The following is a 50,515-nucleotide window of genomic DNA, read 5'->3' on the forward strand; positions in this document are numbered from 1 at the left end:
AAGGAAACTGACAAGGTAAGAAGCTTTTTGAAAACTTTAGGATGAGGGGAGAAGGTACTATTCTCAAAACTCAGGGAAGATATTGTATCTGTGAATAATGTGCTGTGAAAAGGAATAATTGGAGAACAATTCTGCAATTGTTGTGTACACATATTACCTTGATAAAAAAGTAAAGAAAAAGTAAGGATCCGGCATTGCCATGAGCTGTGGTGTAGGTCGCAGACTCGGCTCAGATCCTGCGTTGCTGTGGCTGTGACGTAGCCTGGGAGGTGTAGTTCCAATTAAACCCCTAGCCTGGGAACCTCCATATGCTGCAGGTGCAGCCCTAAAAAGACAAAAAAAGAAAGGGTATGAAAATAAATAAGATAATGTGCAGGGGCTAGCAAATAAGTAGAATTGCTTAAGTCAAAACTTTAGCCAAGGAGTTCCTGCTGTGGTGTGAGATGGGAGATATCTCTGTGTAGGTTCCATCCTGGTCCGGCTCAGTGGGTTAAAGGATTCAGCATTGCAGAAGTCTGTAAAAGTAGGTAGAGGTTAGAATGGAGAACTTGGACTATCACGCTAAGGACATTTGGAAGGCATTAAGGAATGTGGAGAGGTTTCTGAGCCAGAGGTGTCTGAAAGAGGTCCTTAATCTTGAAATGCTATGTTGGCAACAGTAAACAAAATGTTACTGTCATCTTAAAGGACTGATGTAATCTGGTCCCAGTCTACCTTTCCACCCATCTCCCACAATCACTGTAGTCACAATAACCTTCATCTTGTTTCTCAGAAGTTGATTCTTTTTTTTCAGCCATGCCCTTAGCATGCGGAAGTTCCCTGGCCAGGGGTCGAACCCACACCATAGCAGTGGCCTGAGCCACAACAGTGACAACACCGGATCCTTAACCTGATAGGCCATCAGGGAACTTCTGGCAAGTCTGTGCTTGCCTTGAGTCTTTATACTTGGCTGTGCCCTCCACATGGAATGCTCTTTCCCCCAGACCAGACCTTCTTATAGCTGTTTCCTTGTCAGTTCTAGGTCTTCACGCAAATGGAAGAGGCCTTCTCTGACCACCCATATTCTTCTACACTGTTACGTGACTACATTTTATCTTTCATAGCATTTGTCAGTCTAAAGTTACTTACTCACAAGGCTCTGTGCCTCCGTCCAAGTGAGTGAAGGTCGTGAGAGCAACCTTGTCTGTCTTGTTTTGCTATAGATCACTAAGTATGCCTTGCACATTAGTAGGTAAGAAGATGTTAGGAATGAATTATACCTAGTTCTGGTCTGAGACTTCATGTCCCAGTCAGACACACATCTTCATTCTTATACTCATTCTGCATTCAATCCATTTATTAAATCACTACACTACACCTGGTAGTACTGAGGTTTTAAGAGGGAATCAGAACTCTTGTTCTGTCCACAAGAAGTTCAGTTTGGTAGACTCAAGGACAGCATCTATGCTGCTCAATAGACCCCAAAAGGCCATGTCGAGGCCACTTTCTTACAGAGATACATGGTCAGAACTGCGGCCTTACACCCCCCCTTTCTCTGGGAAGCGAAGCCACCCCTGCATTATATTCCTCCCCAGCTGCAGAAGAGCAGCCGATCTCCCTTGGGTCCAGAGCCTGGGCCTTGAAGAGTTCCGAAACACAGCCATCCTGGAAAGATATGTCTTCCTCTGTGGGGGCCTAGGCGGCCGCCTCCACACTCCCCACGAGCCTGGGATGGGAGCTTGGGAGCCGTGCACCCCACCCCCCGGGAGGGTGGGCGGGGTGTCCGCTGGGTCCGGCGGAGGGCTAGGCCATCTGCCGCGAAGCCAGCGCGGCTCGGCGGCGGCCGGGGGCGGGGCCGCGCCGGGGCGGAGCCGCGCCGGGGTCGGGGGAGGGGAGCGGACCGGGCCGCTGCCCAGAGCCTGGAGGGCCGCGGCCACCGGAAGAGTCGCAGTCGCCAGCCGAGCCGGGAGAGTGGGGAGCGGAAGCGGCGGCCGCGACGGCAGCAGGCGGCGCTGGGACCCGGGAGCGGCCGGAGAACAAGGGAGCTGGCGCCGCGGCCGGCCGCGGAGCTGGGCTGAGCCGCTGGGCCGCGCCGAGCGCCGTCGCCGCCCGAGAGGCCCGGCCCGGCCGCCCGAGCAGGCAGCGCGCGGGCCGCCGGGCCCGAGGCCGGAGCCATGGGCGAGACGAAGATCATCTACCATCTGGATGGGCAGGAGACGCCGTATCTGGTGAAGCTGCCCCTGCCCGCGGAGCGCGTCACCTTGGCGGACTTTAAGGGCGTTCTGCAGCGACCCAGCTATAAGTTCTTCTTCAAGTCTATGGACGACGATTTCGGGTGAGGATGGCCCCGCCTCGCCTCCGGGGGACCCCGGCTCCTCTGGCTTCTAGGGGCCCACTCCGCCAGTTTGGACTCCCCTTGCTCCACTGGCTTCTAGCCCTACTCTGGATTCTAGAGGAGACTCGGCCATTTGGTCCCCGTTGGCTCTTTGAGAGGCTGGACTTCCAGCCCTCTAGGGACTCTCCTACCCCCTCCTGTGGGGGACCTTGGCCCCCTCGTTTAGGGGGAACAAACATCCAACTCCCTAAGACCAATCAGTTCCAGCCCAGTCAAGCCCCTTCACCTCTTCAGAGACCATCAGCCCACACAGACAGACACACCCCCCCTCCACCCGGTGCCAGAGCACAGTCCCCAGCCCCTCCTCCTGCCTACGGAGCCACCTCGCTAGTAGAGACTCGGGGTGTTTGGTATTCGCCTTCCCCTTCTCCATCTTTTCAGCTCCACAACTGAGAGCCATATTTGGAGTAACCCACGTCTAAGGGCTATGCTGTGGGACTTTGAACTGGCTGGGGGTGCTCAGGCTGTAAGCCAAGGCCTGCAGCCCTAATGTTTATTTAGCTGTGTCCCCTGTCCCTTGTGGGCTGTTGGGGCTGTTGTCAGGGAGCAGAGTGCCTCAACCCTGAGGCGTCCCCACTAGCCCAGGTGCTGATTTCCTGGCAGAACCAAGGCCTTTTTCCTCCAGATGGTGACCAAGGGGGAGACCTTAGAAAGGGCCTCGGAGTCTGGACCAGAGGGCCAGGAAGGTTCTCTTGGTGTTCATCTTCCCTCCTGGGGTGGGGGTGGGTGGGGGGTGTCTTCTCTACCCAGCTGCAGGGCTTTGGCCAGGAGGAGTTTGGAAGCAGTGGCTTCCCCTTTAAGAGGGGATGGAATGTTGGAGCCCGGAAGGTTCTGTAGCAGCTGGCCTGGGAGGGGGAGCCTGGCAGATCCCCTCACCACCCCCCAACTCCCAGGGGACTGGGGGAGGGGGAGGCCCCCACACTAGTCTACCCCACACTAACTGGGCACTGGGCCTGGAGGCCTGTGGGGAAGGCCTTCCTGGGCCCTCCAGGCCTGAAGGCCGCCTCTCCAGCGGTAGCCTGAGGCCTACACCGCTCTTTGGAACTGAGGCCCAGAGCTGAGTGAGGGGAGACATTCTTCTCCCCAGAGTTCATCAGCCTGGCTTCTCTCCAAGGACCCCCGCCCTCCTGGCTCTGGTACCTTCTCTGTCTTCTGCCTGGCGTGTTTTGCTGTCACCTTTCCCCCTGGAACTCTGGGTTTGATGAGCCCGTGAGATCATATGTGTGAAAGTGCTTTGTACAGTGGGAAGTGCTATGCAGCTTCTAACTATTCTTGTTCCTGTTGTTGTTGTTTTTCCTGCCTTGGGGTGGGTACTCCTGTGTAGTAATGATTGTCTGGCTTCAGTCCTGAGATAGACACCTCTGATTGGAAGATTCTGAAGAGGGATCGATCTATCGGCAAGGGGTGGAAGTGAGGGAGGGGCAGTGTGGTCGCCTCGGCCTGGTAAGAGAAGAATGGAGTTCGAAGAGACTAAAATACTGCCTCAGGGTATGGAATAGGGGAAAATCAGCCAGAGTCCAGTGCACTGGGGCCAGGTGCTTTGAGGGACTAGGTCAAACCTGTGTCTCCACTCCCTACTCATCACAGAGCCCACTGGGCCTAACCCCTACCTCCTAAACCTAGATCTCTGTGGGCTGTCTCCCACTCTCCCCAGACTGCTGTCAAGCCAGGCCTAACTGTAGTCACAGGGGGTCCCCATTTCATCCTCTCACTGTTGATTTAATATTCTTTAAATACGCTGTCAGTCCACTCACTCTTTCTTCGTTTGACCAAATCAACAATATGAACCACAGGTCTGATTTGCTGTTTATATTTCTTTCTAAAATATGTTAAAAATAAATATTTAACTCGAATTAAACATTCATTCAGGTATACCTAAAGCCATCTTGCATTCATCAGTGGTACTTGAACTTGAACCATCCTATGTAAAATATTAGAGTAGGCCATTTTAGCATGGTTGCGAACAATAGTAAAAGCAAAGTAGAGATTGATTTTGTCTTTAGCTCCAGAAGGAGTAATGAGCAAGAGACCTGATTGGGCTATCTTGTCACAGAGGACTAATAGCTGAGGAATATATATATATATTTCATTTATTTATCATACTCTCTGTGGTGCTGACAGTGTGCAACATGGTCTAAATGACTTTCAAATCTTTACTCATTCAATCCTCTTAACAACCCTAAGGAATAGGTAGTAATACCCCCAGTTTATAGATGAGAAAACTAATGCACAGAAAATTAAGTAACTTACCCAAGGTCACACAGCTAATAAGTGGCAGAGGGGTTTTTTGTTTTTTTGTCTTTTTAGGGCCACACCTGCAGTATATGGAGGTTCCCAGCCTAGGGGTCCAGTCAGAGCTATAGCTGCCAGCTTATGTCACAGCCACAGCAATGCCAGATCCGTGCTGTGTCTGTGACCTACACCACAGCTCACGGCAACGCCAGATCCTTAACCCACTGAGTGAGGTCAGGGTTGAACCAACAACCTTATGGTTCCTAGTTGGATTCATTTCTGCTGCGCTACAACAGGAACTCTAAGTGGCAGAGTTTTATTCACCATCAGGAACCTGGCTTCACAGTCTAAGGTTGTCAGTATTATTATTATCATCACCATTTAATAAGTATGTTGTCTCTGAGGGAGATGCTGAGCCTTGGCAAATTGCAAAGGTGATGGGGCTGCCATTTATCCCTCTGCCCAAGAGGGGGGCTTGGGCAGAAGCCAGCAACCCCTGCTGACAGATGGGAAGGTGGGTCAGAGGAGGAAGCCTGCCGTCTCCTCAGCCTCTCCAGGCTCACCCTCGGGGGTTCTGGTATGTAAGGCCTGAGGACTCCTAACTCCCATCTGGTCTCCAGAAGTATTCCTCAAGCTCAGGGTAGGCCCAACCCTCTTCAGTTATTTGGGAAATGGAGGAGGAATAAACATTTGCAGCACTGAGGAGATGGTGGATGGAAGAAGAAGGTACCACCACTGGAGGGGCCTTGAGCTATGGGAGGAACATGGGAAGTCCAGCCACTCAGCATGTTGCTCCCTGCTCCTTCCACCCAGAGTACTTCCCTTTTCTTGTCTTCTCCAGGTCCAAAGTCTCCTTTCCTCTGGGTTGCACTTTTCAAGTTATGGCATTTATCCCTGTTTATCCTTATACCTACCCAGCTCCTAACTAGGACCTGACACTAAGTAATACTCACTGATGTGTCCAGTGAACACATCTGCTGCTCTCACAGCTCTGATCACTTCCCACATGTAACATATTCACATGAACTATGTACTGGACAGTAACCTCAAAGGACAGGGCAGGCTCTGGGTCTGATGCTTGTTGAAGTCCATGTCATGGCAAGCACAGAACTTAGAACCCGCTCTCAGTGAAAGCCTTTTTATTTGGATGAACAATGAGTAATAAGCACATTTATTTAGTCCCTTAACACCTAGTTAGAAAGAGAGTGTGGATCTCACGAAAAATTGACAAAGTTAGTGACTCACATTTATTGTATGCCTGGACCATGCCAAGCCTTTACAAACCCCACTGACCAGGATTAGACAAAGACTTGGAGAAATTAAGAAACTTCTCTAAGATAGGAGGGCTAAGAAGTGGCAGAATTTGAACCCAGATTTTTTTCAGCTCCACGGTGGGAGCGGGGGGGGGGGGGGGGCGTCTGAAGTTCCCCAAGGCTGCTGAAGATCAGCTGATCATTGTGAGTCAGCAGAGCCTTAGTGACCTGTTGGTGACCCCCAGAAAGAGAGGAAACATCTGTAACAGGGAGCTTTGTGGTGGGGCCTGCTGCGAGGAGGGGGTGGTGGGGATTCAGCAGCTGTTTCCCACCATGGGGGTGGTGAGACCCCCTCCAGAGCAGGTCACAGTCCCTGCATGTGGCCCACATACCCCCTTTTAATTTGAGCCCCAGTTCCCATGAAGGCTACAAGCTTGGGGTGCCCTGTGGTCAGACGGACTGGTGGGTCTGAGCTATCTGTGTGCCCCTTTTTCTAGCTTGTTCTATCTCCAGGCTTTCTGCCTTGGTGGGCCTGAGCAGGATAATTTGAGCTGATTTCTTGGGATCGCTGTAGGGTTGGAAGTGATGGAGGAGCCAGAGCTGAATGGGAGGGAGGAAGACGGGCTTGGCCTTCGAACTTGGCTGTGAGTGCAAGAATGTGAGCATCACAAAGAGCCAAGCACGTCCCTGGCTCTGGGCAGGAGCTGCTTTAAGAACAAGGAAAGACTGGCTTCCCAGCCTCCTTCCTTGCCGCCTTCCTTCTCTGCTCATAACTCCAGACATGTGTCTTCCTCTTGCCTCCCAGCACACCATTCTAGTTCTGTGCTTCTGGTGTGTTTGATGCACTTGTGGGGGGTGGGAGGGGGCAGCTCAAATGTTTCTGCTCCTTTTCCTGGCCCCAAAGTATAGTTGTGGTCTGACTTCTTGCATCACTGCATGCCCCAGGCCAAACTACATGCCTAAGACTACATCCTACCCCACCCCATGCCCCATATCACTGTCTCCCGTACCCCACCCTCCATACAGACCCACCTCAGCTGTCACTGTATGAGAAAGAATGTGAAATACCATGGAAAGAACATGGGGCTTGGGGTCAGATGAGTTTGGGGTTGAATTTCAGCCCCGACGTCTAGGTCTGTGACCTTGGACAAGTTACTGAATGAGTCTCAGTTTCCATATTCATAAAATCAAGATCATATTGTCTATACAATGAAGCTGATTTGAAGATTATACTTTCTAGCTCTAGGGCGATAGGTGGTATAATAGGTAAAAATAAAGGCTTTGGAGTCAGGCTGACCAGGATTCAAATGCCAGCTCTTAGGTGAATTTCTGAACCTACTGTGCCTTGGTTTTCCCATCTGTATCTATTTTATAACATTGCTCTGAATAGTAAATGAAGTAATACAAGTAAATTACGTAGCTTAGTGCGTGGACCATAATACAGGCTCAATAAATGGGAATTGTCAGTACTATTCCAGTGGCAGTGGAGGATGTTTGGTAAATGCTTTCTTCCCTTCTCTTTCCTAATTTCCTTAAATTCCACGTCCACACCTCTTAGAAGAATGTCAGGATTCCCAATCAAGAAGAGGACAGTGATAAGGGTGTGCTTCTTCCTAATTTAGGGTCAGAGGGAAAGATAAAGTCCAGCCCAGGAGAGCCGTGTTGGGGATGGGTACAGCTCTCTCGAGATTCTAGGGAGTGACTGCACATATGGGGGACAGTGACTTGTCAGATGTAATTTGCAATCACCTAATGATCAAGAGGATGCCCCAGGAAGGCAGCTGACCTGGACATGGCTGATGTCTTCCTGATAGTGACAAAGAGTTGTCCCTGGGTCATCCCACCCCTGCTCTCATTTGAACAGGTTTGTGTTGGCAGTTTGATTCCCAGTTTAGGGTGGAGCCCAGAGAGTTGGAGTTGTGAGGACGTGTGCATTTCCCTCCCCTCCTCAAGAAAACTCACTCTGACCGCCCCCCCCCACCCCCTTTCCTGCAGAGTGGTGAAGGAGGAGATCTCGGATGACAATGCCAAGCTGCCCTGCTTCAATGGCCGGGTGGTGTCCTGGGTAAGGAATCCCCTCAGCCCTCCCTCTGCCTGCCTTCCTGCTGGACGGAGGAAAGGCATTGCTGACACTGTGGTTTCATGCTTCAGTATTTGAATCTTCCTTGAGAGTTCCACGGAACTACCTCTGATTCTGTAACCTTGGTAAAAAGTAGGGTGGGGGGGGGGCAGGGAGGAGGGAAAGGACGCAACAGAAACACAGCAGAGACAGAAACATCTCCTGTGTCCTTTGAGGCACCTTGCCTCAGGTTCCCTTCTGTCACCTGCCAGCCTCTGCCTTGGACCTCTGACTCTCATTCTCTGCCCCATCCCACTTGGCCACCCCATGCCTCCTGTCCTCCTCATTGACCCAGCACTGGGCCCATGCCTCGCCTCAGCTGACCGTGCACACTCCTGTCTCCCCTCCCTCCATGTCCTCTGCTTCATTCTCCCCCAGTCTTCATGCCCCGCCAGAAGCAACTATCCCCTTTCTCTCAGGGCCCTTGTGCTCTGCTACCCACCCATTTTCTCCCCATCAGCTGGTGTCAGCTGAGGGCTCACACCCAGAGCCAGCTCCCTTCTGTGCTGACAACCCATCGGAACTGCCACCGCCCATGGAGCGCACAGGAGGCATTGGGGACTCCCGGCCCCCATCCTTCCAGTGAGTGTGACCTGAGGGTGAGGAGGGCCCATGGGGGAGGGCCACCTTAGCTCAGCTCAGGGCTGGGGGAGGGAGCCCCCAGCCTGCCCCCTCCCCCACCAAGTCGTCTCTTCCCCGCAGCCCTCATGCTGGTGGGGGCAGCCAGGAGAACCTGGACAATGACACAGAGACAGACTCCTTGGTGTCTGCTCAGCGAGAGCGGCCACGCCGGAGAGATGGCCCAGAGCACAGTGCGTCTTCCCTGAACAGACCCCTTCCCCTCCCACACCCCTCCCCGCAGCTTCCACTCAGCTACCCACCTCTTTGCCCTATTTCCTGAGCTCTGGATATACCTGGCCCCCTGGCAGCCCCTGCTCATCCCTCTCCTCCCTCCTGCGTCTGGCACCGTGAACCCAGCTGCCTCCATCCCCTGCAGCAACCCGGCTAAATGGAACTGCAAAGGGGGAACGGCGGCGAGAGCCAGGGGGTTATGATAGCTCATCCACTCTCATGAGCAGCGAGTTGGAGACCACCAGCTTCTTTGATTCAGATGAGGATGACTCCACCAGCAGGTGGGGCTTTGGTTTCATGGGTACTGTGGGGCAGGTGACCCGGAGGAACCCTGAACCCTCAGGATGCCGGGGCCCCTGGGTGGGACATGGGCTTTGTGGTGGGGACCTGGGCCCTGCGGTGCCTCTTACGGGGCAGGGCCAGGCCAGCCTGGTGGGGAACGACTGTGGGCCCCACAGGTTCAGCAGCTCCACAGAGCAGAGCAGCGCTTCGCGCCTGATGAGAAGACACAAGCGGCGGCGGCGGAAGCAGAAGGTTTCGCGGATTGAGCGGGTATGGTGCTGAGATGCTAGAGTGGCTGGGGGCAGACCGAGCCCTCCTGCTCAGGCAGGGCCAGGGTCTGTGCTTCCTTAGATCCCTCCCCTTGGGTCAGTGTTTAGGACCTTAGAAGGGAGGTGGTGCTGGGGGCTGACCTTGAGGAGGAGCTAGGTATCAGCAGTGAGGTCCTGCCACCCCTGCCTGCCACTCAAGGCCTCTGTCTATTCCAGTCCTCCTCCTTCAGCAGCATCACGGACTCCACCATGTCACTCAACATCATCACGGTCACTCTCAACATGGGTGAGTCTGCTAAAACAACACTCTTGAGCTCCTGCTCCGTGTCAGACTCTGGGCAGACCTGAGGAGTTCAGAGAGGCACAGGATATGTCCCCTGCCCCCAAGGAGCTCTCTTTCATAGGCATAAACTGAGCATTTCAGTATCTCATGATCAGGGCTCTGACAGAGATAAGCACAGAAAACTGTGGAAGCCCAGAATGGCATCTGGGAAGGCTTCCTAGAGGAACTGAGTTCTGATTCCTCCCCTGCCCTGTTCTTCAGCCATCACATTCTGGCTCTCTGATTTCTGCCCTAGGTGTTCTTCTTTAGGAGATAGCTGGATGTAGTGAAAAGAGCCCCAACTTTGGAATTTAAATCTGAATTGGAATCCTGGCTATGCTCCATCATGGCTTAGAAAAATCACTTAAATTCTCTGAACCTCATTGCCTGCTCTGGAAAACAGGACTGAGTCCCTATCTCAACAAGGATTAAATGAAAGCATGTTTGAGTGTGCCAGACACAGTGCCTGATTCAAATTCAATACATGTTAGTTCTTGTCCCTTTCTACCCTTTTCTAATGAGGGCTTGTATTGGGATGGGAACTTTCCTCTCCTCTCAAGGTCTTATTACTCCCTGTAGAAAAGTACAACTTCTTGGGCATCTCTATTGTGGGCCAAAGCAACGAGCGTGGTGATGGAGGCATCTACATTGGCTCTATCATGAAGGGGGGAGCCGTGGCTGCTGATGGACGCATCGAGCCAGGAGATATGCTATTACAGGTACCACTGCCCACCCTGGGTGGTGGTGTGGACAGGGGTGGGGAGATGGCCATGCCCTCTATAGCCTTCCCTCTATAGCCTGCTTCTTGGAAGGACGAAGTCCCCCCTGGCCCACCAAACTCAGCTTCCCTACCCATCAGCCCAACACAGCTGCTTATCCCACTCCTGGTCCTCTTTCCCAGGTAAACGAGATTAACTTTGAGAACATGAGTAATGACGACGCTGTCCGGGTACTGCGGGAGATTGTGCACAAACCAGGGTATGGATGGCACCGGGGAGAACGGGCAGGTCTTTCTGGCATTCAGGCGAGGAACTTGGTTCAGCCTCCACACATCCTACCTTCACTAGGGACGTTCTTGCTTTCAGGCCCATCACCTTGACTGTAGCCAAGTGCTGGGACCCAAGTCCACGTGGTTGCTTCACACTACCCAGGAGTAAGTTGATGGGGCTCTTGGCCCTAAAGCTGATGCTTGGCATACGTGAGCCCTGTATCTCCTTCCTTCTGTGTTACCCTGAACCCTCACACCTACCCTGTTGGGCCCGGCAGTGAGCAGGGCGGGAAGCCCCTGACTCCTCATCCTCCCCACAGGCGAGCCCATCCGGCCCATTGACCCCGCAGCCTGGGTCTCCCACACTGCAGCCATGACCGGCACCTTCCCCGCCTACGGCATGAGCCCCTCCCTGAGCACCATCACCTCCACCAGCTCCTCCATCACCAGCTCCATCCCTGACACAGAGCGTGAGTGTCCAACGCTGACCCCTGGGCCTAGCAGACAGGGCCAGCTGGGAGGGACTGCTGAAGGTCCACATGGAGACTCTTGCTTGAGCGTCAGAGGGGGCTGGAGAGGGAACTCAGTTCATTCCAGCTACCTCACTCTGCAGTTTCCCTCGGCAGACACTGACCCTCACTAAGCAGAGTTTGTTTCTAAACCTGTCCTGAGCACCCAGTGAGCCTCAGTTTCCTCTTGTAAAATGGGACTAATGATATTCACTCTGCCAGGTTCCTGGGGATTTAATGAGAGGAAACAAGTAAAACGCCAATCACAGTGTGTGGCATAAAGCAAGCACTCCATAAATGACTGCCCTGGAGTTCCCGCTGAGGCACAGTGGGTTAAGAATCCGACTGCAGTGGCTTGGGTTGGTGCAGAGGTGCGAGTTTGATCCCCTGCCCCTCCGAGTGGGTTAAGTGATCCAGTGTTGCCACAACTGTGGCATAAGTCTGCGGCTCAGTTTCAGTCCCTGGCCCGTGAATTTCCATATGCCGCAAGTGCGGCCATAAAATTAAAAAAAAAAAAAAAAAAAAAAGTCTTTGTATTATCATCCACACATTATACACTGGGCTAAGCACCTTCATTTACATGAATTCTTTTTTCAAATATCCTTGTAAAATAGATATTTAAGTCCATATTTTTATAGAAGGGGAAACTGAGTATCCAAAAAAGTCTGTAATTTGCCCAGCATTGGTCCATATTATTAGGTGGTAGATCTGGGATGCAGACTCCTGTGTACCTAACTCCATAGGCTCTTTCTGCTCACCGTTCTGCGTCTCACCCCCAGGCCTAGACGACTTCCACCTGTCCATCCACAGTGACATGGCTGCCATCGTAAAAGCCATGGCCTCCCCTGAATCTGGGCTGGAAGTCCGTGACCGCATGTGGCTCAAGATTACCATCCCCAACGCTTTCATTGGTGAGGGGGCCCCATGGTGGGAGTGGTGGGCAGGGCAAGAACCCCCTTGGGCCGCTCCTTTGCACTGGAACCAGCACCTGCCTCATGGCTTCTGTGAGGCCAAATGAGCCCAAGTCAAGAGGGCCTCCCAGTCAAGTGGTGGCCTTGCCCCCAGGCTCGGATGTGGTGGACTGGCTGTACCACAACGTGGAAGGCTTTACTGACCGGCGAGAGGCCCGCAAGTATGCCAGCAACCTGCTGAAAGCTGGCTTCATCCGCCACACTGTCAACAAGATCACCTTCTCCGAGCAGTGCTACTACATCTTCGGCGACCTCTGTGGCAGTATGTTGCCTCCCCCGCTCCTTGCCCTATCTCCTGGTTGGGAGTGGGGAGTTGCCCAGGGATGTGGCAGCAGACTCTAGGGAACCCAGTTGAGGGGGCAGCAGAGCTGGGGGAACCTCTCAACCTGAGAGTTCTATGGTAGAAGCAGAGCCCTGTCCAGCCTCTTCAACTGCCCTGCATCCTCCTCTTGGGGCTGGCATTTTCTCAGTGCCTGCTCCGTGCCCCACACTGCGCTCACTATTTCTAAAGCATCATCTCTCCCTCAGTCAGTCCTCACAACCTCCCCACATGGATTACTATCTCTGTTTCAAGATGAGGAAACTGATGAGACTTACAGAAGCTAAGTAGTCCACCCACCCCAGGTTTCGCAGCTAGAAGCAAAGGAGCTAGGCCTTGAGTTGACTTTCTGGCTCCAGAGCTTTTATTCTTCCTATGGTCTGAGGTTGTCCTAGGTGTGTGGTGCTGCAGAAGCATTTTCTTGGGTAATCCTCACAGCACCAAAAGGTTCCACCAAGGCAGGACCTGGAGCTGGCCTGAGGCCCCAAGTCCACAGCCTCCTCAGACCCCTGAGGGTGGGCTCTGCCTTGGGCTAAAGCTGGGAAAGCTGTCAGGGCCAGGTTGTAAGGGACTCTGCAAACTGTACCGAGGAGTTTGGACTTGATCTTGAGCGATTGCAAAGCCAATGAGGGTTATTAAATGGGAGAGGTCTGCAGGGAACTCCCCTTATCCTGAGCCTATGGACTGCCCTTGGGAAGGAGAGTCCTCAAAACAGGACAGCAGTGCGCAGGATTGGGAGCTGAAACCCAGCCCCAGCAACCATCTCCGCCTGAAGCAACCTTCTCTCAGCCCACTGGTGCTGGCTGGAATCCAAAAGCTAACTCTTTTGTTTTGTTTTGTTTTTTGTTTTGGCCATGCCTGCAGCATGCAGAAGTTCCAAGGCCAGAGAGCACACCCATACCACAGCAGTGACAAAGCCTGATCCTTAACCCACTAGGCCATCAGGGAACTCCCAGAAGCTAACTCTTAAAATATTTCAGATTAGGTTCTAGAAACGAGAAAGGTTGTTTCTGAGGAGCACAAGTCCCTGGCTGAGGATGGGGTCCCTGGCCCTCAGCAGCTTCAGCATGGCCCCATGGAGTAGTGATAGATGCATAGGATTTTGGCATTAGACAGTTCTGAGTTCAAATTTTAGCTCCACCCTCGCCGTATGAACATGGTAAGTGACACAGGCTCTCAGTGCATCAATTTCTTGGTCTGTAAGATGGAGACAACAGTAAGACCTATCTCATAGGTCTGTTTTGAGGATGATATAGGATAATGTATGTAATGCTTTTAGCACCATGTTTGGCCCACAATAAGTGCTCTTTAAAAAGTTGTCCACTTGGTTAATGAATCCAACTAGGAACCATGGGGTTGCGGGTTCCATCCCTGGCCTCACTCAGTGGGTTAAGGATCTGGCGTTGCCGTGAGCTGTGGTGTAGGTTGCAGATGTGGCTTGGATCTGGTGTTGCTGTGGCTGTAGCGCAGGCCGGCAGCTACAGCTCCGATTCGATCCCTAGCCTGGGAACCTCCTTATGCCGTGGGTGTGGCCCTAAAAAGCAAAAAAAAAAAAAAAAAATTGTCCACTTACCATGTATTTAATTGATTATAAGTTGAACATTTTTTCACATTTCAATATCTCTGAAATAGCGGTGCATCTTGCAATTATTGGCTTCTTAAATTTGATCAGACATGGCCAGTAGAAGTCTTCCCTGTCCCCAAACCTTCAGGGGTACATAAAGCTTCTCAGGACAGCTGTGGCTTTTGCTCAGAAGGCACTGTTCCATACCAGGGGCATTCTGGGTCTTCTGCCCATGGACCAAGTCCACCAGAGGCCATGCTCAGGGAGATGCAGACAGAACAGGCCTTTTTGTTCTCACTGGCTGAAGTATCCTCAGCTGGGAGTATGGCAGACTCAAAGGGAAGAGCTGGAGACCTGGGTAGCCCCAGGAACACACAGTCACTCCCCTTGGGATGACAGCTTGACAGCTGAAGTAGTGACCAAGGCAGGCCTCTGCTTCTGATCATCACCACTGCTCACGCTAGCTGCTGACCCTGACAGGTTGATAGTTTGGCTGGTAGACTCCATAGGCTGCCTCAGTCCCCTCTCCTGACCTCTTGTCCCCTGTAAGGTTGGGTCAGCTCCCTTCAGGACTTGGAACAAAGGACTCAGTCTGTACCCAGCTGCTAGCCTCCAGTGTAATTACAGCTCTCTCAGAGCTCAGAGACCTGGCACAGATGGAGTATGAACAAGGGGTATCCCAGGCAGGCAGTTATAATGACCCCTTATACTCTCTTCCCAAGTAGTCCCAACATAGGTGGGAGCGGCCTTGCCTGTGCACAATTTACTGGGTAAGCCAGAGTCATGGAAAGAAATAATGTCGATATACTGACTCAAGTGCTGTGAAGAACAGGCCTGGCTGGGAATGGGGTGGAGAGCACAGCCTAAGTTGTTCTCTTTCTGGACCCTTCTGCCTCACTCCCACCCTCCCCAGCAGCTCTAGAAAACTGATCCACGCCAAGGGCCTTCTGTGTGGGGAGGCTCTGAAAGGCCCTATGTTCCTTCTGGCTTTTAATGGGTATTTTTTTAGTCTTAAGTGAATAGGGGAGGGCAAAATTGCATCTAAATTTCCCCAAACTGCTCCCTGCTCCTTACTGATGCCTTCATCTGGAAAGGTAAGGAAACAGTAAGCAGCTCTTAGCTTCTGCGCTGGCTACGGTTTGGGTTGAACTTAGGCTGATCATTTAACCTTTGTGGACTTCACTTTTCTCATCTGGAGAAAACGTGACTAAAACCCTCCTCATAGGGTTGTGGTAACACTTGCATGCTTTGTATTGTGCCTGATGAAGTGCAGGTATGCATTACCTGGTGGCTGTCTGGTATTTCAGCCTCCCACATTCCCCTCCCTACCTTTTACCCTCTAAGAGAACAGAGGAAATTGCCAAGTAAGGGTTTTGCCTCTTCTTCCAGCCCACTGAGGAAGGAGGAGAAACTGCCAAAGGCTTGGTAGCCAGCCTCCAGGGAACTGGGATTTGGCACTGAGCATCTAAAGTGGTGACTCAGGGCCTTCCTAGGGACATTTTCTCTGGGGCTGTCTCTGCCGAGTCTCCCTCCCCACCACCTCTGGTGGATGTGGCAGAGGGGAACTGAAGGAGTGAAAGATCTCTTGCCTGCCCTTCCTCTGGTGAGACACTGCCACTGCTGTTGCTGTCTTCCCAAAGGCACCCACCTGACCTAGGCTGGGGACCTGTCTGCACACTACGGGTGCGGGCACATGGAATAGACCCAACTTACCCCTCTCCCCTCCGCTCCACAGACATGGCCAACCTCTCCCTTCACGATCATGACGGCTCCAGCGGTGCCTCTGACCAGGACACTCTGGCCCCTCTGCCGCACCCAGGGGCGGCTCCTTGGCCCATGGCTTTCCCTTACCAGTATCCGCCGCCCCCACACCCCTACAATCCGCACCCAGGCTTCCCAGAGCTGGGGTACAGCTATGGCGGGGGCAGCGCCAGCAGTCAGCACAGTGAAGGTAAGGCAGTGCGGGCCATGGAGGGGGCACAGGCGAGCCCTAGGCATCCTCTGCTAGCTCTGAGTGTCCCCCGACCCCGTCTCTGCCTGTCCCCTACAGGCAGCCGGAGCAGTGGCTCCAACCGCAGCGGCAGCGACCGGCGGAAGGAGAAAGACCAGAAGGCCGGGGACTCAAAGTCGGGTGGCAGCGGCAGCGAGTCGGACCACACGACCCGCAGCAGCCTGCGGGGGCCTCGGGAACGCGCGCCCAGCGAGCGCTCGGGCCCTGCCACCAGCGAGCACAGCCACCGCAGCCACCACTCGCTGGCCAGCAGCCTGCGCAGCCATCACACACATCCGAGCTACGGCCCCCCCGGCGTGCCCCCTCTCTACGGCCCCCCCATGCTGATGATGCCCCCACCGCCTGCGGCCATGGGGCCCCCGGGAGCCCCTCCGGGCCGCGACCTGGCCTCCGTGCCCCCTGAACTGACCGCCAGCAGACAGTCCTTCCGCATGGCCATGGGAAACCCCAGTGAGTTCTTTGTGGATGTGATGTGAGAGGGCCCCTCCCCCATTTCCATCCCATCCTGCCCGGGCCGCCTGCATCCCTCTCTCAGTCCGTCTTTTTTACTTTGTCTGGTACCTGAAAGGGAAATAAACGGAACTAAATCCAGGCGCGCTAACTGCTCGCTGGGTGCAGCGAGGGCGAGGTGCACCCACTGATCGCAACTGCAACCCCTAACCTGCCGCCGCCCCAGCTTGTCCCTCCGCCCACTAACCGCTGTACAAGACTTCCCCAGGATCCTTCAAGTCCCTGGGACCCAACTTGCTGGTGCTGCTCCTTTCCCCCACCCCCAACACTTCAGAAGTTGACCCCAACAGTGCCCTTGAGAGCCAGCATACCCCTCATTCCTTTTCACTATTCATTCATATGTATCATCCCGTCTGTTAACCCCATTCCCTCAAGCATGTGTGCCAGTCTCTTGATTTTTCCCCTTAATACTGACACCAAAAAGAGATTTGCTTCATCTACCCTTCCTTCTAATTGTTCCCCCCCACCTGCTGCCTCAGCCCTGCACCCTAGAGCTGTAGTCACCTCCAATAACCATCTATGCTATCCCTGCCTGCGCTTGACCTTAGCAGAAGCCCAGTGGGCCCTTCCTTCAGTTGCCTGAGCTGCTCGTGGATTCCAGGGAGCATCTCTGCTGTATGTCCAGACCTACCCTTGCCCCATGCTTGCCCTGTGCCCTGCTTCCTTCAGACCCCTAACCCTACTAACCAGCACACTCATCTCACCTCTGGGCCTGAAACATTTCTTTTCTTTCTTTTTTCCTCCCTCAATTTTTCCTGGGCCTGGAGCAGCCAAGAATTTCGGGCTGTTTGACTTTCTGTGAGCCCCCAGCGAGGGGAGGCCCAGCCTCCGAGGAGACCAGGAACCCTGCTTCAGCAGCCCCTCAGGGCTTCCCAAGGATATTCAGCCCCCACACCTACACTTCAACATGTTGAGTCACTAGCTTCTGAGGAGCACCCCAGCCTCTCACCTATGTATAAGAGACTCTGTTCCCCTTTCTCCAGAGTTTCTTTCTTTCCTTCTTTCTTTGCTTCTCTCTCTCCCTCTCCCTTTCCCTCTCCCTTGTAGGCCCCCCCCCCCCTACTACGTGCCTATGCAACTTCTCTTAAGCCTCAGGGCTGGTCCCTGTCCGGAGGGCTGGACCCTCTCCTAGTCCTCCTAGGTTGTGGGGCTGGTCCCCAGACTTCCCTCTCCTTTCCCCCCACAGCCCTCAAACCTCCCACACATGTCCCCATCATCTTCCTATCTGGATAAATAGCCCAAGCTGAATCTCAGGTTGGGCTCAGCAGAGGACTCCCCAGGCAAATGACAAGCTGTTCTCACCCTGCTTTCTACCCCACACACCCTTCCCTGTTTTCACAGTTACCATGATGACCCAGAGCAAGGTTGGGCAGGGGGACTTCCAGAGCGCCAAGTTTTATTTTTTACTTTATTCCTTTGTTTAAGCAAAGCACAACTTTCTCTATAAGCCTCTTCTGTAAATTCTGGCTCACCTAGGCTTCCATATTTTTAGGATTGGGGTGTCAAGAGTAAGATGAAGTCCTAAGCTCTGGCCTTTGGGGCAAACCAGGGTAGGGGTGTTTGGGCATTCATTCATTTAACAAACATTCCCTGGGGGTTTTGGTGCATAGGGTTGTGTTAGAAGTGTGACTCAGTTTTGCCTTCCTCCTGGGAGCTCTAGGTTTGCTCCCAATCCAGACTATGTTTTCCTTAGCCACCCCATAGGGCTGCCTCTTGTACTCTTCCTCCTCCAATTCTTCTGTTTCCAACTCTTGAGGATTCCTCCACCACTGCTCACACCTTCAGGGTCCTTGTATTCTATCTTTGATCCACTTCTCTTTCCTCACTCCCAAAATGGTGTCATCCATCCTGATGTCCTCAACTGCCAGTGATATGCTGGTGTTTCCCAAATATATATCTCCATCTCTAAATTCCCTCTATTTTTAGATCTGTATTTTTATCACCTACTGGACCTCTCCATGGTCATGGCCATAAGGATCCAATTCATCCCTCTCCCCCACCCAAGTGTGTTCCTCCTGAATTCCAATCCTGGTTACCTTCATCACACTCTACATAGGCTCACCAGCTAGAAATATTTATGGGCTTAAATTCCTTCCCATACCTTACTAGTCAGTATATCATATCCATTCCTCTCCAGCAATCTTTCTTGAATTTGTCCCTTCCTCTCCCCTCTGCCTCTATTCTAGTTCACAGGAGCATGGGATTTGGAGTCAGGTTATTCTGGGTTTGAATCCCAACTCTACTACTTTTTGGTTGCGTGATAGGAGAGTTATTTAATCTCTCTGAGCCTCAGTTTCCTCATATGTAAAGTGACAATAATAATACCTACCTCACAGGGTTGTTGTGAGGATTTAATTAGATATTGTACGAAAAGTGCCTAGCACAGTGCCTGGCACACAGTAGAATAGGTGCTCAATAAATGGTAGCTATTGTTATTATTATCATCATCATTATTATTTACTCTAAATTGATAAGACTTTAGGGTATGTATTGAGGACAAAGCTTTTGGAAAGGTAGAAGTGAAACCTTGAGTGATGGTTCAAGAATTACAGTATTCAGTCACTTAATGGCTTCAGTCTGTGACCCCGATTTGAGAGAAGCCAGATCTTCATCCTACCATATTCTGGCTTCTACCAAGAGGATACTAGGAACAGTAAGGTTTGCAACTGGTTTGCCTTTTCTTGCCCTTCCTTCCTCTCATGATGGGCTCAGCCCTGCCTATGGAAGGCAGCAGGGTATCTCTCTCTACAGAAAGAGAAGAGCCAGCTGATTTTCTTCAGGTCCCATAAATGCCAGGGTTGGCCCTGTCTCCTCAGCTTGCATGTGAAGATTAACTCTGTTCATCAGAGAAGGGATTTCAAATCCCACGTCCAATTAAATTCAAGTCACCAATGGTTTTCTGAACAACATATATGCCTGTCACTAGAAGGCATACATTTCCTGGTCTTGAGCTCACAGTCACATAGGTATAACTGAGGTAGAATATGACATATTTTCATAAAGCTTTAACTAGTTTCTTTCAAATATTTGCCTCCTACTACTTTGGGTCTTGATCCCTGGGAAAAGGCTCATGTCTGTAACCAATATATATTGCCAAAAAAGGTGGGAAAATCAGAGGTGATATTACAAAGCAGTAAACTCAGCACAAATACTTCTACTGCCAAAGTCATGTATTTGTGTGTAAAGAGAAGACAACCAGGAGTTCCCGTCCTGGATCAGTGGTTAACGAATCCAAGTAGGAACCGTGAGGTTGCGGGTTCGATCCCTGGCCTGGCGCAGTGGGTTAAGGATCCAGCATTGCGGTGAACTGTGGTGTAGGTCGCAGACGTGGCTCGGATCTGGCGTTGCTGTGGCTGTGGGGTAGGCCGGCAGCTGTAGCTCTGATTAGACCCCTAGCCTGGGAACCTCCATACGCTGCGAGTGCGGCCCTGGAAAAAGACAAAAAAAAAAAAAAAAAAATCCAGACACTGGAGACTGAAAAGCCTACGGCAATCCAAGGATTAATAGATGGGCTTCAACAAACAGCACTAATCCTTCGGGCTCTCAGTAGCACAGAAATAGGAACAGGAGGGATTGCAAAGACTACAATTCCCATAATGCTCAATGGGGAAAATGAAGTAAGTGTAGCAGCTTATTCTAGACTGTGTATTTCGGGTAGGGCTGGATAAATCTACTCCTACCGTTCCTCCAAGGAACGCTAATCCTCCTTCGAAGGCTCTCAAAGGCCGTCGGTAGTTGTAGTTTTGCTAATCCTAGGGCGCATAAAGGTGTAAGCGAGAAGGCCAAGGAGCCTGACGGGATTTGTAGTCTGCGCCGACGGCGGACGCGCACGCGCAGCTGAGGCCGGGGCGGGGCCGAGATACTGCAGTGAAAGCCGAGGCAGCGGGCAGGCGAGCAGGGGGCGGGCGGACATCTTGGGATCCGGAGAGTGGCCGGCCCGGCAGAGCAGGCGGCCTCGGACACCAGGTGAGCTCGGGATTTAGTCGTAACCGGGTGAGGGAGGACGGCTACTCGACTGCCCAGCTTTGCCCTTCCCTGCACTGCGCTACGCCGAAAGCTGCCCACACCCGGGAGTGGCCCCAGCCTTCATATCGGGAAGGGAGCTGACGGTGGGGCGGGGGCGCCCCGGGCGCGGCTGCAGGACGGGCACGGAGCGGTGCCCTTCACCTGACCCGCCCGTAGCCTTCCCTGAGAGGGAGACCTACTGGAATCCTCCCAGAGGTGGGACGCCGCGCGGCGCCCCCCTCCCTAGGATCTTGACAACCCCCTACCCCTCTGCGCCTTCTCCTTTTCGCGCAGGGAACAATTCCCCCATCCTTTGGAAAGTGACACGCACTTGTGTCGCCTCTTTGGACCGTGACAAGCTAGCCCACCCTGTGGCACCCCCTCCTCGCAGTTGAGTGACAGCCCCCCGCGCCCCGTGGAACCAGCTTTTCTTGCGATGTCCTCTTCCCCAAGGCGAATAGCCCAGCACCCCCACATGCCTCTATACTTGCATCCCAAAGCAAGCTACCTCTCCCCAGCTTTCCCTGATTCGCCATTCTCATTCTCTCCCTGCCGTCTTTCCTCTTCAAAGCCTTGACCTTTGCCATACTGTAAACTCTTTCTTCCAGGTGCCCCCACCAGCCCTGTTGCTGCTGTGGGCTCACCTGATTATACTGCCTGACTGTTGCTGCTGGTATATCCTTTAGATATTCCACTCCTGTCCTGGGCCCCATCTCTGCTTCTCTGATGCCCTGAGCTCCCTACCACTTGATACCTGTGAACTTGGTTCTTTGCATAGGGCTATACCTCCATTTTGCGCTTCCTCTCCCAGTCTCTTTGGGGTTGAGGAGTGGGATGTGTCCACCACCTTGAGAGACCTTTCACTCAGTCTGGGAGACCTTGGCCGCCTTGACAATAGGCTTTATTTTTCAGTTTAGAAAAGTCTGCCAAACTGCTCCCTGTGAAACTAACACCAGGGCTAATCCCAGAAATCTAGAACTAAATTAACCTTTTTTCTCTTTGAAAAGTCTGAATTAGTCTGACCCAAATAATTTGAGTAATTCAGGTATTCTGCCCCTTGTTCATAAGCACTCAGCTGAATTATGTTGTGGGTCTGGAATCACAGAATTTCAGCTGGAAGGATCTCTTGATTTTATGAATTGCATACACACACCCGCTGCCCGCCACACACACCTGTATTTTGATTACACTTGGGAATTGAGAGGGAGCCTCCCTTTTTTAAAGAGAGGTGGTCAGAAATAACTAATAAGTAGCTTGGGCCCTTGAGGTGTTGTCTGTCAGGGCTGGGGCCTTTCTCCTCTGCTCTTTTGCCTGTTTATCTGACTGCCTGGGAGAGGCTGGAACCATGCTCCTGGGTCCATGTCAGGGCCTGAGGCCTCCCTTCTCTCCTCTTCCCCACTGCCTGCACACCCTTTCCTGGAATGTTTAGACTTCTGTGAATTAGAGAGCTGGAGGTTCAGGCCCTGCTGCCTTCTCAAGGGTAGTGGAGCCTGAGAGACTGGTGCTCCTAAAGCTTTGCCTCAGGGGCCTCAGGCCTGAACCTATGGGAGTAATTCCTACCGCCATTCCTCCAGCCGCCTGCAGGCCTTCACAGTGACTCACCGGCCAGAGCCTGAGTGAGAGTCTGCACAGGAAGAGGCCTTGCTGAGCTCAGCGCTGTGAAAGGGGGAGGGGGCTACTCTGGGTCCTGCCCCAGAAAAAGGAGGATCAAAATGGCCTTAGAATCCTGGGCCCAAGTCCCTCTCCCTTTCTCCCTTTCAGTAAGGGACAAACAGGAACTGGAGCCTGGCTGAGGGGAGGGGCATGCCCGGGAGGGCACAGGGTCACTTGCTGGAGGGTTGAGTCAGGATAAAAGCTCAGCCAGTGTCCTGCACAGCCCCACAGGGGACGTTGGCTGGGGTTCTAAGGCCTTCCCTTACCCTGCCCCCACCTGTCCTAGGTCTGTTCTCAGAGCGATGGGCTGCCAGGACTGAGCTGCCGCCATGATTGGAGGCTTATTCATCTATAATCACAAGGGGGAGGTGCTCATCTCCCGGGTCTACCGAGATGACATCGGGTGAGTCCCCTGGCTGAGCCAGCTGTGCCCCTCACCCCCATCCCTCCTCCCCAGCATGCAGGACCAGATCTCTTTCTACCAGAGGCTTGATTTGGACCACCCCTACCCCTCGCTGCATCCTAGAAGCTCAGCTAGCACAGCCTGGTTCCCATTAGGTCTGGTGGTATCGGCCAAGCAGCCAGTTGCTGGCCACTTGGTGGGATCTGTGGAATGGCAGGACCCCCACAGTCTTGGGAACTCCTGCCTCCTGTTTCCCTTAGTGACAGACCTGGTTTCTGGAAATGAGTGCTTTTGCCTGGGCAGGTTGATCCCTCCTTTGAGGAGAAAGGAGATCTGTCTCCAGTGGGTGGAGTTGGTGGTACTAATCCATCTAAGTCTTGCTCCCAGAAGCCCTTCTCATGGTGAGTTTTCACTGGACTCTTGAAAACCTCTCTGGGCTGCTGAATCCTCTCCCACTCTTTTTCTGGAGGAGTCAGGCTGCTGACTCAGCTATGTTTTCAGTTCCTCTGGGCCATTCCTGGAGAGGAAAGGTGGTGAGCAAGCCCGAGGCACTCTCCAGGTCACTGAGGGACAGGCAGGGAGGCCATGCTGCCCTTTCTGACCTATCACAGTGGACAGGGAACAGCTCCTTGTCCTGTGTCCCCTCCGACCTCCACAAGGAGGCACAGCCTTACTTCTCATTCTGCCCTACCCTGCATGCCACAGCTCTTCCCCGAGGAGGAGACTTGTCCTAGCCTCAGCGGCTCTGTGAGGTTAGGCTCTTCTGATCCATGCTGTGCTGTTTTTCTTCCTGGAATCGCTTAGAATAGACGGTCAGAGGTGGGCCTGTTGCAGCGGCTCCTAGCTTTCTGGCTAATAGGCTCCCCTGGCCGTTATGGCTATTTGTCCAATGGCTGGTGGTGGGGCATGAGCTAGAGTTGCGGCAATGCCTGGCTTGCCTGAACCTGGCTGGCTACACCTATCTACACCCCCCTCTGACCCTGAGTGGGCCTGGTTAAGCCAAGGCCAGGGGCTACACCAGCTTGCATGCTTTGCTGTGCTCTCCACCCCTTGCCTGTTGCCCCTCTGCTTCCACCTCATGGTGTGTTCTACCCGCCCCAGTGTGTTGTGTCTAATCCTCTCTCTCGTTGCTGTCACTCTCCTCTTCTTGCTGGCGTCATTTCTCTCATCCCATCTCATTGGCTGCCGTAGCAATAGGTAAGCGGCCTATTAAGCTGCTGCCCAGGCACAGGTGGGTGGGGGGCCCTGCCCCCCACATCATTGTTTTCTTCTTCCTTTTTCTTTCCCTGGACTTGCCCTGGAATTGGATCCTGAGCAAGAATGGGTGGCCCAGCTCCATGGCCCCTTAGTGCTTGTCCCTCAGTAGATTAGAGCCTTCTCTGAAGTCATGCTGGCCTTGTCTAACTTCTGGAGAAGCCAGCCTTCCCCACTGGTGGAATCACTGTGGGAAGACTGGAGAAGCAGCGGGGTCTCTCTCTCATCTGGGCCTGGAGCTTACTGAGATGTAGAGGTGGCAGTGGGGAAATTGGGGCCAGGCCTGGGAGTCAGGAACATATCTTTCTGAACCTGATGGGCCTCACTTTATTAAGGTTACACCTGCCCTCCTGTCATTGCCACTTGACCTCTCTGTCTCTCGTGGCCTTCAGACACCAGCTAGTTCTGGTCCTCCTCCCCTGCCCCCACTGAGAGGAGTTGTAGGGAGCTGCCCCAGTGGTTTAGGCAGTGGCTTTAGAGTGCGTGTCAGACTCCAGCAGAGAGGGGGGTGGCTGTTCGTTAGCACCCGTGGTTGATCCCTTCAGAGTGAGGTCTGCCTGGGTACTGAGCAGTCCCTGTGCACCCTTCTCTCTCAGGAGGAACGCAGTGGACGCCTTTCGGGTCAATGTTATCCACGCCCGGCAGCAGGTGCGCAGCCCCGTCACCAACATCGCTCGCACCAGTTTCTTCCATGTTAAGCGGTCCAACATCTGGCTGGCAGCTGTCACCAAGCAGAATGTCAATGCTGCCATGGTCTTCGAATTCCTCTATAAGATGTGTGACGTAATGGCTGCCTACTTTGGGAAGATCAGCGAAGAGAACATCAAGAACAATTTTGTGCTCATATATGAGTTGCTTGATGGTGAGGCTGGCAGGGCAGTGGGTCTAGGGTGGGAATGAACCTGATGGGGCCTGGCCTGGAGGTGGGAGCAGGTCTGAGGCTCCAGTGCCCTCTGAATTTTCTTTCCTGACTCTCTGGTCTTTTGACCCCTGAAGAGAACCGTCCAAATCCAGACTTAAAGGCTGGTTTGAAGTGAACACAGAAACAGGCTAGCTTGTGGAGGTGGGGGAAGACCTAAAGCTCTATTGGTGGCTGGTCCTCCTGCAGTTAAGCACATTTTATCCCCTTACCTTTGTGGTTTGGGCCTTATTACAGTGACTGTCCTCCCAGCTTTCATCTCAACAGCTGCCTCAAGCCTGGGGGAGAGTGAGATACTACAGGCCTCTCAAGGTGTACTGTTACCTCTGTTTCCCTGCAGAGTATGATTTAACTGAACAGAGTCCTTCCACCTTCCCAACATCCCTCTGTCAGGGATTCTTGATTTCTCACCCACTGGCCATGTGACTATTTTCTTTTTTTCTATTTGGAAAAAATCTGACATTTTAATGATTTATAAAGCACAAATCCTAAAGTAAATGCTACAGAGCTAGAAAATGGCTGCAGATGATGCCACAGTGTCATCTGGAGCTATGCTGGCCAGATATATCCAGGCCAGGGGAGGGATGGAATGAGGAAGGCTTCAGCTTTTTCTAGGGGCTGATGGTTCCCTTCCTTTTGCAGAGATCCTGGACTTTGGCTACCCGCAGAACTCAGAGACGGGCGCGCTAAAAACCTTCATCACCCAGCAGGGCATCAAAAGCCAGGTACTTGAGTTGTACAGGCTATTGTCAGGGTGGAGCCCAACGTCCCTTCATCCCAGCTGGCCCCCAAGCCTTGTCGGAGCTGACTCATGAGCCTGCCCTTGACAGGAAGTGCTGGCCTGGAGCCTTCTGCCATGACTGCAGACCTGTTTTGCTCTGTGTGGCCCTCTCCCACCCCTGGAGCTTGCCAACTCAGCATCTCTGTTACTGGGAATACAGCTCAAGCAGTTTCCTTCCACACTGGGGGAAGTGGGTGTGGGCTGCTTTGGAGGAGAGAGCTTGGGCCCTCTTTTAGGATCCAGGCCTCATAGCCTTCTTCTTCTTTCCTGCCTGCCTCTTCCCGTCTGCGCTCCTCTACTGCTTCCTGTGGGCACCATGTTGGCCCTGTGTTCTCCAGCATCAGGTAAGCTGTTCCCTCAGCTTCCACCCTTGCAGCTTTGCTCAGTTTTCTCTAGGCCCTACCCCATGGGGGAAGGTGGATACTGGGGCAGGGTGGGGGTGGTGGCTAGAAGGGAGAAGGAGGAAGGTGGAGCAGGGATAGAGACAGGAGGATTGGAGGGGGAGAGGAGTGAGGCCTTGCTCTTTGTCTCTGTTCCCCATGCAGACGAAAGAAGAGCAGTCCCAAATCACCAGCCAGGTGACAGGGCAGATTGGCTGGCGGCGGGAAGGCATCAAGTATCGCCGAAACGAGCTCTTCCTGGATGTGCTGGAGAGTGTGAACCTCCTCATGTCCCCACAGGGTGAGGGCCCTCTCGTGATAAAGCTGGAGCGGGGGCCAGGGCAGGATCTTGGTCCTGACTCAGCTGCTCTTGTTTATCTCCCTCACCAGGGCAGGTGCTGAGCGCCCATGTGTCCGGCCGAGTGGTGATGAAGAGCTACCTGAGTGGCATGCCTGAGTGCAAGTTTGGGATGAATGACAAGATTGTCATTGAGAAGCAGGGCAAAGGCACAGCCGATGAAACAAGCAAGAGGTACCTAAGGCAGGGGAGCTGGTGGGAAAGGGTGGACCGTGGAATGCAGAGCAGCGCCTGGTGATCACAAGTTCCTTCATTTCTGCATTGATGCAAACTCCCTTTTCCCCAGGTTGTGCTTGGCTGGTTGCTCTTAGTATCTGCTTAAAAGAGATAGGGGATTGTCTTCATTCTACTCAGTAACCCCTTGGTTTGGTCCTGAGGTCCAAAGGTCCAAGACTCTTCTCTACATACTGATGGCCTTTGCCTGCCCAGTATGCCTAAAACTGAGTTCTGAGCAGCAGAGCTCTCAAAAGATGATGAGTTTGTAAAGCTCTCACTCATCCCTAACTCTGGAACAGGGACTGCCCCCTCCCAAGTCAGAAAGCTGCATTATGGCAGCTTTCCATAGACTACAGTGCAAGCCTCATCCAGGTTCTGGCAGCCTCTGGGGGTGGGGTAGTCTCCCAGCCCAACTCTGCTGCCACTCTCCTGTACCAATGAGGAGACCTTCTGCCCTTGCTTGCAGCGGGAAGCAATCAATTGCCATTGATGACTGCACCTTCCACCAGTGTGTTCGACTCAGCAAGTTTGACTCTGAACGCAGCATCAGCTTCATCCCACCAGATGGAGAATTTGAGCTCATGAGGTGCCAGTGGGGTGTGAGGAACAGGGGGTCCTGTTGGCAGAGAGGGGGGAAAGGGTAGAGGACAGGCTCTGCTATGCCAGCCTAAAGGTATTGCATCTCTGAAGGTATCGCACCACCAAGGACATCATCCTTCCCTTCCGAGTGATCCCGCTAGTTCGGGAAGTGGGGCGCACCAAGCTGGAGGTCAAGGTGGTCATTAAGTCCAACTTCAAGCCCTCACTACTGGCTCAGAAGATTGAGGTGAGGATAAGGAACATGGGGAGGAGGAAGCATCTCTCTTCAGCAATAAAGGCAGCTGATGTCAGTGCTTGGCAGCGCTCGCTGACAGGTGTGTCACTTCTAGGTGAGGATCCCAACCCCACTGAACACCAGCGGGGTGCAGGTGATCTGCATGAAGGGGAAGGCTAAGTACAAGGCCAGCGAGAACGCCATCGTGTGGAAGTGAGTCTTTCCTTCTTGAGGCCACAGCAGGGCTCCAAATGCCTTGGTGTACCCTGTTAAGTTTCCCCTTTCATCCTTTGTGTGTGTGTGGCAGGGGGTGGGGAGTGATTGTTTCTCCAGGGACCTCTGCTTGTGTCGTCACCCCTTACAGCTCTGTGTGAGTGTACATATCACTGGGGCGAGTTTATGCATTTATCAAGTTTCTTTAACATTTCCCAGTTTGCCCTTGTCCTATCTCTGTGAAGTAGATGGAGCAAGGGATAGCATGGTCATGTGTCTAAACTGCAGTGCACAGTGCTAAAGGAGTAACAGACCCGAGGTTTCACAGCAGGAGGTTATCAGAGTCCTCATCATGTTTCCTTGCCTTAGCACTTCCCACAAGCTGCTGGGTTCTCTTCCCTGCCACCTCCCAACCTCCCAAAGGGGAACCACCCTGATCCCGGAAGCTCCTCCAAGCTCTTAGGGGCACCTACTACCTGTTGCCCCTCTGTTTCCAGGATCAAGCGCATGGCAGGCATGAAGGAATCACAGATCAGCGCTGAGATTGAGCTTCTGCCCACCAATGACAAGAAGAAATGGGCTCGACCCCCCATTTCGATGAACTTTGAGGTATGGCAGGGAAGGGGCCTAGAACCATGGCAGGGTGTGCTAGGAAAAACCTTAGAGATCATTCGGATCAAGCTCAGTATTTATCACTTTGCAGATGAGGAAGCTGAGGCCCAGAGAGAAGTAACCTCAATTCCTAGACCTATTCCTTCCCCACTCAGGCCTCCTACTAGAAATTTCTATTTAGACAAAAATCTTTGATTTCATTTATTTGGCTTGTCATAAAACAATTATTAGGGAAAATGTAGATTACTTCCATGACAAGTAAGACACAAAGTTTACTTAGAGACAGGAAAGCGGGCTGACTTTGCTTTGTGCATGATGGACATGTAATTTTCTCCACCTTACTGTTTAAGTCCATAATATTGAGCAGGATAAGTATGTTCGAAGGCAAGTCTTTGATTACTGCCGCTGCTGATTAAAGGAACTGATCTTTAAGTTGTCACAGGCAGAGCTTGACTTCAAACCCAAATGATTGCAAGTTACTCTTGGATATGCTATCTTTAGTAACCTCTCAGAGGACCCCTCAGCACCCCAGCTTCCCCAAGGGCCCCAAAGATTCAAACACCTGTAGTAGAGATGAGGTAGGGCAGGGCTATGAGGAGAGGAGCTATGAAAGGGAGGCCACATTCCTAACTGGAGCTGTCCCTTGCCCAGGTGCCATTCGCGCCTTCTGGCCTCAAGGTGCGCTACTTGAAGGTGTTTGAACCGAAGCTGAACTACAGCGACCACGATGTCATCAAATGGGTGCGCTACATTGGCCGCAGTGGCATTTATGAGACCCGCTGCTAGCTGCCTAGTGACAGCTAGCCCGTCTCCCCACCCACCCTCTTCCACAGGTCTGGGTGCCCTCGGCCACCACACATCAGTGTCTCCTCCCTCCTGCTTTGCTGCCTTCCCTTTGCACCAGCCCCTGAGTCTAGGTCTGGACCAACCATGTTGCAAGCGGGACTGGTGGAACAGTCCCTGGGCTCCCTGGGCAGGGTGGTTTCTGAGGCTCCTGCTCTTCCATCCATCTGCCAGCCCTGGCCCAATGCCAGGCTCTGAGTTCTGTGACCAAAGTCAGATGGGCCCCTTCTCCTCCCCTCCCCTATGGCCACATCTCTCTGGAGTGGGAGGGTTGGCTGCCCCTCACCTCGGAGCTCCCCCAAAGGCCAGTAACGGATCCCCAGCCCTCAATTCCTACTCTGCTTTGGGCTAGTGTGAGCTTCATTTTGTACACTTGTGACTTCGTCCAGTTATAAACCCAATAAACTCTGTAGAACGGAGTTGCTGGCCAAGTGTTGATGTGGTGGCTACATGGGGAGGGGATCTGGTGGGACCGCTTCCTTCCTGTCTTAAAAGGACTGTCTTGAGCAGAATTTCGTTTCTAAACTCTCTTCCTTTGTCAAGGCTCAACTGCTAGGGCCATCCAAGCCCTTATCCTGACAGGTATTAGCTCCAGGTCTCCTCTGAGAAATAGCCTCAAGGGCAGGCAGCCCCACCTGACACCGTGCCACTCAATTCCTTGAGGGTAGAGATTCTTTTCCTAAAATCAGCCTCAGCTTTATTTTAGGCAGGTATTTCTCTATTGGCAGAGATTAAGCAGGGTTTACAGTTGGTCTTTCCAGCCATCCTTAGAAACTAACCTCTCAATTCCATCCTCTTCCCAGGCCTCTTAACAAAATTCCTCCCTTCTATGCCTCCCCCTCTCCAGAGCATTGTGTGCAAATAAGCAAGTCTCTAATGGAGTTTTCTTTATTCTGCTCAGGTGTTGGAGCAGATAAAGATGTGCCATCACCAGTTTTCCCTTGCTTGGTCTTAGCCTTTTTAAACCTAAAATATCTGTTAGAGAAATTTTTCAAACAAACAGAAATAGAAAATATATAATGAACCCCATGTCCCATCATGATGTTTCAACTTGTGGTCAATTCTTTAATATCACATCCAGTCTGTGTTCATGCTTATTAATCCAAGTGTCCTACAGAATTTCTCACAGCTTATATCTGGATCCAAACAAGGTCCATTTTGATTGGTGATTGCTTCTTCAATCTTAAAAACCATAGGTTCTCCCCTGGCTTTTGCAATGTTGAAGAAACCATATCTGTCATCTCTGCGTCAGAGTTCTGTTTCATGTAAAATAGTTACTAGATCTAGAAGCTTAATAATAACTTTTTTTTTTCTTTAGGGCTATACCCACTGCATATGGAGGTTCCCAGGCTAGGGCTCAACTTGGAGCTACAGCTGCCAGCCTACACCACAGCCACAGCAATGCGGATCCGAGCAGCATCTGTGACCTACACCACAGCCCACGGCAACTCTGTATCCTTAACCCACTGTTAGAGGCCAGGGATCGAACCTGCATCCTCATGGATGCTAGTCAGATACCTTTCCTCTGAGCCACGACCAGAACTCCCAAGAAGCGTAATAATAACTTTTGAAACTTTATTTCAAGTATCAGGATTGATGCTTCGCAATGGCAGAAGAATGAATGGATAATGATGTAATTTTAGGTGACAATTTTAGAATGTTCACGTTAAATGTGAAGCAGTAGCATTTTGGGAAAATCCTTAACTTCTACCTGAGGGAGTCAGTGAAAGGAAATAATACCCTTTTACAGTAATTTACTGAGACTGAGGGTGCGGAAGTCTGCTTTGGCTGTAGGTAGGGAATAAATATTAACGAATTTACACAGACCTTGTGGATCTGGTTTTCTTGCCCTGTGGGCGTCAATGAGGTAGTGTCCCGGGGTGGTGGAAGGACTGTAAGGCATAATTCGCTTAGGTCCGCTGAGCTGTCAAGTGTGGAGGGACAGAGTGCACGTCGCGGGAGGGCTGGCTATCTGACTAAGGGTCTGGGAACAAGAACGAAATCCTCGGCCGCAATGAACCGCGCCAAGGGCTTCTGAGAACTAAGGGACGAGCATGAGTCAGCAAGGCTCTCCGCGGACTCCAAAATGGACTCGGATAGGCGTGCTGCAGCTGACTCGCCTCAAGTGAGCGTATAGAACCTAGCAAGGTCAATATGCTTTATCAACCGCCCTTCTCAGGAGGTTTCCCCACGCCGGGCCATCAGCAATTTCCCGCCCTGATAAACTGCGAGCTCCTCTCCACCCCGCCCCCGCAGCCTTCAGGATCTCCACCTCCCAGGAGGCAGCGAGAACCGCACATGCGGCTCATTTTTTCGTGGGAAGGGTTGCGCAAGCGCAGAGTGCACCTCTGACGTAGACTCCAAGCGGCGCTTGCGCACAGTTCCTCTAGCGCCTTTCACACCGCCTACCGTGTTCGGTGCGGTCCGCGCTTTTCTGACGTTACCGCTGCGCATGCGCTTTGGAAGGAAGGGTGAGCTTTCTGGGCGACCGGCAGGGGGCGGGCCTTGGCTGAGGTCCCGCAGCGACTGCGCGGACAGGTTCCCGACTGGAACATGGCGACTTGCGCTGAAATCCTGCGGAGCGAGTTCCCCGAAATTGACGGGCAAGTCTTCGACTACGTGACGGGTAAGCGGAACAGAATCAACGCGCTGGGGGTGCTGAAGTGGAAGTCTAGGAGGGGGAGGGGAGGACTAAGGGAGGGCAATGCCGGGGACCGCTGCTAGGCCTCTCCTCTGCGTGACCTCTTGTTCCGAGGGCCGGCTGGGTCTGGAGCCCGGACTAGGACTGCGGTTCGGGAATTAAAACTGCTTGTATGTCCACTCTAACCGGCATCTTCCTCGTCTTGCCACGCCCGGCCTAGGTGTCTTGCACAGCGGCAGTGCGGACTTCGAGTCTGTGGATGACCTGGTGGAAGCTGTTGGGGAACTGTTGCAGGAGGTGTCCGGGGACAGCAAGGATGACGCGGGCATCAGGGCCGTGTGTCAGCGCATGTACAACACCCTGCGCCTGTACGTGCCAGGGCAGGGGGATTCGCGGAGGTGATGGGAGGGTGGACGGTCAGGAAACGACCTGAGGGAAGACAGTCTGATGGCCATAGAGCTTTTTGCTCAACTTCTAACTGTTTACTCTCTATCCTACACTCAAGGGCTGAGCCACAGACCCAGGGAAACAGCCAGGTGCTACTAGACGCTCCCATCCAGTTGTCAAAGATAACAGAGAACTACGGTGAGATGAGGGAAGATTGAACTAGCTGCTCTACCCTCTGTCCTTTTCTCAGTCTCCACCCGCTAGCTACCTGCCTCCTGGAGCCCTGGACTCTTGGAAGCTCTTTTCCACAGTAACTAGTTGATGTCTTTACTGAGGCCAAATGAGCCCATTATTGAAGGCATTAGGACTGGAGAGTTCTCTAAGCTCTTGGGTATGGTAGGAAGTGTGTGGGCCTTGGAGCTAGACAGACTTGGGTTTACTCCCCAATTTTGCAACTTACTAAACAACTGCATGATATTGTCAGGGTTACTTATCTGCTCTATTCTCTGTGTCTTTAATCTGTGAATTAGGCTTTTGTTTTAAGTGTTAGTAGGATGATACCTATCTCCAGAATTTGTGAGACCTTCCTTTAAATATATGAGTCTCTGTCGGGTTCACATTAGTCACTCAGAATGTTAGTTTCCCTTCCCTCAGAGAAAAGGTGACTGCTTTTCTTATCGCTTACAGACTGTGGCACCAAACTTCCAGGACTGCTAAAGAGGGAACAGTCGTCGGTGAGGAAGGGGAGAAGGAAGAAAGAGAGAGGGCTGTGTCTGTGGTGGGGGTGGGAGTTGACTGTCTCTATATATTGGAGTGTCTTTCTGGGAGATTGCTCATTGTCTTTTTTTCTGTCTCTGAGTCCACACCTTCAGATGAAATGGTTGTATTTAAACCCTTAGACAGTGAATGCGAAGAAGCTAGAAAAAGCTGAAGCTCGACTGAAGGCAAAGCAGGAGAAGCGCTCAGAGAAGGACACATTCAAAACCAATAACCCTCTGTGAGTTTAGCAAGAAGGGCTGAGAAGACAACAGAGCAGTCTACTGAGATGGAAGGGTGGTTGGTAGTGCTAAAAGCCATCCATTTCTCTCTTTTAAAGAGTCTTGGAAGAGGCATCAGCCAGCCAGGCAGGCAGCAGAAAGGAGAGTCGATTGGAATCGTCTGGCAAGAACAAATCCTATGATGTGCGAATTGAGAACTTTGATGTGTCCTTTGGCGATAGGTGAGGGAGTGGCAGTGTGGGGAAGGGGTGATGGTTTTCTTTTTCCAATTTGAAGAAATGAAATAGGGCTAAAAATAGGTTTCTGTAGTTAAACTTACTGTGCACCTGTTTCTAGAGCACTCTTTGTTGTCTTCTTTCTGCACCTGCAGGGTACTGCTGGCTGGAGCAGATGTGAACCTGGCATGGGGCCGCCGCTATGGGCTGGTGGGTCGTAATGGCTTGGGGAAGACGACACTGCTGAAGATGCTGGCCACCCGGAGCCTGCGGGTTCCAGCCCATATTTCCCTGCTGCATGTAGAGCAGGAGGTTGCTGGAGACGACACCCCTGCCCTGCAGAGTGTCCTGGAGAGTGACACTGTGCGAGAAGATCTCCTGCGGCGGGAGCGGGAGCTCAGTGCCCAGATTGCTGCTGGCAGGTGAGGGCTTCAGGCAAGGGATTGCCCAGCAGCACCTGTGCCCAACAGAGTACCTGCCTTGCTGGCACAATCCACCATTCATTTGCCCATCCTAATATGCAGCAGAGTTTAGAACTTGACACTGTGGGGCTGTAAATTCCTTGTTCCTGCACAGTGCCCACTGCCTTCATATCCTTCCTGTCCTCTGTTCCTGTCCCAGCAACAAGGCAGCCAGTGGCCGGCTTTCTAGCTGTTCTAGGGTGCAGGATATCTTGTAGACTGCCTGGACTCAGGCTGATTGCTCTTGCTCCCATTCCTAGGGCTGAGAGCTCAGAAGCTGCACAGCTGGCAGAAGTCTATGCCAAGTTGGAAGAGATTGAGGCTGACAAAGCACCTGCCAGGTATTTAAAATTCCCTTCCTTCCTTTAGATTTCATCTTTTCTGTTACCTGCTCCAACCAGGTTCTTTAATTTCTTCACTCCTAGGGCATCAGTCATTCTTGCTGGGCTTGGCTTTACCCCTAAAATGCAACAGCAGCCCACCCGGTAAGTGTCTCTTACCATTCTTGGCTCTGAACACTCTTGGCTCTTTCTCTGCCTGTTCTGGTGAACATTTGCCCCTGATGTGGCTCTGTCTCTTTTTAGGGAGTTTTCAGGTGGCTGGAGGATGAGACTGGCCCTGGCACGGGCACTGTTTGCTAGGTGAGTCTTCTGGGCCTCTGCATGGATACTGTGGAGGATGTACTTGGCTCTCAGGAGGTGGCAACAAGTCACTGACCTAAAACCTCAAACCTTGCATTCTTTTCCATAGGCCAGATCTGCTGCTGTTAGATGGTGAGTTTGAAATGGAATACCCTGATATGGGGATGTAGAATAGTGGCATCATCCAAGTTCCTGGTTTTCTTGTTCTTTAATCCCAAATGTGTCCTCCCCGACTTTTACAGAACCCACAAATATGCTGGATGTACGGGCCATCCTATGGCTGGAGAATTACCTGCAGGTGAGTGCCTACAGGTGCTGAGGTAGGTGAGGGGAATGTCTGCCTCTGAGGCCACTGGGGTTTGGGAGCTGACTGCCCTCCCAAACTGGGCCTGCCATCCTGTGACCCCTCAGACGTGGCCCTCCACAATCCTGGTCGTCTCCCATGACCGCAACTTCCTGAATGCCATAGCCACAGACATCATCCACCTGCACAGCCAGCGGCTGGACGGTTACCGGGGAGACTTTGAGACCTTCATCAAGAGCAAGCAGGAGCGGCTGCTCAACCAGCAGCGTGAATACGAGGCCCAGCAGCAGTATCGCCAGCATATCCAGGTGTGGGGGCAGGCTGGGCTGGGGACCTGCTCTATCCCATGGGTATCAGAGCTGTGGGGAGTGAGGGAGCCTCAACAGTGCCTGAACTCTTCCACCTGCAGGTTTTCATTGACCGGTTTCGCTACAATGCCAACAGAGCCTCTCAAGTGCAGAGTAAACTCAAGATGCTGGAGAAGCTGTGAGTACACTGTTGCTGACCAGGTCCTGACTCCTGTCTTTTATTTGTTCCCCTCATTTTGTAGGCCACCCCTTGCCCTCCCACTCTGGGTCTTTCCTTTTCTAGAAACCAACTTTAACTTCTTCCCCTCAGGAAAGCAGAGTATTCTGTCCTGCTTTTGGAAAGTAAATCTCGCCCCCTCAGGGTTAGGCAACCATCAGTCTACTTTCTGTCTCCATATATGATTTGCTTATTCTGGAAGCAATGGCATGGAATCACATATGTGAGCTTTTGTGTCGGGCTTCTTTTGCTTATTAGCATAATGTTTTCGAGGTTCATCTGTGTTGTAGCATGGATCAATACCTTATTCGTATTTATGGCCAGATAATATTCCATCATATGGATATTGCACATTTTGTTTATTGACTCTCATCAGATGATGGGCATTTGATTGTTTCCCTTTTTTGGATTTTATGAACAATGCTGCTGTGAACATTTGTGTACAAGTTTTTGTGTGGACATAGGTTTTCTGTTCTCTTGGGTACATACCTAGGAGTAGAATTACGTGGTAATTCTGGTGTTTACATTTTTGAGGAACTGCCAAACTTTTTGTTTTTTTTTTTTATTTTTTGCTTTTTAGGGCTGCACCTGTGGCTAATGGAAGTTCCTGGGTTAGGGGTCGAATCAGAGCTGCACCTGCTGGCCTACGCCGCAGCCACAGCAATGCCGGGTCTTTAACCCACCAAGCAAGGCCAGGGATTGAACCCACATTCTCATGGACACTACATTGGGTTCTTAACCCATTGAGCCACAACAGGAACTCCCAGTTTCCTTTTTTGTTATAGTTATTGATTTTTTTTTTTTTTTTAGATTTCGCATGTAAGTAATCTCATGCAGTATTTTATCTTTCTCTCTCTGACATATTTCACTTAACATTGTCCAAGTCCACCCTTGTTGCAAATGGCAGATTTTCATTCTTTTTAATGGCCAAGTAACAGTTCATTGTGTATATATACCACATCTTCATTCACCTGATGATGGATACTGAGGTCGCTTCGCTATTTTGGCTGTTGTAATTAATGCTGCTATGAACATTGGGGTGCCTGTATCTTTTAGAATAAGTGTTTTTGGTTTTTTTTTAGCCCATATACCCAGGAGAGCATTGGGGATTTAAATCTTGAAGCAACCATTCTAGACATGCTGGTGGTAGGGTAGCTTAAAATTACAATGCTTTAGAATTTTGTGACAGTGAAACATGTATCACAATATATTAACTGGGAAGACAAAAAACTACAAAAAATGATAATCCTGTATTTTCAGTGTATATATATATATATATGTATATATATTATTGCTTGTGTGATAAGAACAGTATTTTTTAAAGTCACAAATCTAGTCCATCCTCTCTCTCCTCAGACCAGAGCTGAAACCCGTGGACAAGGAGTTGGAGGTAGTGATGAAGTGAGTGCTGGGCCAGAGGGGCAGGTGGGACATTTTGTTTCTGGCCGCCCTCATGCTCCTCACTTCCACCTCCTGCAGGTTTCCCGATGGGTTTGAGAAGTTCTCACCACCAATTCTGCAACTAGATGAGGTGGATTTCTACTATGATCCTAAGCACATCATCTTCAGCCGTCTCTCCGTCTCTGCTGATCTTGAATCCCGCATTTGCGTGGTATGGTTGCTGTTTCTTTGTTCTGTGAGCTGGGGCTGGACTCTCCCGCCACAGGACGTAGTGTGGATTGGCCACATGGGCTACAGAGGGAGGAGGTCCGCAGGAGCAGGAGTCTGGGCTGAGGATTTTACTGTACTTAATACCAGCCCCTCCTCCAGCTTCATGGGGCCACTCTGCAGCACAGATGAAGAGCCTGGCATGTGGCCTTTTATCAGTACTTAGACCAGTGCATTGTCTTACTGGTCTCAGCTCTGAGTTTCCTCAAACCATGGAACATATAAGAGAGAGCATGGGCTTCAAGGTCAGACTTCGGACCCCAGCTCTGCCATTTCCTGTCTTGGTTACTAAGCAGTTTCCTCATCCTTAAGATGGAGATCACGTCCAGCCCAGCTGGTTATTGAGAGAATTAATTCCCCTGCACTTAGTGGGTACTTGGATATTGGTCCCTTTTACATCTTTACTACTTCCTTCCTTTTTCTCTGCAGTTCCTTAAACGTATTTTTTTAGTTGTTAGTCCCTGAGACTACCCAGGACCCAATCTCATCTGCTTCCCTTTTGTGTCCCACTCATGTACACTCTTCGCATTCTCATGTTTCTTCTCACAGGTTGGGGAGAATGGGGCTGGGAAGTCTACCATGCTGAAGTTGCTTATGGGGGACCTGGCCCCTGTTCGGGGCATCAGACATGCTCACAGGTAGGGCCCACACTTCCACTCTCTATATGCTTACACCATGGCTACATTCCTTTATGGTCATCGCCTTCCATCCCCTCTCTCCACCTTCACATCTGCCTGCAGGAATCTGAAGATCGGCTATTTCAGCCAGCACCATGTGGAGCAGCTGGACCTGAATGTTAGTGCTGTAGAACTGCTGGCACGCAAATTCCCTGGTGCGTTAGGGATTTGAGTTCACAACTAGGCCTCCCTTGGGTTGCTGAGCAGCCCACTGAGTCTGGGTGTAAGGACATGGGCACTGGGGGTGGGAATTGGGGAAGGTGAAGGAGGGGCTTGGGCCAAGAACCCACACGATGGGGTGGGGCCTGTTCCAGGTCGGCCTGAGGAGGAGTACCGTCACCAGCTGGGCCGGTACGGCATCTCTGGAGAGCTGGCCATGCGCCCTGTTGCCAGCTTGTCTGGGGGCCAGAAGAGCCGGGTAGCGTTTGCTCAGATGACCATGCCCTGGTGAGGCCTCATTCTAGAGTTGTGCCCTCTTTGCCACTTTTGCCTAATGGAAAATGACTGTCTTGCCTTTGTAGCAGAGATCATTTTCTCCCAGACCCCATAACTGCCTGCCTTCCTGTTCTCCCTTCCAGCCCCAACTTCTACATTTTGGATGAACCCACAAACCACCTGGATATGGAGACAATTGAGGCTCTGGGCCGTGCTCTCAACAATTTCAGGGTGAGTGTGCCTTCACACTGTGTCCTCTTCCCCAGGGCACTGCACCCCTTAGGGCCTGCCTGAGTGCCTCTGGTCTCCTGTCTTTCAGGGTGGTGTGATTCTGGTGTCCCACGATGAGCGCTTCATCAGGCTGGTGTGCCGGGAGCTGTGGGTGTGCGAAGGAGGCGGTGTCACCCGGGTCGAGGGGGGATTTGACCAGTACCGAGCCCTTCTCCAGGAACAGTTTCGCCGTGAGGGCTTCCTCTAGGGCCACCAGGCTGAGGACTCTGCCCAGGACCTGGACTGGTCTCCCAGACCCCTGGGCTACCATGTAGGCAACCATCTCCAGGCCACGGACTTCCCCCAACTTTGGGGACAGCCTTATTCCTAAATCTCTCCTTTTGACTGGAGCATCCTCTTGTGCGAACCCAGGGAGCCCCACCTAAGGGTCTTTGAGGACCGGTCTTCCAAGGGGAAAGGGAGTGGGGGGTGCCCTCTGGGATTCTAGATCCCCGGTATTGCCCCAGCTGCGACTGGGCCATGAGTGGCTGCTGTGTAAATTAAATCTCCCTGCATCTCCCTTGCCTCACCTGCTCCCTGGTGCAGGGCTGCAGTGTTTGCCCGCTGATAAGGAGTGTGGACTCTGATCTGGCATTATCCTGTGAGGCTTGTGTCAGTCACACAGAGGAGGCCATGGCAGCATCAGCCCCTGGGCAGAGGTGTCATTAAAGCTGCTGAAACTCGACCTCATGGTGGACAGAGCTGGTGAAGTGAAGGGCAGCATGTTATATCACTGCAGTGCTGTCCCTCCAGCCCAGGCTCAGCCTCAGCTGAAGGGGTCTTGGTTCTGCTCTTTCACCCCACTGCTTGGGAGAGTAAATTGATTCTGTAACCTGGCCTCAAACTGCCAGTTGCTTTCTCCAGTGGTCTCCAGCTCAGACTCGTCCTTCTTCTCTGATCTGGACCCTTTGGGACAAAAGAGAAACTGAGACTGACCTTGTCCCCATTTGCTTGGGTGACTCCATGTTCTTTCTTTTTCCCCTGGCCACATAGGAGGGGTCTGGGAAGTGAGGAATTGAGAATGGGGTCTAAGATGAAGAGAACGCTTTGGTTTCAAATTAATCCGTACTTAAAGAGGGAGGGGAGCTGTTTAACAGAAGTGGTATGATTTATAAATGTTATTTCTCGGGTACTCAGCTGCTATATGTCAGCGTTACACAGAAATAGAGACATTGCTTTACTGTTAATGGAGAAACCGGCATTAACGGAAGGAACCTGCTCACTTCAGAGAATTGTCATCACAGAGCCGAACCAGGACATCTTAACCCAGGTGCTAAGGGAATTGTGCTAATAAATAGGTAGCTGGGGCGGAGATATGTGTTTGGGAGTAAAGGAGAATAAAGCTGGGAAGGCTCTGCACTGATGGACTGTGAAGCCAGCAGAAGGGTCACTAATCTTCCTACCTCTTCACCCTCCCTCTCCTGTGCACAGAAGGTGTTCTTCCAGGTGCAGCCATGACCACGTGCACTGTCACAAATCTGAGAATCTTCTCACAGCCCCATCACTCTCTTCTAGCCTTCATCAGGGCCGTCTGGTGTAGGGTCTGTGCCTGCCTGTTTGCCAGACTCTCACCAGTTTGTGGTCTCTGTATGAGTTCTTCCAATTCCTTAGAGTCACTGGAAATGCAGCTGAAGCTTCTGTGATGGGATCTGCGTCTTTGGATGTGGCTTTGTGTATGAAGAGCACTGGAGTTGGATCTATGATCAGATCCCAGCTCTATTACTTGTAGTAGAAGGGATCACCAACACTGGCTGAGTAACCACAACAAATCGACGTTTTCTTTCCATGTACCACACCTTTGGTACATGGAAGTTCCTGGGCCAAGGGTTGAATCTGAGACACAGCTGCAGCCTGTGCCACAGCTGCGGCAATGCCAGATCCTTGACCCACTGCACTGGGCTAGGGATCAGACCCACGCCGCCACAGAGGCAACACTGGATCCTTAACCCGCTGCACCACAGCAGGAGCTCCACAAATCTTTTTGAATACCTCCTTAACATACCACATAAGCACTCATAGTGATTCAGTCTGTGATTTGGAGAACCATCATGTGAAAAAAGTAATTTTCTCTGATGCCAGAAGTAGACCAGTTTGAGCTCAGTAGCTCAGGCTACCTTCTAATAGTGAATTCCCAGCCTCTGGGACTTTTCAGCCCTGCTACCCTCTCAAGGCTCTTTCAGGTAGGAGGCAGCACTAGATGGCCTCTAGGCTGGCTCCTGATTTCATGATTCCATCAAATAAACCTGTGTATATGACAATACAGGCCTCTGCTGCGGGCCTTCAGAACATTAGGTTGAATGAATTATAGCAATCGGGAAAGACCCGACAGTAAGTGTGCAAGGTGAATCAGGGATTAGAGGAAGAGAATGGGGAGAAAATGGTGGTCTTGAGGGGTAGAAAAAGTAGCCAGTATCAGCCAGCTCCATTCAGAAAGCATGGGGCAAGAGGGGAACCTGACACAGTAGGGAAATCCACCCCTTTCTCGCTGTAGAGAGTCTGTCACACCCCAACCACTGGGAAGTTAGTCCTTTTCCTGGAGCTGCCCTGCTGACATCAGCCTAAAGCCAGTCGGAATCTGGCTAGGTTGCAAGGCCTGTCTGCAGGGTCTTCATGGAAACCCTGGTCTCCCTGCTTCTGCTGGCCTTAACCATACTCACCAGGGCTGCTTCAGGCAACCTGGCTGGTCCCCTGTGGGAGGCAGAATGCAGAGGGGTCATGACAGAGAATTGTTTATTTCTTTTTTTCCTTTTTTTTTTTTTTTTTGTCTTTTTAGCTATTTCTTGGGCTGCTCCCACGGCATATGGAGGTTCCCAGGCTAGGGATCAAATCGGAGCTGTAGCCACTGGCCTACGCCAGAGCCACAGCAACGCGGGATCCGAGCCGCGTCTGCAACCTACACCACAGCTCACGGCAACGCCAGATCGTTAACACACTGAGCAAGGGCAGGAACCAAACCCGCAACCTCATGGTTCCTAGTCGGATTCGTTAACCACTGCGCCACGACGGGAACTCCGAGAATTGTTTATTTCAATGTGGGATTTTGGTCTTGAGATTTGTTGGACACAGACATTTAGCTAAGTTCTCACTGGTCTCCAGGCAAATTTTAACCAATCGGGGAAGAAGGGGCCATTTACCCTTTAACCCTCACTTGGCCATGCCCTAACCCAGTTTGTCTTTTTTTTTTTTTTTGCCTTACTTGGAGCATGCGGATGTTTCTAGGCCAGGGATCAAGCCCATGTCCCTGCAGCAATCTGAGCTGCTGCTGTGACAACACTGGATTCTTAACACACTGAGCCACATGGGAACTCCTAGTTTTGTCATTTAGAACATAACGTCCTACTAAGAGCCACTCCCCAGACCTGGATTTGGTCTACCCACCGATGCAAAACAATGCCAGTATCAGAGCCCGGTTGGTCAGCACCAGCCTGAGTGTACAAACTAGATAATGCTAGGAATCTGGGAAATCCCACGGGCTAGCAGGGTGAGTCCAAAACCTGGTTGAACTTCAACCCCATCCTCTCCAAGTGGGTTTATTCAGTGTGCTTTGTGTGTGTCTCACACAAAGTGTGTCCCTGCTTGCCATTTTTAGGGTTGTAGTTCTTACTGTAGTTCCCACTTTGTCCTGACTTTATTTCTTTTTTTTTTTTTTTTTTTTTTTGTCTTTGTTGTTGTTGTTGCTATTTCTTGGGCCGCTCCTGCGGCATATGGAGGTTCCCAGGCTAGGGGTCTTCGGAGCTGTAGCCACCAGCCTACGCCAGAGCCACAGCAACGTATTTCTTTTTTTTGTTTGTTTTGTTTTGTTTTGCTTTGCCTTGATACTGTTGAAGGCCATGCCCCGGCTTGCTCATCTTTGCATCCTCTGCCCCTGTGTTCTTGTTGCAGGTTGGGTTCCCTGGGAAGCAGCTTGGAGAGGATTGGCACATTTATTAGGGGGTGCTTTTGAGACCAACAGGAGGTAAACAGGGAGGACTCAGTCAGCCTCACATTCTGGAGCTAGAAGAGTTGTGAGATGAGGCAATGAGTTGGGCCTTACTCCATGGAGTTAACTGGTCGTTGGTTGCTGGCTGCCGCCAGAAGGAGCTGTGAGGACATTGAAAGAGGAAGTTTTCTTGGGCCAAGGACTTGCTGTGGTCAGCACACTCCACAGCTAGTACAGCCAGCCCTTCACTCCTGAAAGCTCATCCCAGCGACCACTACTGTGCCTGGGAAGCAGCTTGGAGAGGATTGGCACATAAATAGAATGCTCAATGAAAGTGCTTGCAAAGTGAATATTTGGAGGAAAAAGTGAAGAATGACATTGGAGAATTGACCAATCCTGAAATCCAGCCCTAAGGACATGGGGTTGGAACAGCAGAGGTGGAGGTACAAGGGCCCACCCCAAACAAGAAAAGACTCCTTTTTCTGGGCCAGTGTCTTGAAACAAAATGAAAGCTTTGGGGCATAAGAGAGTTCCCTGGTGGATCAGCTGGTTAAGGATCAGTGTTGTCACTGCTGTGGTGCAAGTTTTATCCCCGGCTCAGGAACTTTGGCAGGCCACAGCTACAGCTCCCCCCACCCCAAAAAAAAAAAAAAAAAAAAAGCTTTGGGGCGTAAGAGACAGATTAAAGGGGCCAGTTTTATTTGTTTTTAAACCTCTCCTTGTTTTCTTTCAAGACAATGTTGAGGAAAATAATGATAGTTAATAGTTACTGGGCTCTTGTTATGTAGTAGCACTGTTGTAAGTGCTTCATCTACACTAAGTCAATCCTCACAACCCTATGAACTGCACAGTTATTATCCCCATTTTGTTTTGTTTATTTATTTTTGGCCACACCCAGGCATGTGGAAGTTCCTGGACCAGGTATCAAACCCATGCCGCAATTGCAACCTGCTCCACAGCTGTGGGATCACTGGATCCTTAACCTGCTGCAGCACATGGAAATTCCTATCCCCATTTTATAGACAAGGAGACAGAGTTGACATAGTGGGAGAGATTCAGGATAGTCTGGCTCTAGAACGCAGCTCTGAACTGCCATGCCACCCTACCACTCAGTGCCTAGTGTAACATGCTGGTTAGTGAGAGTTTGTGTAATTCCATCAACCAAACCTCATCCTTAATTGCATGAGGTGGTGGGTAGGAGGTGGGGGATTTGAAGAATCTTCTCTCAGAAGAGCAAGTTGATAAGTAGGAGTACCTGGTGTGGTGGCTGACACTGGGCGCTCAGTGAATAGTTGTTCATCAAATTACTTGAGACATGTGGTATGGTGGGAAAGTCACACTGGGATTAGCCCAGCTCTAGCACTGACTGCATCTTAGGCAAATCAACTCCAGAGTAAATTATGCTTATCTATAAAATGGGCATAATGCAGTTTGTTTTGCCTGCTTCTTGGGTCATAGGAAGGATTATATAAGACAAACCCTGCGTAAACTGAATCAATTTTGTTGTATACTTTAAAGTTCCATGGTTCCAAAGGGTGTCATTTCATGGGAGGAGTGATAGGAAGGCAGCCTGGAGCCTCCTCTGGAGACACACAGATGTTGCGCACACACAAGCACTCCAGGCCGTCATCAAGTTGATAGCCCACCCTGTAGCCCTCCTCATCTGCTGAGCCAAGCATCAGAAAGCATGAATGTTGGAACGCAGCATGAGGCTCTGCCCAGCACCCGCTGAGTTACATGAGGTGAGGCAGAAATCACCATGCAATTTAATTCCATTCTAATAACATGTATAGGTCATGCCCTGTCAGTAATTCTAGGTTTCTCTTTTCTTTATGTTAAGTAAATGGGTGGTTTGGAAGTGATTTCTGCTGTACTATATAGAGAGAGACCTTTGAAACCCTAAATTAGAATAAATATTTGTCAACCCATGCTGCAGCAGTTTAACACGGAGGAATGCTTTTACAAATGTTTTCCTTGTTTTGTCTCCTTCGTAATCTTGTGATACATGGCTCCTGCTGAGTTATTTCCATTTTCTAGGACAGAAGCTTGAAGCAGAAAAATGTTAAATATCTGCTCAGGTTCAGATACCTCTGTGCCTGCAGAGATGAGGCAAGAACCAAGGTATCTGGATTCCCAGTCTTACATTTTCCCAGATCAGCTGTTCTCAACTTTGTTCCACAGCTATTCATACAATGGGTGACATTCTTCTATCACACATGCCCAGGATCATGTGCTCCTCTGTCCTTTTAGGTAAGTATTTTGAACCCAGAATGAAGGGGACTGACTGTGAACCTATTTTAATTTGTTTTAAACTTGTCAATTAGAGAGCCAGCTCTGGAGTCAGAACTTCATTTGAGTCTGGATTCTATTAGTCAATAGCTGTGTGACTTTGGCAAATTAAGCCTCTTAGTGCCTCTGTTTCCTTATCTGCAAAATGAGAATAATAATGGTCCTTACTTTGTAGGGTTTTGGTGAATATTAAATCAGATAATATAAGCAAAACTCTCATCATGTTTCCTAGTAGTTCCATAATTGTTAGTCATTATGATGATTATTAGTATTTCTTGCAACCTTCACTGCTTTGATTTTTTGTGAGATACCACTTACAATGCCCCATAACTGGAACCCACTGTTTAGTCATGGCGCCTCAGCCAGAAAAGTTATAGCTCATATTTTGTGTCCTTGGGCCTGGAAAGGACCCCTTCTTGGAATCTTCTCTCCCTGCAGACATTTTCTTTGGATTCTGTAATACTCACATGCCCCTCCAGTTCTTCTTTTTTTTTTTTTTTTTTTTTTTTTTTTTGTCTTTTTGTCTTTTCTAGGGCCGCACTCGAGACATATGGAGGTTCCCAGGCTAGGGGTCGAATCGGAACTGTAGCTGCTGACCTACGCCAGAGCCACAGCAACACAGGATCCTAGCCTCACCTGCAACCTACACCACAGCTCACGGCAACACCAGATCCCCAACTCACTGAGCGAGGCCAGGGATCCAACCTGCAACCTCATGGTTCCTCGTCGGATTTGCTAACCACTGAATCACAATGGGAAACCCCCTCCAGTTCTTTCTGAATGTTCTATACTCAATCTGTTCCATCACTCAATGCTTTGTTCCAGCTTAGTGACTCCCCATCAGCATAGGAGTCTAGGTTTTTCTTGACTGCTAGAGACCTTTGAGTTTGGCTATTCTGAACCTTCTCACCACCAGAGTTCTTTACTCTTCCTCCTGTATGAAATTTGCAGACAGATCACAGGTCTGGCACACCCAGAATATGGGAGTTGAATTATCTTAGAGTAAAATTAGTAAGAACCGGGAGTTCCCTCCTGGTCTAGTGGGTTAAGGATCTGGCATTGTCACTGCTGTGTCTCAGGTTGCTGCTATGGTGCAGGTTGGATCCCTGGCCTGGGGACTTTGGCATGATGGGGGTGCAACCAAAAACAAAAAAACTAGTAAGAACCAACAAACACTGGTTGAGATATAGAACTCGTTCAAGAGTTCATAAATTGTGGTTTGCTGGTGTATATGTGTATCAGGGTTGAGGGGATACTTAAGAACCATCTGGTTCAAAAAAAAAAAAAAAAAAAAAAAAAAAAGAGAGGAGTCCCCTGGTGGCTCAATGCGTTAGTAGTCTGGTGGTGTCACTGCAGTGGCTCAGGTCACTGCTGTACCATGGGTTTGATCCCTGGTCTGGGAATTTCCACATGCCACTGGTGCAAATAATAATAATAATAACCATCAGGTTGATGAGAATACATTTAGCCAAGGAGGAACACAAGTGATTGAAAGAGCACATGAAGTGCGATTCAAATCAAGAATGCCAGAATTGGAGTTCCTATTGTGGCTCAGCAGTTAATGAATCTGACTAGCATCCATGAAGACGAAGTTTTGATCCCTGGCCTCCCTCAGTGGGTTAAGGATTTGGCATTCCCATGAGCTGTGGTGTAGGTTGCAGACGCAGCTGGGATCCTGCATTGCTGTGGCTGGTCACAGCAGCAGCTACAGCTCCAATTCAACCCCTAGCCTGGGAACCTCCATATGCTGCAGGTGCAGCCCTAAAAAGAAAAAAAAAAAAAAAAAAGCCAGAATCCTGCAATGGAGGAAACCAGCATTGGTCAGTGGGCCTCCAGGCTTTCTGAGAGGAGGCAGATTCTGTCTTGTGGTTTAGGTCTTGTCCTTCAAAGGCACTGGATGCCTTCCTTAGTCCATCAGAGTTTGACACCACAAGCCCCTGAGCTCCATCCACTGATTTCCCCACTCTATTCCTCCCTCATCTGGTTTCTTTGGCTCGTGACTTGGTTTGTGTGACCATCCTCACCCAGAGAGGAACACCAACCAGCAAAAATGGATTTTTGGTCCATTTATATATTTTTAATGATAAAATTAATAAACTGACATCTGGTTTATACGTCAACCTGTTCTAAGTTTCAACAGTGTGAGACAGAAATCCACGGCTTGATCCAACCATCATAATAATTTACTGGACACTGTTCCAATCATTACCCTAAGAATGAATTTTACATGAATTAACTCTTTTTGTCCACAACAAATTGATGAAGTGTGGATTATCAACACTTTTTTTTGGCCGCATCCTCAGCACGTGAAAGTTCCCAGGCCAGGGACTGAACACACACCACAGCAGTGACCCAAGCTGCTACAGTGAAAACACTGTATCCTTACCCCACTGCACCATAGAACTCCCATATTTAAATATCACTGAGTAAATGGAAATCCAGAAATATTTTAAAAACCAAAACGGGGGCATTTCTGTTGTGGCCCAACAGATTAAGAGCCCGACTAGTATCCATGAGGATGCGGGTTAATCCCTGGCCTTGCTCAGTGGGTTCGGGATCTGGCTGCTGCCTCAAGCTGCAGTGTAGGTCACAGATGTGGCTCCGATCTCATGTGGCTGTGACTGTGGCTGTGGCATAGGCTGGTAAATGCAGCTCCAGTTCAACCCCTAGCCCAGAAACTTCCATATGCTGCAGGTGTGACCCTAAAAAGAAAAGAAAAACAAACAAAATTGAGAATTCCTGCTGTGGTGCAGCAGGAAAAGCAGCATCTCTGCAGAGCCAGGACACAGGTTTGATCCCTGACTTGGACAGTGGGTTAAACAATCCTACAGCAGAAATTGACAGAACATTGTAAATCAGCTATAATAAAAATAAACAAACAAATATAAGTAAATAAATAAAGGATCCTGCACAGCCGTGGCATAGGTCGAAACTGTGGCTCGGTTCTGATCCCTGGCCCAGGAACTCCATATGCCAACAGGTCACCAAAAAAGAAAAAAACAAAAGCAAAAAACTGGAGGAGGTTCTGCCATGATGCAGTGGGTTAATGATCTGGCCTTGCCATAGCTGTGGTGTTGCTGCAGCTGCAACTCAGATTTTATACCTGGCCCGGAACTTCCATATGCTGCAGGTACAGTGAAGAAAAAAACCCTGGAGTTCCCTAGTGGCTCAGCAAGTTAAGGATCTGACATTGTCACTGCTGTGGCTCAGGTCCCTGCTGTGGCATGAGTTAGATCCCTGGCCCAGAAATTTCTGTATGTTGTGGTCATGGCCAAAAACTACACACATACACACACACACACACACACATAGAATAATTTCAGAGTTAGAGAAATGTTGCAAAATATTACAAAGAATTCAGCCCTTTCCTTCAGCCAGATTCCTAAATGTTAGCATTTTGCCACATTTGCTTTATCCTTCTCTGTGTTTATTTTATCATAAACCGTTATGTTCCTTTATTTCTAAGTACTCAATATGTTGTTTTCTTAAAACAAGACTTTACTTACATAACCACAGTACAGTTATCAAAATTGTGAAATAGGAGTTCCCGTAGCGGCGCAGCAGAAACGAATCTGACTAGGAACCATGAGGTTTCCGGTTCAGTCCCTGGCCTTGCTCAGTGGGTTAAGGATCCGGTGTTGCCGTGAGCTGTGGTGTAGGTAGCAGATGTGGCTCAGATCTGGTGTTGCTGTGGCTGTGGCATAGGCCGGCAGCTACAGCTCCCATTGGACCCCTTGCCTGGGAACCTCCATATGCCGCAGGTGTGGCCCTAAAAAGGACAAAAGACACACACACAAAAAAAAGAAAAAAGCAAATTGTGAAATAAACATTGTTACTGTAACATTATTTAATCTGTAGAATCCATTCCCATTTTGCCAATTGTGCCAGCAATTCCTTTTATATATATAAAAAGAAAAAAATATATTTGACCCAGGATCACACATTGCATTTAGCTGTTCTGTCTCTTTAGCCTCCTTTAATCTGGCACAGTTCTTCAGAAGTTCTTCAGTTTCTCAGTGTTCTTTATCTCTCATGACCTTTCTTTGTCTTTTCATTTTGGAGGAGTACAGGACATTCATTTTGAGAATGTCCCTCAATTTGGGTTAGTCTGGTGTTTCCTCATGATTAAATTCAGGCTGTGTATTTTTGGCAGGAATATCATAGAAGTGCGGCTGTGCCTTTTCAGTACATCTTATCAGGGAGGCATGTGATATCAATTTGTCTCATTACTGGTGATCTTAACTTTGATTACCTGGTTAAGGTGGTGTCTGCAAGGTTTCTATGCTTTTAAATTGCTATTTTTCCCATTGTAATTAATAAGTATCTTGTGGAGAAGAAATAATTTTTATATAATCAAAGTCATCAGTGTTTTGCAACAATGACTTGTTTTTTTGAAATGTTGAATCCTTCCCCACCATCCCTAGGTAACAGATTTTCTGCAACATTATTTTTTCTACTAATTTTATAGTTTTATTTTTCTTAGGTTGAATCCTCGAGAATTCACTCTGTATATGTTGTTGTATAGGAACATGATTTTCACCTTTCTTTATGGAGTGAACCAATTTTTCCAATGTTATCTATCAAACAACCTATCCTTTCTTCAGTGGTGGTGATGCCATATTTGTTGCATATTATATCCTCAATTATATCCCATCACACACACAGGGGTCTGATTCTCTACTGATCTACTTGTTCTTTTTTTTTTTTTTTTTTTCTTTTTGGGGCCACACTCACGGCATATGGAAATTCCCAGGCTAGGGGTCTAATTGGAGCTACAGCTGCCAGCCACAGACACAGCAATGCCAGATCCAAGCTGTGTTTATGACCTACACCATAGCTCAGAGCAATGCTGGATCCTCAACCCACTGAGCGAGGCCGGGAATCAAACCTGCATCCTCATGGATACTAGTTGGATTTGCTCTACCACAATAGGAACTCCTTGGCCTACTTGTTCTTGTAACACTACCATACTGTTTTGATTACTCTAGTCTTGTAGTGTATCTTTTTTCTTCTTTTTTTGCTTTTTAGGGCTGCATCTGTGGCATATGGAGTTTCCCAGGCTAACGGTCAAATTAGAGATACAGCTGCTGGCCACATCCACAGCCATAGCAAGGTGGGATCTGAGCCACATCTGTGACCTACACCACAGCTCATAGGAATACCAGATCCTTAACCCACTGAGCAGGGCCAGGGATCAAACCTGCATCCTCATGGATCTTAGTCGGGTTTGTTAACTGCTGAGCCACAAAGGGACATCTTGATGTAGTACATCTTGATGTCTGGTAGGGTAAGCCCCACTCTTTTTTCTTCTTTTTATTTTTATTTATTTTTTGGCCATGCCTGAGGCATGTGGAATTTCCTGAGCCAGGGATCAGACCTGCACCACAGCAGTGACTCGAGCCAGAGCAGTGACAACACTGGATCTTTAACCCACTGAGCTACAGAGGAACTCTGTTTTTATGCATTGACTTTGCTAATTTTGAAACTTTATTTCTCTGTATATGTACTGGAGTAAGTTTATTACAAAAATCCTCATGGATTTTAACTGGGATTTCATTGAAAGTATAGATTAACTGACTAACATTGTTAGTTTTTTAGCCATTTTACCCAAGACAGTGGAATGTCTTTCTAGTTATTTGCATCATCTTCTATGTCCTTTGACTTTCAAAGGTTTTTTTGGAGTTCCCTTTATTACTCAGTGGTAAAGAAAATAAACCTGACTAGTATCCATGAGGACTCGGGTTCTATCCCTGGCCTCACTCAGTGGGTTAAGGATCCAGCATTTAAGCCTCAGCATAGGTGGCAGATGTGGCTCAGATCTGGCTTTGCTGTGGCTGTGGCATAGGCCAGCAGCTACAGCTCTGATTTGACCTGATTCGACCCCTAGCCTGGGAACTTCCACATGCCATGGGGGCAGCCTAAAAAGACCAAAAAAAAAGGGGGGGGGGGGAAGAAAAGGGTAGAACCTGTATAGGTAATTTACTTAACCAAAACTATATAAGACTTCTATGAAAAAAAAAATTTTTTTATATTTTGTCTTTTTAGCACCATACCCACAA

The 50,515-nt window shown here is 50.4% G+C and overlaps 3 protein-coding genes across 7 annotated transcripts; all 3 read left to right on the plus strand.

Annotated features, from left to right (window-relative positions):
• On the plus strand, positions 1,888-19,012 carry DVL3 (dishevelled segment polarity protein 3). 3 transcript variants are annotated; one of them, XM_021069945.1, is made up of 16 exons: positions 1,891-2,314; positions 7,855-7,924; positions 8,439-8,560; positions 8,681-8,790; positions 8,976-9,111; positions 9,289-9,382; positions 9,598-9,667; positions 10,283-10,422; positions 10,605-10,681; positions 10,789-10,856; positions 11,012-11,161; positions 11,980-12,111; positions 12,266-12,433; positions 15,790-16,005; positions 16,105-16,515; positions 17,346-19,012. In XM_021069945.1, exons 1-16 carry the CDS (start codon positions 2,154-2,156, stop codon positions 17,375-17,377), a joined length of 2,157 nt encoding a protein of 718 aa, XP_020925604.1. In that variant the 5' UTR covers positions 1,891-2,153; the 3' UTR covers positions 17,378-19,012. The 3 variants fall into 3 exon arrangements, with proteins under 3 accessions (XP_020925603.1, XP_020925604.1, XP_020925605.1); XM_021069946.1 differs by lacking the exon at positions 17,346-19,012 and having other exon boundaries at positions 1,892-2,314; positions 16,105-16,656; XM_021069944.1 differs by lacking the exon at positions 17,346-19,012 and having other exon boundaries at positions 1,888-2,314; positions 8,976-9,382; positions 16,105-16,656.
• AP2M1 (adaptor related protein complex 2 mu 1 subunit) lies at positions 20,412-29,445 on the plus strand. Of its 3 annotated transcripts, NM_001243644.1 has the most exon segments (12): positions 20,412-20,541; positions 22,520-22,636; positions 24,487-24,752; positions 25,452-25,534; positions 25,929-25,934; positions 26,136-26,271; positions 26,361-26,502; positions 27,011-27,130; positions 27,235-27,370; positions 27,474-27,571; positions 28,069-28,180; positions 28,835-29,445. In NM_001243644.1, coding segments are annotated over 11 exon segments (1,308 nt in total). In that variant the 5' UTR covers positions 20,412-20,541; positions 22,520-22,562; the 3' UTR covers positions 28,970-29,445.
• On the plus strand, positions 28,976-38,933 carry ABCF3 (ATP binding cassette subfamily F member 3). Its single transcript, XM_003358707.4, has 21 exons — positions 28,976-31,652; positions 31,888-32,035; positions 32,173-32,252; positions 32,742-32,788; positions 32,954-33,051; positions 33,151-33,273; positions 33,423-33,689; positions 33,989-34,069; positions 34,154-34,213; positions 34,313-34,369; positions 34,479-34,501; positions 34,612-34,667; positions 34,781-34,981; positions 35,083-35,159; positions 36,555-36,599; positions 36,678-36,810; positions 37,416-37,504; positions 37,607-37,698; positions 37,858-37,990; positions 38,122-38,209; positions 38,298-38,933. Exons 1-21 carry the CDS (start codon positions 31,580-31,582, stop codon positions 38,454-38,456), a joined length of 2,130 nt encoding a protein of 709 aa, XP_003358755.1. The 5' UTR covers positions 28,976-31,579; the 3' UTR covers positions 38,457-38,933.

The sequence above is a fragment of the Sus scrofa genome, chromosome 13 (genome assembly GCF_000003025.6).
Source record: "Sus scrofa isolate TJ Tabasco breed Duroc chromosome 13, Sscrofa11.1, whole genome shotgun sequence".
NCBI lineage: Eukaryota > Metazoa > Chordata > Mammalia > Artiodactyla > Suidae > Sus > Sus scrofa.

Coding starts and splice junctions, on each gene's coding strand:
- ABCF3 (XM_003358707.4), top strand. CDS start 31,580: ATGGCGACTTGCGCTGAAATCCTGCGGAGCGAGTTCCCCGAAATTGAC. Junction 34,070..34,153: donor GCTGACAAAGCACCTGCCAG/GTATTTAAAATT, acceptor CTTCACTCCTAG/GGCATCAGTCATTCTTGCTG. Junction 36,600..36,677: donor GAGTTGGAGGTAGTGATGAA/GTGAGTGCTGGG, acceptor CACCTCCTGCAG/GTTTCCCGATGGGTTTGAGA.
- AP2M1 (XM_005670021.3), top strand. CDS start 22,563: ATGATTGGAGGCTTATTCATCTATAATCACAAGGGGGAGGTGCTCATC. Junction 27,371..27,473: donor TACTGGCTCAGAAGATTGAG/GTGAGGATAAGG, acceptor TGTCACTTCTAG/GTGAGGATCCCAACCCCACT. Junction 28,181..28,834: donor CCATTTCGATGAACTTTGAG/GTATGGCAGGGA, acceptor TCCCTTGCCCAG/GTGCCATTCGCGCCTTCTGG.
- DVL3 (XM_021069944.1), top strand. CDS start 2,154: ATGGGCGAGACGAAGATCATCTACCATCTGGATGGGCAGGAGACGCCG. Junction 8,561..8,680: donor TCCCGGCCCCCATCCTTCCA/GTGAGTGTGACC, acceptor TCTTCCCCGCAG/CCCTCATGCTGGTGGGGGCA. Junction 12,112..12,265: donor CATCCCCAACGCTTTCATTG/GTGAGGGGGCCC, acceptor CCTTGCCCCCAG/GCTCGGATGTGGTGGACTGG.